We start from the raw sequence: 61,065 nt of genomic DNA on the forward strand, positions 1-61,065 counted from the left end.
AGATTACTGTCACATTGTTACTAATACAATAGATATCCCGAGGATTAGATTGTAAACATGAGGGTTTTTTTTTCCACAATAACAAAAATAAATTGCTTGATGGCGCTATCTGCAGGGGGAAAAAAAGAGTGCTTCGGCTGTGAATACAGCAGAGGGCGCTGTCACACAAGTCATTTCACACAACATTTTCCAACTTTATTTTGTTTTGTTTGGTTCTCATGATATTATGGCTTAATATATGAGTTTTAAAAATATATTTCAACAAATGTGACATAGTTTTTCCTCATAATATTACGAGTAAGCGGTATCGAAAGTACATGGATATTACAAGTGTTTTTTTTCTTGTTAGAATACAACGTTTTTTCCTTCATATTTTCACTTTATTCCTGTACTATTTATTAATTTTTTTTTTAAACTATTTCAATTTTATTCTTGGAGGGTTTTTTTTCTTGTAATTAATGTTACCGTAATATTTTGACTTTATTCACATAACATTGTGTGCAACCTCATTTTCTGAAAATTATAATTTTATTGATTGTTTTGTTTGTTGATAATATTAACAATGAATAACTAATAAGTCATAATGTTACAACTTTAGAAAAAGTATGTGTTTCTTTAATATTTAAACTATATGCTACAAAAATGATCTTATTTGTCCTCATAATATTATGTTATTCTCATAAAAATGACATATTTTTATTATTAGGTTCCAACTTTTTGTCTTTGTATTTGACTTTATACTTTTTTTAATACTGTTGTTGTTTTTTCTTCTGTTTTTTTTTTTTTTTTTTTTTAGAATATGCAACAGGCCAGTAAAAAAAAACACAGCAAATGACCCACAGGGTCTTATATTTCAATAAATGTGACATAGTTTTTCCTCATAATATTATCAGAAAGCAGTATCGATAAATTGCATGTGTTTTTTTTCTTGTTAGAAGAAGTTTTTTCCTATATTTTATTCATGCATTCATTCATTTTATATTTTATAAATATTTTAAATATTTTTTCAATATTTTTGTACATGTTGGCATGTCTGTAGTAACACTCAACGTACTCCCTGCCCCCCCAGACAGTTCACCGCACACCCCCAATGGGGACCTGGGTACCTGCGAGCAAACTGGGTCTAAATTCTAAGCAGTACTACTAGTCTAAATGTGGTAGCAGAAGCTTGCTGACCACATTATTCAGAGTTCCTGTTCTTTGATAGCAAAGTCCATGACTGCTTTTTTTCCCCCGTTTTTTTTTTGTTTTTTTTTTTGTCTGTGTGAAAGGAGCAAGCTTCCTGCTGGCTCTGGCTCATTGCCAAGTCCCCCAAACTCTCCTGAAAAACTCTGAAAAGTACAACAGACATTTCCAAGCTCTGGTGTGCCCCCACTCTGAGGAGAACAACCATGCAACACCTCCAACCTCCCTTGCCGCATATGTTCCCGGGCTCCGAAAAAGCAGCGAAACAGCTGGAAGGTGAAGTGTGCCTCGTTTGGCGCTCAGCTCAGACTTAAGCGGACACGTCCGAACTCCCTGCTTCAACTTCCTCAAAGCGGCACCTCCTTCACTGGCGAAGTGCTTCAGAGCGCCGCAGATTACACTTGTTCAGCAGAGAACTTCTCAGCTTGACAAATCAATGGCGCCGCTGTGGTTAACAGTCGTTTAAGTGGACGTGCGTTTCCAACAGGGGGCCTCTGACAAGGCCATTAGCATGAACTAATAGCTGCGACTTGAATGCCATTAAGTACAACAGAGGAGGAAGCTGTTAGACTGATGAACGGTGCTTAAGCTGGAAAAACAACTGAGCGATATTTCTGTCAGATATTCACTTTTTTTTGTTTCATCATATTTAACCCTTAGATTCATAAGTGGGTCAAAAATGACCCGGTCAGGTTGTTTTCTTGAAATATCTTTGTAATGAATTTTTTTTTTATCATTTCATATTCCAGGTATTCCTCAAAAAATGCGTTTTTGATATCATGCCATTCACATTTTTAACTTACCTTTTATATATTTTAAGAAATTTTTGTTTTTATGTTACTACCCCAACCTTCCATAAGTGGGTCAAAAATGACCCGGTCAGGTTGTTTTCTTGAAATATCTTTGTAATTATTTTTTTTATCATTTCATATTCCAGGTATTCCTCCAAAAACATGCTTTTGATATCATGCCATTCACATTTTTAACTTAACTTTTATACATTTTAAGAAATTTTAGTTTTTATGTTACTACCCCAACCTTCCATAAGTGGGTCAAAAATGACCCAGTCAGGTTGTTTTCTTGAAATATCTTTGTAATTAATTTTTTTTTATCATTTCATATTCCAGGTATTCCTCCAAAAACATGTTTTTGATATCCTGCCATTCACATTTTTAACGTACCTTTTATACATTTTAAGAATTTTTTTTATGTTACTACCCCAACCTTCCATAAGTGGGTCAAAAATGACCCGTTCAGGTTGTTTTCTTGAAATATCTTTGTAATGATTTTTTTTTATCATTTCATATTCCAGGTATTTCTGAAAAAAACATGTTTTTGATATCATGCCATTCACATTTTTAACGTACCTTTTATACATTTTAAGAATTTTTTTTTATGTTACTACCCCAACCTTACATAAGTGGGTCAAAAATTAAATTAAATTAAATTAAATTAAATTAAATTAAATTAAATTAAATTAAATTAAATTAAATTAAATTATAAATCAGATAATAAAATTTTCTATAATACAGCATACATTTTTGATTCACATCCTTATGGCATTTGAGCATCAAAACACTTGAAGCGTGTTAACTGTTCCCTTTCAACCAACAAAGTCTTCCTCGGCATGTGAAGATGGTGCTTCACCCCCTTGTTGCTGAAGAGACAGATCTGAAGATCACAGAACAGAGTCATGCTTATAAAGGCTAAGATATCACAAAACTACCATGATTGCAGTCCCGGGTTTGTTTGTTTGTTTGTTTATTTGTTTGATTTGATTCATTTCAAACATGCATACAAGGTTATATTAATATTAGAGCTGTCAAAGTTAATGCATTAATGGAGGTTTATATTAACGGCGGTAATTTATTTGACACGGGCCTCCTGTTTGACCCTCGGCCCACACCGTAGTTTGATATCTGTGGAGCCACAAGCTGGCTGGATTTCTGCTGAAAAACTGCCTATTTTTGGTAATGGTAATGGTTTTATTTCATTTGAACATGCATCAGATTACAATTGAATGCATCCCATAATCAGTTCACAGTTCCACATGTCCAAAAGGAGTAGGAAGAAGCAAAGCTTATTAAATCCTACTCCTCCATCTGGTACTTTTACAATCAGTAACTGTTACATTTGTTCACTTCCTGCTTTCCTAACATAGTTAAAAAAAATTTTTAATTGAGTGCATCCCATAATCAGTTCACAGTTCCACATGTCCAAAAGGAGTAGGAAGATGTAAAGCTTATTAAATCCTACCCCTCCATCTGGTACTTTTACAATCAGTAACTGTTACATTTGTTCACTTCCTGCTTTCCTAACATAGTTTAATTTTTTTTTCAATTGAGTGCATCCCATAATCAGTTCACAGTTCCACATGTCCAAAAGGAGTAGGAAGAAGCAAAGCTTATTAAATCCTACTCCTCCATCTGGTACTTTTACAATCAGTAACTGTTACATTTGTTCACTTCCTGCTTTCCTAACATAGTTAAATTTTTTTTTCAATTGAGTGCATCCCATAATCAGTTCACAGTTCCACATGTCCAAAAGGAGTAGGAAGAAGCAAAGCTTATTAAATCCTACCCCTCCATCTGGTACTTTTACAATCAGTAACTGTTACATTTGTTCACTTCCTGCTTTCCTAACATAGTTTAATTTTTTTTTTTCAATTGAGTGCATCCCATAATCAGTTCACAGTTCCACATGTCCAAAAGGAGTAGGAAGAAGCAAAGCTTATTAAATCCTACCCCTCCATCTGGTACTTTTACAATCAGTAACTGTTACATTTGTTCACTTCCTGCTTTCCTAATGTGGTTTTTTTTTTATGTTTTTTTGTAATTTTTTGTTTGTAATAGTCGGGTATGATTTGTACTGTAGATCATTGCATATGTCATTATTTATTCATAGCTGAATAGATGTGGTGTACGCTTCCCCTGAGCATTGCCCATCTGTTAGTTGCAACACTGTACACACTAATGCAATACGCGGGTCCTCAGGAGGCACACTAGTCGCTGCCCCATGTTATTTATCCATATGATAACACCAGCATTAAGCGTAATTAGTGCCCTGTCATCAAAAAAAAAGTGATTTATCCGTCCCTGATGAGGTGCAAGACAAACAGCCATGAAAGTGTCACCAAGTCATTTTCATTTGATTATCACTTTGTCAACTCTCACAAGACATCTTGAACATGGGAAAAACTCAGGTCTAATTGTTCCCTGGAAGAGACGCTCCGATACGTCTCTGAGGACCGTCATACACACATTTTTACTCCATAGCTGAAGATGATTTAATTTCCACCAGGGGAGTTTTCAGCATTAGCAAGTAATAGACGAAGATTGTTGTCACTTTTCCAATAGAAGCTGCAGGATCGACTTTCTTCAGCATTTTGATAACAATAACAATGGTATTTCAAATTAAAGGGATATGAAAAATATGCAATCAAGTTTATTTTACTTCAATATAATTGATAAACATACGGAATCAGAGTTTCCGTGTAGAACAGGGGTCTCAAACATGCGGCCCGCGGGCCAAATGTGGCCCGCAGGACACTAGTTTGAGGCCCCCCGCCTTGATATGAACGTTTAATGTTAGTGCGGCCCGCGCAAGTTTGATATGGATGCTGTATGGTATGTACCCAGAAAAAAATATTACGTTTGATTAATGTTCATGTTAAAGATTAAATAACTGTTAATAGTTATCCTCCCTATCCGTGTGGAAGTGGTAAGTTTTTGGCTATTTAAGTTTAAAGGAAATAACTTGGAGGCTACCGTTTAGGTCGCTAGCTCTCTAGTTTGCGAGTTAGCATGTGTCTCAAGACCCTGCAGTTGCGCAATATGTTGTAAATAAAAAGAGTATAAATGTGACTATAGTCGTGTTTTGTCATGTCTACAGGGCTCTAATAATGCTTTGTTCATTTTAATCTGAAAAAAATAATTTGTCTACCCACCAACTATATGTGGTTTCTTAAGTTTTTATTATTTGCCGTTTTATTATTATTATTATATTTATTTATTACTGATTCATTGATTTTCTTTATTCTTGATTTGTTTATTTATTTCTTTACCTTATTTTGTGTAGAAAAATAAAAATTAAGATATTTGAGAACAGTGGAATGTTTTATCAGAGCTTTTCTTGTAGAAAATCGGAACCAAAGCAATGTTTATTTATTTTTCAGTTTTTAATAAATGCGTTTTTTTTGTTTTTTTTGGGGGGGGGAAACCTGATGCGGCCCAGCCTCGCCCAGACCCTAGCTCCAGTGGCCCCCAGGTAAATTGAGTTTGAGACCCCTGGTGTACAAATTACATGTAAGTTTTCACGTTTGACTCACAGCAAGTATGGTGCATTCAGGGCATCAAGTGCGAAATCTAAACGCTTGATGAACAGAAATTGATTTGAGTTTTAGCTTGTTGTTGCAACATTAGTCCATGTTATAATGATTATTGTTATTATTATAATAGTATTGTTGTTATTATTATTTTATGAATGTGAGTGTGAATGGTTGTTTGTCTATATGTATTTATGTGCCCTGTGATTGGCTGGCGACCAGTCCAGGGTGTACCCCGCATCTCGCCCGAAGACAGCTGGGATAGGCTCCAGCACCCCCGCGACCCTCGTGAGTAAAAGCGGTAGAAAATGAATGAATCGATGTGTTTAGTGTCCAACATGTGCACCTAAATGTGGATTTATGCAATGCTGCTCTGGCTATCACTGTTTTTTCGTTTCATGAATTAGACCATGAAGACATTTCTTTTCTTGAGTGGAGAGATAATATTGTGCTTCACAGTTGGAGAACCAATACATGACATGTGGAAATGGTCTACTCTGCAGAGAAGGATGATGACATGCTTAATCATGTAGTGCAACACTCTAAGATAGCTGCAAACATTTCCAGCATTGGTGGAGTGAATGCACGCGTCAATCTTCATCTTAAAAACACAGAGCTGTTAAAAACACAATACAGTAAGTGTAGCGAGAGAGAAGGGGTCTTTTGTTTGATCTTTAAATACCCTCTAACGTTAACGCGCGCTCATTGGCTTTGATTTTTTTTTTCTCTTTCCCTGCAGCTGCTAAGAAAAATGCAGACGTTCCCTTGGACCTATCTCCTGTGGAGACTGTGAGATTACCTCAACTCCTTTTTTATTTTTTTTTCCCTCCTCCAACACCACCACCATCTGTCCCTTTCTTCCATTTTTACGTGCCCAGGCAATATCCGTGGCCCTCTCATAGCAACAGCGCGCCACCGCCCCCACCGCTTATAGTGTTTCTTTCCCTGGATCTTCGCCTCGCACCATGCAGACGGTCCCTTGGCCCTGCTTGGCTGTTTAGTGGTACCCCCTCCCCCACGCCGTGCTCCGTTTCACTCAAAGATGGCGGCGGCTCCAGAGCCTCTGGTCTCTGGCTGCATTTTAAGGCTTGTTGTTGTCTCCTTTCTGCACGGTTTCGGTACCCTTCCCCCGGTGGATCGACACGGAATTCCGGTGAGTAACAGCCAAAGCTGGGCGTGGGGGGGTTGTGATTTATTTTAAACGGACAGCTCTTGTCTGAGCTTCCCTCGCAAGCCACAATCGGAGCAGTTTTTCGGGGGGACCTCGAAGAAGGGAGAGCGGGGTACTGGGGGCTGGTGAGCGCGGAGGAAGGTGGGGGGGTGGGGGGGAGGAACGAAGAGGGGAGCCGAGGCCTAGCCACTCGGCTCCAGCGGCCTTGTCGTCTCCGCACCGCAGGCTTGGAGTGTTACGTGGGAGGGCGGACGTTACGCGAAGTGGGGGGATCGCTTGTTGGGACTCGCTTGCAGCGGCCGGTAGCTCCTCTTCCCCGCGGCGAGGCTTTAGAACCGCGACCACCCGAATGTTAAATAGTGCACGATGATACCTTATAATTCCATGCACTTGCCCGCTAGCCGACATGGCCGTCAGCAAGTTGCATTGTGCCAAATACAAGGCCGCGATCTTACGTTAATATGTGAATGACATTCAAAATGAGATTTATTGGTCAGGGGTTGTCGCGATGCGATTATTTGACTTTGACTTGTCTGGAGCGGAAATGCAGAGCATGTATTTTATACTTAGCGGTTCTAGTTAGCCGTATGTTTCTCGCTGTTTACGTTTCGTGAGGTAATGTTAGTAAGACGACCGTAATGTTAGCACATTTTTGCTAGCTGGTTACGTTAGCTGGCTAAACCACAATATTTAGCGGGAAGTTGTTGTTTTGTGCCAACGAGAATAAAGAAAATGAATCTTTACTGTATTTTTTTTTTACTTCGTTGACTTTACTTGATTCTAACGTAGCATCTCTCGGCTAATGTTGGCTAACTGTGTGTTTTGACTGCATGGTGTTTACGTTAGCCAACAAAACAGACTGGGACGTAACTTAAATGTGCCAGTGTTGTTTTTGTAACTACAGTTTTCATTTTTCCACACCTATAACCTGTCATAACTTGTATATGCCCTAGTTATTGCTTATTATTGTGTTCTTGGTGTAACAACACGTTGTTGTGGTTTTTCGATGTGAATAACTATAATAAAGACCAACAAGTGTATTGAAACATGATTTGGAATTTATTATCTTAGTGTTGTCATATAGTCATAAATGCAAGCAAGTAGTTTGATTATACACCTCTTTATTGTTAGGCAGTGTTTACATATTGTCCCATACTGGCGCTTAAACAGTGCTTCAAGGGGAAACACATTTTGTCCAAAAACAATGCTGGTTTATTTTCATGCATTGTAGTAAGTGTAGTAATTCAAATATTTCAGTTATATAAATACATTTATAACTGAGTTGTAAATACAAGTAATATGTGCAAAAATAATACGATTTTACAGTACCAAGGTGCATACAGTCTGCAAAGTTGGAGCAAAATAACTTTTGTGGAAATGTTATAACATTAGCAAATGTATTATTATTATTATTTTAATTATTAAAAGGAAGCGTGTTGCTGGTGTGGACAGCAATGAGTAAATGGGTGCATGAGTTACTATATGTCATTTTTGCCTTGTTTCAGTGCCACTACATTACCAAAACGGGGCACTGTAAGCTACTTAGTTTTTCAGTCTAATAATATTTGGATGTTATGGTGTGCGTCCTGCATGTTAGAGCGGTTTGTTTACATTGTATTCTTTCCCTGGTTTGTCTTGTATGTTACCTGAACAGATGCACATTTTATATTCATATGTTTTTCTTAATTATGCCTTTTTTGTCCTTTCACGCAGGGTGCGTCTGCTGCTGAAGTGCAATAGGCATGAGGGTGATCAGCCCTGCTTACTCCGTCCTGGTGTTGAGAAGCCCAGACTGCTGGAGTTGAAGAAGACAGCGAAACATTTTGTAGAACTCGACCACATCACAAACGCACACGACGCACGTCTTGGAGAACATGGACATTGTTTGCAACTCATATTGAGAATTTGTTTACGTAAATGGTTTGTTGTCTATTTTAATTTTTTTTCCCCTTTTCTTGTTTTCAGTTTTTTTTTTTTTTTGCCAAAACTGGTCATATTTACACTAGTCACATTTCTGTGACCAGAGTGGGTGGACCTAATTTCACTGGATGGCGAATTAGGTTTGGGTGGGAGGGGGTTGTGCTATGGTCAGCTGCTCAACACCGTGTTGTTCATATTCTACTTCAGTGGGAGTCGCTGTGCGGCCTCAAGACAAGGGATAGTAAGTGGAGGAGAAAAAAAGAAGAACTAGAAAGCAGAGACACCTGGCGCTTCGGCGCAGGCCAGGTGTCTTTCTTTGTCCGGTTCTTTACTTTGTTTGGTTTGGTAATAGCGGTAAGGCCTCAGGGCCACCGCGCCCAGACGGACTGTAGCCATGGTTAAACTGGCCAACCCCATGTACACCCAGTGGATCCTAGAGGCTATCAAGAAGGTGAAGAAGCAGAAGCAGCGACCATCTGAAGAGCGTATTTGCAATGCCGTCTCCATGTCCCATGGTCTGGACCGCAAGACGATTCTGGAACAGTTAGAACTTAGCGTAAAAGATGGAACCATCCTTAAGGTCACCAACAAAGGCCTCAACTCTTATAAGGATCCTGACAACCCTGGGCGCTTGGCGCTTCCCAAACCCAAAAGTGGCAGCTCTGCAGGAGGAGGTGGTGGCGCTGGCGGCGGCGGCAGTAGCAGCAGCAGCAGCAGTAGTGGAGCTGGTGGCGGCGGCGGTGGCGGCGGCGGTGGTGGTGGAGGCAGCAGCAACACTGGTGGTAGCTTTCAAACCCATTTAGGGAAGAGACCTGGACTTGACTGGAACAAATTGATCAAGCGGGCACTGGAGGGCCTCCATGAGCCAGGTGGCTCCAGCTTGAAAAACATTGAGCGCTTTCTCAAGTGCCAGGCTGATGTGGCAGCCTACCTGTCGGGCAGCGGCTCCATGGGGCCGGGCCTCTTCCACCAGCAGCTCAGGGTAGCCCTCAAAAGAGCTGTGGCCCATGGACGTGTGGCAAAGCAGGGTCCACTTTTTCAACTCATCAGCCGCAGCAGCTCCCAGGACGACGGCACCGGGGTGTTGTCCCTGGAATCACTGCCACCTGTCCGCCTGCTGGCCCATGAGAAAGACAAGGTAATGTTGAAAATATTTGTTTTCATTGTATTCATTGTACATTTATTTTTTGTAGCACATCTGCACTGTTGTACAATTTATACATTTGTAGTTATGGTGCATACAGTGTTATTTTGCCGCAGTTGAACTATGAATATCACTTTATTCAACATCATGTCTGTTTTGTTTTTGTGATCTGTGCAAAAGCAAAGTGTGCTGCTGCTTTGTTAGATATCGGGTGGGTCAGTTTTTAGCAGAGGTCAGGGGGCAGGGGGAGGAAGTCACATGGCTACCAGCCAGCGTGGTCGTCTGTGACCCCGATTCTTATTCTGCACATGGCCGGAGAAGGAGAGGAGGAAAACAGTCAAGCAAAAAGCACAGTGCAGTAGTCTATAGTGGTGCCATATCAGGCTGGATGATGCAAGCCACAAACCACTGAAAGAGGGAGAGAGAGAGAGAGAGAGGCAGAGGCATCCAGTGAGAAGAAAGCAATAGAATGAGCCGGAGAGCGCGGGAGAGGCAGACATGCAGGCGACAGAGGAGAGCGGGAACACACCCACTTTTGTAACCTGATCAGAGAGACTGAAAGAGCAGCCGGTCGCTATCCTCTGCTTCTTAAGGCCATGGGCGTGTACATGGGCACGTTCTGATATATGTCAAGAAATCTTTCGCTATATCAAGAAAGCCACTCAGAATTTTGACTTATGTACTTTGCGTTGTAATATCTTTTAACCAGTTAATACAGTGGATCTTGGGTATTTTGGGCTGGCCCCTGCTTACTGTTTTGACTGGCTCATGTCTTTTATCTGTGCCCGTTGTGGGGTGTGTACATGCCTTTGCAAGCGCCCGGGCTCCTGGAAAGCGCTGCACGCACGTGCTAAAAAGGATTAGCCTAGAGAGCAGGCTGCAGTTATATGGGGTCTGTATAACACGATGACCCGCTTAGCTGCAAATGGTGCACCTTTTTAAGACGACCAGAGATCAACCTTGCGTTCTCTCACTCCGGTTGCTGCTACAATAAGTACCATTTAATAACGGTAATACTGTCTGAGTTATTATTTTTTAAATAAATCAGGACAATTGACCATTGTAGCTGATTCTTTGGGTTGGTCTTCTTATGAAGCTGTAATAATAATTGAGTGAATGGATGTGATGTGCAATTTTGCTGGCATTGGATGCCTGCAGTGTGTAGTAGACAGAGGCGTGATCACCCTCTGCAGTCATTCCCCGGTGCAAAAAATATTTCCTTGCATGGTTGCCTAAAATTATGATTTCTCAAGGAGAAGAGGAAGAGAAGTGAGGCTGCGAAAGTCCGGCGAGGAAAAAAAAAATTCACAACAAATTTCGAAGCACCAGCTCTGACCTTATTTGTGTACTCAATTCTGTTATGTTTGTGTCAGAGTGCACCATTCAGACGGGATCCCATACCCTATTTCTGTCTCCGTCTCCCCCCGCCTCTCATCCTAATAGGGTGCCATTGCCAGGTCACAAAAGGGGGAGTTGAAGGGGGATCGAAGTCAACCAGGGGTCATGGATATATAGACTCCAAACCTCATTGCCTCCCTGAGCACCCGTTAGCTGTATGAAGCGTTTGTCATTAGGTAGGATGGGCTTGACGTGGAGTCTTTGTGCGCGGAGCTGTGTGATTACATAGTTGTGTGTGTGGGTGTGATGTGCATCACGTCATAATAGGCAAGAGCAATCTCCCTGCCCTGCGATTGCCCTCTCCCCAACAGCTGGAGTGGGGTGAACCAGAGTTCTTGATGCCGACGTGCAGTGTCACGGTGAGGACGTGTGAAAAAAGCCACTTGCACACACACATACGGTGACTTCCCTTCCACATACGCCACTGACCATTTGACATATTCGTGCGTCGCGTGCCCTCTGCAGCTATTGGTTATTTTTTGTTGGTGGTGCTGAAACAAACGCTACACGAGACATCGCCGGTTATAAACTCTTAATTGATGTATTTATCCTGCATAATCGATTCCACTTGCCAGTATTGGATCGACCCCCACCTGTGTTTCTAATAGCATAGAGACATTATACCTGCTTGCTCAAGGTTAAGTCATCATGTTTGGTCATGTGAGAGAATGAATGCAAAACACCCTCTAGGCATTGATTATATGACTCGGATGCTTCCCGCCGCTTTGTCTTTTTCTCTCTTCCCCGTACATTCCACTTCACAATGGAAGTGGTCACAGGAGAGTAGTTGGTGTGTTTTCTGTGTGGATTGGAACCATTAGCGGGGTTGGATTCACAACACAGGAATGTTGGGATGATGGCTTACTTGGGTGCCAAGAAAACTACCTCCCTCAAGTATATTCTGTTACATTTACATCGGATTAGCTTCATGTTTCCCGGGAGAAACTCGGGAAAGACTGCAAAATTGTTTCCACCCCCACTTCCCTAGTTTAGGGGTTGTTCATACAAGCTCAATTGACTGAAAATTTAGGTTAAAAAACGGTAATTTCTTTACATGACGGTAAACGTTTTGGAGCCTGAAAACGCAAATACTACATAATTGTACTAGCAGTACATTGACACAAGCAAAATTCTGTTAAAAAAAAAACAACCAAACTGGGCTTTGGCATGTTGAAACCATTGGTGTGTGCTATGTTGTCATACGTTGGGCATTGTTTGCCTCATTAGTGTCGTTGGTACGGCCGTGCTATTGTCGCCATTGTTGGTTGACATCAATGTGGAGATGTTACTGAGAAGGTAGCAGGAAAAGTGGTGTAGAAAGACAAACAAATATTGTCGGTCATGTTGTGTAATGCGGGTGTCACAATACATTCAGTTCACAAGACAAGGCAATACAGGAGATTGGGTCTATGAGACGAAACAAGATTCTGACACTAGTTTTAAGAAAGCTACAATGAAAAAATATAAAACATATGACAAGATATTGCAATGTAGTAATTTAATTTCTAGTACATGACACTGTACTGTACTTGTGTGCCTCCACCGACGGAGGCAGAGACTCTGATTCACAAAAGGGTTCACTCAATTCATGCCGTTGTTGTATGGAACAAAACCAATGGACAGGGTGAACTCTCTTCGAAGTTTCGTGGTGGGAAATTAGGAAAATAGACACACATGAACATGGCTCCCAGACTTGGTGCCCACAAAACAAGTTTTTATGAATGAAAACTTGTTGCAAGATCTTGTGACACGACTATTATGTAATAAAGTAGTCAAGGATTGGTATCACATTGGCAAGACAATGGAAATCAGATGTGGTCGAGAGCCATATGATCTGGATTGGAACATCCCTAATTATAGGAATTGCGTTTTTCTGGTTGGTGAGGAAACTGACTATACTCAAGTTGTAAGCCCCATATTGCTTTTTTTTGTAGTCCATTCGAAACTTTTTGATCATTCCCATCACAGAAGTAAAGAACCCAGAAACAAAATAGTTTAAAGAAACTGGAAGCTAGCAAAGTGTAATTATACTGTGGTGCTTTGGCAATCCTGTCAGACCTCATTGACTGCAGAACAACCAGAATGAGAGGCAGCTGGCTAGAAGTCTATAGAACCAACATTAGCAGTACAGTCTTATGCCCAGAGGGAGCAGTTACCTTGAGTTCTACAGTGACTGTGACACAAATGGCATTTGGCATGGGAAATGCGGCTCTGCGAAGCCTTGCATATAGATAACCTCACCAGTCCACAAATGGAGGCAATGTGTTGAGCAGCTGTGGAAGTGTTGCTGGAGAGCAGCCAGCCCGCTCCATTTGATGCTGTTATTTAGCTCTGTGGCTCAGGTTTGCCTCGATTTTTGAAGGAATGGAGGTCACATTGGCGTGACAGGGTCTCTCTCGTGTTGACTTTCTGGTTTAAACTTCCAAGCTATAAGGGCAACGTTGGCTTTTGACTTGCCAACTGATGCAGTCTGCATTTAGGTGGCTTTTCAGTGGGAACTCGGAGGTCCATCATTTGGATTTGGAAATGATCCAATCCATACATTCACTCTCATACTTTTATTAACTTTCCTTGAGTACCATTGTTCAAAGTCTTGTACAAGTGTAGAAATCGGGTAACTGCTGTTAATTAAGACATAATAATAATAAAACATTCATGCTCTGTTTACCACAGGTCTGCAGTTGTATAGACGTGCCATTCAGATAGAACATTATAATACAGTAAACCTCGGATATATCGGATTCAATTGTTCCCACTGGTTTTGTCCGATATAAGCGAAATCCGTTATATGCATATACCGGAAAATGTCAGTTTTAAATCGGATTTTATCCATTATAAAAAGGCACTTCCTTGACTATGTTTCCAATGTACCTGGACTGGGCAATGAAAAGAGACGTAAGGTAATGAGAATTTAACTTTATTGGACTCTGAGCATAACAAATTGTTAATTAAGCTAGGCCCTGTCACGCCTGTCAGGCCTACGTTATTTCCAATAGTGAGGTTAAGATCTCATTCACTGCTGTGCTAGTATTATTGACGTCACTCACTTTTATATTTGTCCTAAATCTGAATAACAAACGTGAATATAAATCGCGCAGGCAACGCTGCAAATGACGTCGTATAGCGGCCTGTCACGATTCGGCGAATCGGAGCGCCACGATGCGGCCATCCGATATATGCGAGGGAAATTTAATGGAAATGCATTGGAACGGGACTGGAGATTTTGTCTGAAATAGGCGAAATCTGTTATAAAGAATCCGATATAAGCAATGAATTTTTATTGGAAATGCATTACAGAAAAATCGGTTCTTTTTTATCTGTCCGTTGTGAGCGAATTTCCGATATAGCCGAGGTTTACTGTACGAGCAAATAGCGCCAAATCTAAAAACCAACAGTGCCAAATTTTTTGGTGTTGGTCCAAAATTAATTGACACATACTGTAAATCAGTGAAATCCTGATAGTTTAGTGTCCACCAAGGGGGGCATCGCCAAGGGGGCATCGCCCTACTATTTGACAAGCACTGCTGTAAACGAGTGCATGGGAAACCTTTAACTAATGATGAAGGCAAATATTTGACGCTGGTCGTACCTCAATTATTATTATTTTTTTAAAGAACATACTTTTCACAAAATTGTAAAAAGTAAACCACAAAACGTACAGTGACTTTCAGGGCTCGACAATTACGATGTACCGATGGCCCGGGGCAAGTTAAAACAAAATTCAGCCAAGTAAATCCAATCAGTGATATTCCCGTCGGGCAAGTACACTTTGGCATGCCATACTGCAAAGAGTTTTTTTTTTTTTAAACCGGTTCTTGTTGGGTGTTGGTAAAAAACACGGACTGCGTAATTCCGGTGGTAATTTACAAACCAATCCTTGCAAATCTTGAAATTGGACCAATCAGAATCGTTTATTTAGACCGCAGTCCGTGTTTTACCCACACCCATTCTTGTTCGCGATGAACCAATCAGCGATGGTTTGACTAGGAAAACATCTATCATGGCGTCCCTGCGAACATGGTCTAATTCTTCAACAACTTCTGAAGGAAAACAGCAAAAAGTGATGAAACGGTGCCTCCTAAACAAGTATTTTACTAGCAGCAAATCAAATGATGGCATCAGGTGAGTGAATCACATTGCTGTGGCAATTTGAAGTGGTCACAATGAAACACCAGCGATTAGATCCAATACCAAGTGCTGATTTTTGCACAAGCTACAAAATCTAGCGCTTCCATTTCTCTGTGTATTTTTCTCACCTTTACTTCACAAATTATTGTTTTGACCATTGAGCATTTTTTTCTGGATTAAAAACACTTTACTAGTACACAAATGTGTCTATTCAATAATGTTCCATTGTGGTGCACAAATTATAAATATCACTGCTTACTACGACTGCGATGTGTAAGGTAGTATGGCATGCCATGTTAACATAATGCGTCAGTACTATTTTATCTGATGAATTATCAGCATATTTTGATATTAGTGTGTATGTCTCTTGTGGAAGGAGTGATCAGTGAGCTGGTGTTCAGGTTGTAGGCAGCCCTGAGAGGTGTATGTTGGGAGAGTTGCTTGGATTGGGTTTCCATTTTAATGAGATCCTTGACTTAAGACATGGCAAGGACGCTAACACTGTTTGCCTTTCTTCTTGTACTTTGTTTTGCTTTCTGTTATTTCTGCACATCACTGTACCTGCTGTCCTTTCACTGGATTATATAAATAAAGCAAGATTTTATATTCTCTGCACATACAGACAGTATAGTTTGAAAGGAAGCCTATTTGTGGGCATATAAAAGTGCTTTAAGGTGACACTTAAAGGTTTGGTATATGGCTGGTTAAACCTGACCGCCTGTGTGTTTAAGTGTCACACACTCAGCAAGTGGCATTTCAAGTCCTCCCAGTTGATATCACTAACTGATAACAGTTGGAGCTCTGCCATTTTGGTTTGGAGTAACATTTTATCACAAAATATTGTTGCAGTAGCGGGAAAAAAGAACAGAAATTTAGAAATTTCCAGTGAAGTGCTCTGATATATGAAATAATGAACCGGAGAGCAAACACTAGCCACGTTTACATGAGTTTTTTTGTCTTTCCGAATGACATTTCCGAAAGCAATGGTATACATGGAAAGGAATATTCCAATGGCGTGTCTACATGCGCCGCTATAATCAACCAGAATAGTCAATGGGGCATGTGCAGTAAATCGTAAACACCAACATCACGTGATACCGACTTCCTGGACTTTTTCTTTCACTTGTTGGAATAACTCCGTATTGCCAGTTTTTCCTTCGTCCGGTCTTGAAATTTAGTTTGAATCAAAAATAAACTTTCCTTAGCAGTCCAGTGCTGATTGCTCGCCTCCATTTTTTTTTTTAAATGGAAGAACGTCTGGAGCTGCGTGTTACGTCATATCTCAGCATTCGCTGAAAGAACGCACCCGGGAACAGGAAAAGATAAAGTTCAATCTTGCTAATATTTTATAATTAAGCTCGGCACATGTTTTATATAGATATGTATTTTCTTTTTGAATAAAAGTGGACTTGTGAATGGCGTATAGAAAGGTTTAGATTCTGTTCCACAGATGGCGCTAATGCACATGAAAGCTGCTTGCCAACCGCCAATAAACAACAGAAGAAGAAGAAGAACGCAGTCTGACAACTTTCCGTTTGAGCGGGTACAAGATACCTCAATCGGATTGGGGAAAGGAATATTCCACCCCTGTGAATCCGATTATATATTCATTCGGATTGACACTTTTCTTTCGGAATGAGGTGTATACAAAGGTTGCGTTCTTTCCGTTTGAGCAAATAACCCGAATGGAATTGGAATATTTAGGTCCAGGTAAACGTGGCTAATGTTCATAGGAGAAATTTGATGATTGTGTTTCAGTGCTGCAAAATCACTGTCATTTTTTAGGTTCGTTTATTTGTTTCTGTTGAGGATTAATTTGCAGTGGCAACCCATAACGCAACCCATGCTTCAATGTGTGTGTCTCTATCCAAGATGAGGAAGTTGGCGCCGGCTCAGTTTATGTTTACCTATGTTTATGTTTTACCTATGGGGTAAACAACTACCACAGTTGGCCCACTTGGCAGTGACACAGGTACACGTCAGGAAGGATTTAAGTGTTTATTTGCAGAGAACTGCAATTATCTTGCTTTTCTCATTCTTCCCATTTCTTTGTTGTCCGCTTGTCCCCTCCCTCAAGTATTCTATCCCTCTGTTTGTCATTGTTAAACGGCTCAGATTCACATTAAAGATTGCACATTACACATCTCTCCTCACCGTTCATTCCTTGCAGCCCCCCATTTAATTGTTGACCTCCTTTCCTTAGTCCCGCTCTCCGTCTTTTGTCTCTCACACAGTCACTGTACTGGATTGGCTCGGTTAGTAGAGGGTGTTGGAAGCAGCCGGAGTCTGAAGGAAATGAACCCAATAAATCAACTTCTTGCCCCCGTCTCCTCCCTGCCAGGACCTGCTGGCTGCAGCCACTTGCATACATAAACAAAAAACACAAGGTTTGCACCTTTGTGTGTCAAGATCTCGATATACGATATACAGATATTTTTTTTTCACAAAGTGAGTAGAGACAAAATCAAAGCCAAATATGCACGTCAAGTTGTTTTATTAAAGGGGACCTATTATGCAAAATTTTCAGCTCGTTGTATCGAGTTGTGGACTCTTAGAACAACTATACACGATAACCCGCACAGAAAGCAGACATGAGGGAGATACTGAACAAATCCAGTCTATATCGATATCAACATCAATGCCAATATCAATATGTATGCCAATTTATCAATATCAATGTCAACAACATGGTTAGTTTTGATATTGTGCTTAAAGTAAATATCGATATTTTGAAAATATTGATACATCGCCCAGCCCTACAAGAGATGGACGTCTAACAAGGTTGCCTTCATCTATTTGGGATACGATTTAGGAGTGTTCCGATCAATTGGCCACAGAAAAACAAGCAACTTTGAATCCGAGAGAATATAAAAAATCAATCATCACCATTGCATAAATATTGGTTGTAGCCAGAACCATTTGGAATGTCCTGAAAAAGAAATATACTACTAACGTACTAATTATGCATTGTCCCGCAATTCATTGCTGCGTGTCATTTACATTGCATGTGAAGACTAGTTTGCTCACTGACTTATTTTGCACATGACTTATTTGAACATAGGTCAAGTACTGTTTACATATAGTGCAGGACGTAGTACGCGTGACACTCATGTATTGTCACCAGCATCAGCATCAGCTTCCCGCATCCGTTAAGCAGTCATGGCATTTTTTGGTCTTCAGCAGAGATCACCACAGCTTCATTAATTCCTCTATTTGCAAGGGACCTACATGATGTTGAACTCCAGAGAAAAAGGAAATTACTTCTTAATTTCCCCCTGTCTTACACCTACAGTAAATACTTCCACACACATACTTCTCACGAAGACAGCATTTCATTCATTTTAGATCCACTGTGGCACCCAGTCATCAACTTGGCTTGTTTACATTTATACCGGTATAGGTCATTTTCATCATAGGTCATCACTGGAAGAATTTATACCGTTATATTGGGATGTAAAAAAACTATTGCCCAACTCTAGTTTTAAATGCTTTATTGGATCGCTTTACAAGACTTATTTTCATGACCTCAAGCTTTACATTTGCATATGTTCCAGTGTAACAAGTTTTTTAACAAATGCTGCATAGTGTCTGAAATTACGTGCACAATATGAGTCAGCGGAATGGTCCGCATTGTTGCATAGCTTCCAGCATGCCGACTGGCAAACACCATCCACATACCATATGAGCTTTCTCTTTTCTGCCATCTCTCATCTGCCCTAAAAGCAAATATTGACGCAGTGAAAGGACAGGTGGAGATGTGTACACATGATAGATATATATATTTTTTTTAAATATCTAAAACCAAGCATATCGTTCATACTGGTATAGACAGGATTTGATGCGGAGGTCTCATGTTACAATATGGCGCCGCCCGAGTGCAAGCTAGTTAAGGTAGCTGTTTATTTTCCGCTGCTTTTTTAGTGTTTAATTTTGCTTTATTTGTACTTCATATTCAGGTCCATATTGTTCAGCCCTACTTACTTGGGTCCGGGTCATGGGGGGGGCAGCAGTCTCAGTAGGGAATCCCTGACTTCCGCAGTCCCCGGCCACCTCCTCCAGCTCCACTGTGAGGACACTAAGGCGTTCCCAGGCCGGCTGTGAGATATAATCCCTCCAGCGTGTCCTAGGTCTGCACCCGGGGGCCTTCTCCCTGCTGGGCATGCCCGGAACACCTCACAAGGGTGCCTAGATGCCCAACGAGATGCCGGATATTAGGGATGCTCCGATCGATCTGCCACGGATTGATAACGATATAAGTGAAAAAGGACGGTATTGATACCAGCCGATACTTGCTTTAAAACGCAGATCCCCCCACAACAACCATGTCTGCCATGTGTGAAACTTCCTGTCGTTGTGAGAGTGATACAGTGAAGAAAATAAGTATTTGAACACCCTGCTATTTTGCTATTTCTCCCACTTAGAAATCATGGAGGGGTCTGAAATTTTCATCGTAGGTGCATGTCCACTGTGAGAGAGATAAACTAAAAAGAAAAATCCAGAAATCACAATGCATGATTTTTTAACAATTTATTTGTGTGATACAGCTGCAAATAAGTATTTGAACACCTGTGTATCATCTAGAATTCTGACCCTGAAAGACCTGTTAGTCTGCCCATTAGAAGTCCACCTGCACTCCATGTATCATCCTGAATCAGATGCACCTGTTTGAGGTCGTTAGCTGCATAAAGACACCTGTCCACCCCATACAATCAGTAAGACTTTAACTTGTAACATGGCGAAGACCAAAGAGCTGTCCAAAGACACCAGAGACAAAATTGTACACCTCCACAAGGCTGGAAAGGGCTACGGAGCAATTACCAAGCAGCTTGGTGAAAAAAGGTCCACTGTTGGAGCTATCATTAGAAAATGGAAGAAGCTAAACATGACGGTCAATCTCAATCGGAGTGGAGCCCCATGCAAGATATCACCTCGTGGGGTCTCAATGATTCTAAGAAAGGTGAGGAATCAGCCCAGAACTACACGACAGGACTTGGTCAATGACCTGAAAAGAGCTGGGACCACCGTTTCCAAGGTTACTGTAGGTAATACACTAAGACGTCATGATGTGAAATCATGCATGGCACGAAAGGTTCCCCTGCTTAAACCAGCACATGTCAAGGCCCGTCTTAAGTTTGCATATGACCATTTGGATGATACAGAGGAGTCATGGGAGAAAGTTTTATGGTCAGATGAGACCAAAATAGAACTTTTTGGTCATAATTCCAATAAGCGTGTTTGGAGGAAGAAGAATGAAGAGTACAATCCGAAGAACACCATCCCTACTGTGAAGCATGGGGGTGGTAGCATCATGCTTTGGGGGTGTTTTTCTGCACATGGGACAGGACGAGTGCACTGCATTAAAGAGAGGATGACTGGGGCCGTGTATTGTGAGATTTTGGGGAACAACCTCCTTCCCTCTGTCAGAGCATTGAAGATGGGTCGTGGCTGGGTCTTCCAACACGACAACGACCCGAAGCACACAGCCAGGAAAACCAAGGAGTGGCTCCGTAAGAAGCATATCAAGGTTCTAGCATGGCCCAGCCAGTCTCCAGACCTGAACCCAATCGAAAATCTTTGGAGGGAGCTCAAACTCCGTGTTTCTCAGCGACAGCCCAGAAACCTGACTGATCTAGAGAAGATCTGTGTGGAGGAGTGGGCCAAGATCCCTCCTGCAGTGTGTGCAAACCTGGTGAAAAACTACAGGAAACGTTTGACCTCTGTAATAGCAAACAAAGGCTACTGTACCAAATATTAACATTCATTTTCTCAGGTGTTCAAATACTTATTTGCAGCTGTATCACACAAATAAATTGTTAAAAAATCATGCATTGTGATTTCTGGATTTTTCTTTTTAGTTTATCTCTCTCACAGTGGACATGCACCTACGATGAAAATTTCAGACCCCTCCATGATTTCTAAGTGGGAGAAATAGCAAAATAGCAGGGTGTTCAAATACTTATTTTCTTCACTGTATATGTTTTGCACTCTGCAAAATATGTGTAAAAAATGTCTCATCAGGGTGGCATTTTGAAAACCTTTACATTTGTGCGGCATTTGGGGCCGAATACTTGGCAAGCTGTGATGCGTTTGAGGCTCGCGATGGGATCTTTTGTCAGGGCAGCGTCCAGGTCCTAACGCCGCTGTACTTGCAAAGCATCTGTGCTTCAGTAGGCAGCGGATGTGGCTGGAGGCACCCAGCAGAGGTGGACCAACCTGCTTTTCATTCAGGCTTACAGTTAATAATGTGAGAATTAAACACATTTAAATAAACGCATTGTGAAATACAAAATGTGAGATGTGGATACCAGCATTTTGTTCGTGTTCTGGTAAAACAACCATATTAAGGCTTTGTTTAGTTTGAAATAAGCTATGGAAATAAATGTTACAAATGAGTAGCTCTTGGGCAGGTTCATTTTGTAAAAGTAGCACTCACAGAAAAACAGTAGTTTTTTACAGTGCATGTATGATCTGTTATCGGTAAAAGCTGATTTCACTCATGGATTATCGCCATCAGCAGATCCTGATCACAACATCGCTACTGTTTATGCAAATTACCACCAAGCTAAAGCAAGCGTTTATGATGTTTTGCGCATATGTGTTCGATAACTCTTTAAGCACTTTTTTTAATAAAGATTGTTCTTGATAGAAATGATATCTTCACCTTTATCTGAAATATTTACCGTATTTTCTGGACTATAAGTCACTCCGGAGTATAATGCATAATTAGCATTTTTTGCAGGTAATTTACTTCACAAACTACTTCACCAAAACCGACATTACGTCATCTTGGAAGGCAAGTTTTAACATTAATAAAAGAATTAACAAAAGAATAGACAATAGGCGCTTATTACACAATGCTTATTCAGCTACATGTGCAGTGTTTTTGTAACATAACAGTTTTAAGTACACTAACTAAGATTAGCCTCCACTTTACGCCAGTCCGTAACAAGTTTCTCACTTCCTCCAAACTTTCTCTCTGCTGCTCGATTACCGATTTCAGCTGCAAATTTCACAACTTGCAGCTTGTAGTCTGCAGAATATGATTTTTTTCTTTTGGTGGGGCATTTAAGATAAGATAAGTTATGCTTTTATTCGTCCCTCAGTGGGGAAATTTGCATTGCACAGCAGCAAGAGTACAGAATCAGTAAAGCAGTACAAAATACACAATATAAAAATTTAATAATGTAAACAACCCAAGTATTAACAAATTAACAATTTTACCCAGTTATATACAAATACAGTTTGCAGTCTATACACTATGAGATCTTGCCAGTGAGTTAATATGAGGCATTATAGAAATACTTAATACTTAAAACTTAGAGCCTTAATATTGCACGTGGAGCTTGATCAGATATCTTTGTGTTCTGTCGTTCTCGGTTGTCTTTATAAGCTAACAAAGCTAACGTCTACTGGTTTTTAAATATTAAATTGTTAAGGAGTTGGAGATATCTGTATGTGTGTGTATTTATAAGTCGCAGGGACAGCCAACCTATGCAGAAAAGTCTGACTTGCAGTCCGGAAAATACTGTAAATAAGGCACTGACTGCCTGCTTCCATCTGATATGGCTGTTAACTGTTCAGCATTTGGAGACACTAAAGGTTATACAACCTCAGGAATTGGATGTTTGATGGCAAGTGTAGGGCAGTGATTTTCAACCACTGTGCCGCGGCACATTAGTGTACCTTGAGAAACCGTCAGGTGTGCCGTGAGGAATTATGCAATATCACTTTTTATAATTAACATTTATTAATCATCATTTGCAAATATTATGTCAATCATTATGTCAATAGTATACATGGACCCAAATATTCCAATTGCATTTGGTTTATTTGCTCAAACGGAAAGAATTGAACAGGGATGGAATATTCCTTTAACCCAGGGGTCTCAAACTCAATTTACTTAGGGGCACTGAAGCCCCCCCCCCCCCCCCCCAAAAAAAAAAACGCATTTAACAACGCAGTGTGTGCCAGTGTGTGCGGTGTGCCACAAGATTTTTCCAATTTTCTTCCAAAAAAAACATGCCATGGCTCAAAAAAAGATTGAAAAACACATTGTAGTAGTCATTTTAGTTAGACTCCTAAGGCGCTGCAGGCAAAAGAGCTGAGCTCTAGTTTCTGTTTTGCAAAGACCTTGACCCACTATAGCATCTTTCATGACATGTCACATCAATGATACAAGCTCATTTGTTGGAGCAGCAGTCATGTTCCTCATTATCCTTTAACACTATAAATAATATATAGTCTTTTTCAGGCCTATGTTGGCTCTTTTACACAGCAACACTTATAACACAATACAAACAGGATACACTTTGTTGACAATAGGGTTGGGTGACATGGACTCTAGCATATATGACTGAAAACAATATACAATTTATATTCAAATCAATCTTGTATAAAAAGCTACAAACCTTAAACTATATAATAAATACACTTTATTAAATTGTAAAGCATATTTATTTATTTGTAACAAACTGGCTAACTTTTAATGGGATGTCCGCTTCTGCACACATTAATACAATTGTGCTCATGATTAAGGAAGATGTAGTGACCCATGCAATTGCAATTCCATATGTAAGACTGTAGGATGTAAGAATTTTGTTAGTTGACAATTGTCATTTGTTGACATTATTACATGACTGACAGTCTCACCTTCCCCTTTTGTGACCCGTTCTCTTCCTCTCCAGCCGGTGGCCGAGCCCATTCCCATCTGCAGCTTCTGTTTGGGGACCAAGGAGCAGAATCGCGATAAGAAGCCAGAGGAGCTCATCTCCTGTGCAGACTGTGGCAATAGTGGTGAGTGTTGGGTTTGGAAAAACAAGAAATGTATATACAATATTTTCTACTGTGCAATAAACTGTGCAATAAAAAATTGAATTCACAAGAAGTTTTTCTTCTTGAGACTACAATCTAGTTGTGCCTGTGGTAAAGTGGGAAAGTATTATGTGTATAATTTTTATATGATTCCGTGTTTCCCACAAGACTGAAAGCAGTCTGCAGTGTTTTTTTTTGGGGGGGGGGGGGGGCAGTGGCTAGATAATTGTGCAATTTGCATAATTGGCCTTAGGCCTGTCATGATAATAAATTTCACTGGTCGATAATTGTGCTATTAATTATCTACCGATATTTCATACAGAGCCAATATGCACATACACATATGGACCCTATTCTCCATTCTCAGACCAGGGTTCAATTCCACCCTCGGCCATCTCTGTGTGGAGTTTGCATGTTCTCCCCCGTGCATGCATGGGTTTTCTCCGGGTACTCCGGTTTCCTCCCACATTCCAAAAACATGCTAGGTTAATTAGCGACTCCAAATTGTCCATAGGTATGAATGTGAGTGTGAATGGTTGTTTGTCTATATGTGCCCTGTGATTGGCTGGCCACCAGTCCAGGGTGTACCCCGCCTCTCGTCCCAAAGACAGCTGGGATAGGCTCCAGCACCCCTGCCACCCTTGTGAGGAAAAAGCGGTAGAAAATGAATGAATGAATATCCATTCTCCATTTTTTTTCTTGGAGATGAATTAAGTGTCTGTCTATTATGATCATTGTCTTTGGCGATCTACCCAACTGATCAAACAGCGAGTGACTGGTAGTTCACAATTTACGAGACATAATTATTATAATAGTAACAATCGAGCGAGGTTAAGTGACACTTAAAAAGTAAGTTAGCAGCTATCTCATTAATTTGACAGCCATCGTAGTTTCCCTGTGGGACAAAAACGAGCTCTGAATGAACACATTTCTTGCTTTAAACACAAAATGTCACCGTGGTATATAAAAAAAAAAGTGACTGTTTTCTACTACAATATAGAGAGCAAAATATTGCACATAAAAATACAACACTGTATTCTGTTTTATAACAAATGTCCTGCAAAACCGCAATGATTATCTTTAATTTGGAAACCAGTTTTTGGAACTGCTGTCTTATCTGTGAGTATGCTGTTAAGTGAATGCACAAAGATAGTGTTTCTCCCTCTTCTGCATCAGGATTTTCACTGCTTTCTCATCAAACAAGGTCAAAGCAAATCTCTGACAGCGTGTCATTCATCTTTAAACACTTTGTGCAGCCAGGTTTGATTTAGTATGGAAACGGAGCAATGTTTTCAATTCTAAAACCTTTTCACGCGCTCCTCCTGTCAGGATGCAAATGGGTCACCACTGTCAGTCAGCAGCCACTAAAGACAATGACATACTTTTTATATGTGTGTGTGTGTTTTCTTTCCTATCTTGCAGGCCACCCGTCCTGTCTCAAGTTCTCCCCAGAGCTCACGGTGCGAGTAAAGGCTCTGTGGTGGCAGTGCATTGAATGCAAAACCTGCAGCAGCTGTCAGGATCAAGGAAAGAATGCGGTGAGTGGATGAGCGAATATGTCAGAGTGGCAGATGAACGGTGCCCGTGCAGGCTTCTTTTGCCTGAGTGTCAGGTAGAGATGCTGGTAGTCGTGTCTGTGGTTTTGAGATTGCGCTATTTTAGTCAGCCTTTCTTCTTCATTGTTGTTCACATTTTTTGAAGTGAGATTTTTGCTCTGATTCAAATGACACAACTATGATTTTTTTTTTCTGATTTGCACATTTTGTAATTCTGTCTGAGATATTTTAGTTTTAATGATTGAGCCTCTGTGATAATTGTCAAATTTAAAAGTTACAGTGAAAAATTATTTAAAAAAAACAGGTGCTGTTTTTAGAAGCAGTCATCCATCAAGATAATTTGCCCCTCTTTCATCCCCTCCAATATAAATATATATATTTTTACTAGCGGCACGGTGGACGAGTGGTTAGCGCGGAGACCTCACAGCTCGGAGACCAGGGTTAAAATTCCACCCTCGGCCATCTCTGTGTGGAGTTTGCATGTTCTCCCCGTGCATGCTTGGGTTTTCTCCGGGTACTACGGTTTCCTCCCACATTCCAAAAACATGCTAGGTTAATTAGCCACTCCAAATTGTCCATAGGTATGAATGTGAGTGTGAATGGTTGTTTGTCTATATGTGCTCTGTGATTGGCTGGCGACCAGTCCATGGTGTACACCGCCTAATTATTGAAAGAATTTTAAATGTATTATAGGATTCAATTGTGCACTTTGTTGTATTGTTCAATACAATTCAATTTTGAACTTAATAAAACTATATTAAGAAGAAATTTGCTGTGATTGGCTGGCGACCAGTCCAGGGTGTACCCCGCCTCTCGCCCGAAGACAGGTGGGATAGGCTCCAGCACCCCCGCGACCCTCGTGAGGAAAAGCGGTAGAAAATAAATAAATGAATGATTGAATATTTTTACTGATTTAATTAGCTTTTCCTAGCATCTCATGCACCTTTTCAAAATATTAAAAACCCCAACAAAAGCATCACCTTCTGTAAGAAAGTGAATGGATGTTTTGCTTAAATTTAACTGTCGTAGTGCTTGGTTACTGTTACATAATTCACCCCGGAACGATCGATAGGGGAGTGGTTGCCACCCGGAGGGGTGTGCACGAGGGACAGGTTTTTTTTCCGCCTGTAGTGGTTACGAGACGGCGTTCAGGTCTCACGTAGCAAGAGTGCGAGTTAATGTTTGTGAAGAGAATAAAACCGTAATATAAATTAGTTACAGAAAAAAAAACAACAGCAAACATCTGAGTCAAAAACACAAATGCCGTTATTGTAAACATAATACAAAGAAAAAAGCGGGACGTCTGTGTGAAAGGGAACAGCAACATGCTGGAACTCTCCCAAATTCGACACTCCGTCTCAGATTCCAGTTCTTCGGCCTCTTCACTGTGGACGTTCTTCCACATTTAGGGGCCAAGTATTACACACCAATACGCTCTAATCCGTGCTCAAGTGTGGCACGATTGGAAGAAGCGGGTCAGGGCACGGCACAATTACATACATGGAATGACTCTATGATTGCTACTCGCAAGTTCATAATGATGACAAAATAAATAAATCAATAATAATAAACCTAAAGTCAAATTCCATGGCAGGTTTGCTCCCCTGTGTTATAACACTTGTACAGCACATACGGCCTTATTTTGTGGTGACTTTTACACAGAACTGCCAACCAGTGATTAAATGTGTGGAAATATCTATGCCGGTATCTTGTGTGACTTACAGTACACAGTACTTATTGAATAGGGACAATTACTTTCAGCCTTTGTTTGCTGTTTTTGCTACGGTTTGCCATTCTTCCAAGTTTAATACAACTTAACTCAGTAATTAAATCACTAATGAATTATATTCATCAGTACATGTTTGTGTGTACGTCTGTGCAGGACAATATGTTATTCTGCGACTCATGTGACCGGGGCTTCCACATGGAGTGCTGTGATCCTCCCCTCACGCGGATGCCAAAAGGTAAATAAATAACATATTTCTCCTACATCTTGATTACATCTTTACAGCCCTCCCATAAAACAATTTTGGAGTAGACAAGATATTTGTAGATTACATACACATGAAAGCCGCACTATTTGACCACAGCAATAAAACATATCTTGTGTTGTTTGCTTTCAATTCTAAACGAGATAAATATATTAAATACATGGCCTGTGATATTCAACCTCTGCTTTGAATTATTATTATTATTATCCCCAGGCATGTGGATTTGTCAAATCTGCCAACCCAGGAAAAAGGGAAAAAATCTTTTACATGAAAAGGCAGCACAAATAAAACGGCGCTATAATGCACCGCTCGGACGGCCCAAGAACAGGTGAAGAAATGCCTTCGAGTTCTTGAACATCATTTTAATTTATTGTGTACTCCACGCAAACAATGTTTTACGACAATGTCTCGTTCGTACTCCTTGTAGGCCAGGGCGGCCCTTCAAGAAGCTGGGTGGGCGTGCCCGGCGGAAGCGTTCAGCCTCGGCCAATTCCTCGTCAAGCTCCTCTTGCGAAGGTTACCCTGGCGACGACCGGCTACTTTTCACGATGCGAGACGGCGATGACCCGACGCAAAGCAGCCTTCGCTTCAACAACAAGACCAAGGGATTAATCGATGCCCTCACAAAATTTTTTACACCTTCGCCTGAGGGTCGTAAGGCACGCCAGGAAGTAGTGGATTACTCTCAGCAGTGCCGCATTAGAAAGAAATCCAGTCGCAAGGGAGATGGAGATGACAGGGCGGGTAGGTCAGACACGTAGATTTATCAATGAGTTGTAACTTATTTAATGTGGTTTCCATTGTTTGGGTTTTTGCCACCCTCAGACAATCAAGAAGGCAGTGACTGGCGTGATGAGGACGACAGACTGCCCGGCCATGAAAATCTTACAGAAAAAGACATTGAGCTGTTCAGACACATCCAGGAGCTTGCTTTACAGGTATCCAGATGAATATGCCATAAATGTCAAATGCAACTATATTGTCATCGTTTAAAGGGGAACTATTATGTTCATTTTTCCACCCTTTCTATTGAGTTGTGGTCTCCTATAGAGCAGCTACACACAATAACCTGCACAGAAAGCGTTCTAGTTCTTCTAGAATCTGCACATATTCAGCTGTGTTTTGGGGGATTTTGAGGTCTGTTATAATGTATTCCACCAACAGCCCGCCTCCAGGCATGCCCACGCAACTGTGGTTGAGTGCATACAAAGACTTCCGGTTTGTGCTGCTAACTGTTTAGGAGTTAATAAATGGTAGAAGAGCCGATAATAAACAGCGATTTTGCTGACTTCTGGTTTATATTTTTGAAATGTCGGCTTTCCCGAATCCGATCTGTACGTTGAGATTGTACAGTCCGACCTTTATCAAGAAAAGAGGTTACTTCAAGACTTCTTCAGTGGGTAGTGGCTTTAGCATTTTAGCGTCAGGGTTTCTACGGCATTAGTAAAATGTAATGTGTTTTGCGGGACTAACAGTGTGTAAAAAATAAAATAAAATAAAATGGGTTGAGCCTCTAATTGTGGCAACCTTACTTCCTGTATGTTATATTGGTACACAGACAAGCGCTTTTGCTCCATGACTTACACAAAATAAACACAGTTGGGACACTCATAAATTACTTACAGCTTGTTCTTCGGACTCTTCAACATGGCCGAGTAAAGTTGGAACAGCATATTTTTCTCTTGCTGACAGGGAATCTGAAACTCCAACCACTTATGCCTGATGCTTGCCTCTTCAGTCGAGTTAGCTTTCCCTTAAACCCGGAAGTCATTACTACATGCTGTCACAGTACAACAGAGACGAGGGAAGGCAGGCCTATACCCAGGCTTATACCCAGGCACGCCCATATAAGGAAGTTCGACTAACTGTGACATCGATGTTTGGAAAAACCTCACTGAAATCAAGATTTCAGAGCCATCCCAAACTTCTTCCAGGGCTCACTTCCAAATGCGAAAACCTCATTACGGCATTAGTATAATGTAATGTGTTTTGCGGGACCACCAGTGTGTAAAAAAAACAAACAAAAAAACCCCGGGTCGAGCCTCTAATTGTGGCAAACCCACTTCCTGTATGTTATATTGCTACACAGACAAGCGCTTTTGCTCCACAGTTGGGACACTGATAAATTACTTGCAGCACGGCCGAGTAACGTTGGAACAGCATATTTTTCTCTTGCTGACCGGGAATCTGAAACTCCAACCACTTCTGCCTGATGCTTGCCTCTTCAGTCGAGTTAGCTTTCCCTTAAACCCGGAAGTCATTACTCCATGCTATCTGTGTTTTACAGTGTTTGACTTGCCACATGGAATTATTATCAATGTCCACGCAGTGCTGGATGTAACCTTGCCGTTTCTGGTTCTCTTCTTTCTTTCTCTGCATTGCTCACCATAGAAAGTCGGAGTGACGGGTCCACCAGACCCTCAGATGCGATGTCCATCTGTCATTGAATTTGGCAAGTTTGAAATCCAGACCTGGTACTCTTCGCCCTACCCGCAGGAGTACAGCAGGTGGGAAAACATTTAAAAATATATTTTTTTCCTCCTCTAGGTTGATAGACCTGATGTATCTGGTTGCAAATAAAATGGATCACTTGTGTTGGAATTTTGCCCGTCTTTCAAATTCATCTTGTGAAACATGAACACATATTTCTCTCTGTTTTCAGTGCATTATAGTAACAGGAGAAAATGAGTTAATATGAGCTAGCTGACAACAGACGTCATAGGGACACACCTGTTTTGACTATGAAGCGCTCTTTTGCACCTTTGCATCGTTTGATATACATGCTGTGATCATGCATGAACACGTACACCGATGATGACATCTAATAGTTGCAGTATCTTGCGGTATTTTCATGATTTAAAACTTCTTTCCTAGAGCGCATTAATACACATACTTATGCTAGTTCCGGCAACAACAGCAGCACAGATACGCCGACAACACTTACGATGTCCGCTTACATCGGGATGGCCGCGTCTTCCAGCACAACGAGCATCTTGTTGAGTCTTTGTAGTGAAATTGAGATCCACTTTTCTGTCTGTGAATTATGGTGAGACTAGCGATTTAGCGACATCGTGTGATAGAATGCTTAAAAGCAACAATGTTATGCATGCCATTTCACGCATAGATTTATACTTATATAATATGGAATCAGCAAATAATCGTTACATCATCTGTCAGCAACAAGCCAAAAGCTTTGTCTTTACTTTCCACAAAAATACACTTTAAGCTGGAAATTAACAAAATCTTCACCCTGGCCAAACCTTTCCAAAAGCTTAGTTTTTAAGGACAAATACTTGTGGATGACAGGCCTAAATACATTGGAAAAATATGCGATTTTAAAATGCCCCTGGAACCCATTTTCAAAAAATACTGAATGAGAGGCTGAATGGATAAAATACTCATAAATTTACAGTAGTCATAGCAGTAGCAGATACTGTGTGTAGTAAAAACAAATAAACAAACCATATACTGTATAAGGCGCTCCGGAGTACAAGTCACAGGACCAGCCAAACCATGAAAAAAAACTGACTTATGATCTGGAATATACAGTATTTGTTTTTTTCCCCCAGCAGTTATAAGTACTACAGACATCCTTATCGCTACTTATTCTAATGCATGATTACGTGGACGTTTCTGGGGTCCCTTTTAACTGTATTCTACCTTGCATTTTATTTCTAGATTACCCAAACTCTACTTGTGTGAGTTCTGCTTGCGGTACATGAAGAGCCGCAGCATCCTCTACCAACACATGAAGAAGTGCAACTGGTTCCATCCTCCCGCTAATGAGATTTACAGGAAAGAAGATGTCTCTGTGTTTGAGGTAAACTTGAACAGAAAGATTACATAGAAATTCACAAACAATGGGCATTCAACTATATTCATTTAATACATTCATAATTCATTCATTGATTGTTTTCATATTAAATTTAACATGGGATAGGAGGCTTCTGATTTCATGCCGGTGTGTTATTGAGCAGAATAACGCAGCATGGAAGGAGGTCTGCACGGTTGTAGCTGAAATACATATTGATGACATGATGACTCAATTGCTTTAAGATGCATTTAATCAACAGTTTCCAAATTCGGTCAATTCTTAATCGATTTATTATGGCTATCTGTAATCAGCATCGTAAAGGATGACGGACGACCTTGCTATAGAAAGACACACCACTATCATCGCTATTAGGTGTCTCTACTTCTTTGCCCCCCTCACCCCCCTCTCTACCTTGCTTAAGGTAATTAATCAACAAATAGCCAGCAGCTAACGCTTGACATGAGTCAATTTAATTTTTTTTTTTTTTTTTAGGAAATCCATTTGATATAATTTGCACCCAGACAAAGGCATTAATGCAACATACAATATCATGGCTGCTTACATACACAACTTATTAAATCAAAAATCTCTTTAGCACCACTAAGCACCACACAAATAATGTCAGTAATGCACTCCACCTTTTCTCTTCTAAATATATTTGTTCTCTCATTTTGACATGAAATGATATGATTATATTTGAGTGGATAACACTGCAAGCCACATGGACCACGGCTTTGTTTCTCAGTTCATTCATAACAGTGTGCTAGAACACTGTTTTTCAACCTTTTTTGAACCACGGCACATTTTTTTTAATATTGGCAAAATTTGGCGGCACACCACTAACCACTAGGGCTGGGTTAAATGATTATTTTTGTAAAAAAACTTGTTTTTCGAAGCATTGAGTAATCTCGCGATTCATTTTAAATCAGATTTGATTTGATTATTTCGCCATAATTTGACCTACTATATAGCAATTAATGCTAGTGTATCTCCATGAATAAAACACAAATTTCTTCTTAATATATTTGTATTAATAAATTCAAAAATGAATTGTATTGAACAATACAACAAAGTGCACAATGGAATCCTATAATACATTTTAACATTCTTTCAATAAATAAAACTATCTATAAACTATCTATCTATAACTATGAACAACGAGGTTAATCATTGCAAACAAGGAAAGAAAAAAAAAAGTTGAAAACGTACGGTGTCTTCTCCACCACTCTAGCAGCTCCCGAGTGCTGGTGCATCGCGGTAGTGCTTTTACGGTACGCTATCCCCATTTGCATCCATCTGCACATGTCACAGACCAACGTATTGTTACCTTGAAGTGGAAAGTACTCCCATACTTTTGACATCCTATTGCAAGATATTTTCTTTTCCTCCTGCTACTTGATGCCGCGGCGGCAGCCGCCATTTTTTGATTCTGATTTGACGTGCAGTTCTTGCGTCGATGACGTCGACGTGTCATCCCAGCCCCAGACCTCGCAATCCCTCAGTCACTAATGTTTGTTTTCTTATTATTTTTTTTTGAAAGGTCGATGGCAACGTGAGCACAATTTACTGCCAGAATCTGTGCCTGCTGGCCAAGCTGTTTCTCGACCACAAGACCCTCTACTACGATGTGGAGCCCTTCCTGTTCTATGTGCTCACCCAGAACGACAGCAAAGGTTGCCACCTTGTTGGCTACTTTTCCAAGGTAGAACTTTTTTGAAAGTCCACACCACTATTTTGATTTTCATTTGCACCTACTGGGTTTTAAATTATAAAAATGATGACCGGCTGACATGGCTTTTCATTACTGCCTTGAAAATACTGATAGTGTATTACAGCAGTGTAGTCCATCAACAGTGACTCATCCCCGACTTCATCCCATGAGCCATGAAGTTCTGGTCAGATTTTGGTGATGAGGAACTTGCATCCGGTTACTTGGAGGGCCACCAGCATTTGGCTTCTGAATTAGATAGCAACACCACTGAGGAAAAAATACAAATGGCTGATATTAGTAGAAGAGAACACAGCAGTCCACATGCTGTGTTCTCCGGAGTCACCTAGAGAGCACCATCAATGATGACTTCATGCTTTCCTCATCCTTGATGTCCGCGCAGCTCCATGGGGACAAAAGACGTTATTTTCACACCTACGCCCCCTCAAGCGACCGCTTTCATGCGGAAAATATCCGCTCCACACACCTCCACGATTTTCTAACTGCGCGGATGGAGACACATATTTAAAAAGTGCAGAAATACCAACATTTATGAGGCAGCCTATACTCTGACGCATTTCTCCTTGCAAGGGTGCAAGTCCCTGCGGTGGGAAGAATGACGAGCTGTGATTGCAGCACGATTCAAAGGACGAGTGCACCACCTTTGCTTCCTTTTTCTGTCACAACAGCAAATAAATAAAAGACAATTTCTCATTTCTATGATCAAGCGATCCATTCATTTTGACACGTTTTAATAGCAACAGCATTTAAACATACACGCTGTTACTAATAGCATGGCAGTATTTACCTGGATTCTACCACAGCGACTAACTAAATGCATCAATTTATTTATTTATGATGCATTTGATTTGCGCATTTACAAAAGCTTTGTCATTTTAGTTGAGGCATACAACACTGGCTAGATAAGAGTATAAAATATGAAATCTGAATAATACAAATACACAAATTGAGGAAAATTAAATGCCTGTTTCCCTTATTTATGGCAAAATTGCCAAGCCCTAATAGAAACAATTTCTATAAAGTGTAATTTGCACACATTCTGTACAGTCAGGCTGTCAATACTGGTAAATCTTTGTACAAATATACGGAATACTGTATTTAATACAGTATATACAGTTACAGAATACAGTTATTAGTTGCTGGTGTATGCCAGCACTCAGCCAAACCAAAGCAGTTAGTGAGTTGATGCATCACCTTTAACACTCAGCTGGCCTTTCCCAAATATGAGGCCATTATTATTATTATTATTATTATTATTATTGTAACGATAAAATGTCTTTCCCTCCCCTTTTTAGGAGAAGCACTGCCAACAGAAGTACAATGTATCATGCATCATGATTCTTCCACAGTACCAGCGAAGGGGCTATGGGCGCTTTCTCATTGATTTCAGTAAGTCTCAACTTTGTTACACACAAATACAGTATTATGAATACTGTGATACTAATAATGTATATATCTATTTATGGACCAATTTAGCAATTATGAGCACTGGAACTGACATTTAAGTGTATGCGCGTCAGCATCATCTGTTAGTCTTTCTGTGCTTCACCGGCTGGATGACAAGAGGGTTCACTCTGCATGTGTCTGTGTGCATTAGCTCTATATGAAATAAACACAGTACAGAGTGAGCATCTTCTCAGCTATTTAAGCCTCTTTGTGCTATTAGCAGGGCTACGGAGTGCTTGGTGCATAGTTCCAGTGTGGATATGCAGTGCAGGCAACCCGATAGTCGACACTCGTGGAGTAAATATTAAACAAAACGGGACACAGTGATGCGCGTTCAGCGGTGGTCTGCAGTGTTGTATTCAATCACGTTATGATTTAAAAGGATGGCTACCATTTAAACTTCATCGTGTAGCCTGTCATATCCATTATTTTACACAGCTCAAATATGACCCCAATGGATAGTTTACCAATGCACTGCATAACTGTGTGTAGGTTTTATTTAAATGTTTTTTTTCTTAACAGAGACGATCTAGTACGTATATCATGTAGTATCGCTTGGAGTGCTTTGCTGTACAGTTTTGTTTTAGAAAAAGGCTGGAAAACACATGGTTAACGCTCACATATTAGTTGGTCAATATTCTGCATTATACGTTGGTAGTGTATTGTCTGTTGATATCCACTTGTTGTGTTGCTGTGTGTTCTTTTGACACCAGGAGTAGGATTGTGTGTGATGCTTCTTGATTCGTAGCTTATATGTTAGGCCTCACACAGATACACTACATTTGAGTACCATCTAGTGGCTTAAATGCGACGTGACACAAGATTTTTGAATGATAATCGTTTAAGTCAAAATTGCACAATTATCGACCATCAAACTTTATCGCCTAGTGACACATTTTCTCATTGTTTGTTTTTGCCGCGTTACTAGCGTAAAAGTCAGAGTTACGTAGTGCGTTTGAATGCCTCTTCACATAACAGTGCAGTGAGCTCAGTACTTGATAGATGCTGCATATGGTTAGCGCTCGCATAGTAGTTGGTCAATATTCTGCATTATACGTTGATAGTGTATTGTCTGATATCCACCTATTGTGTTGCTGTGTGTGTGTGTTGTTCTTTTGACACCAGGAGTAGGATTGTGTGTGATGTTGCTTCCTGATTCGTAGCTAATATGTTATGCCTCATACAGGCACACTACATTTGCGTACCATCTAGTGGCTCAAATGCGACGTGACACAATGATAACATGATACAAAGATCTTTGAATGATAATCGTTAAAATTGGCACAATTATCGACCATCAAACTTTATCGCCTAGTGACACATTTTCTCATTCTGTTTGTTTTTGCCGTAATTTTTCACCATCTCATTGCAGGCTACCTGCTATCGAAGCGTGAAGGCCAGCCCGGATCACCAGAAAAGCCTCTGTCAGACCTCGGTAGATTGTCTTACATGGCTTATTGGCGCAGCGAGGTCCTGGAGTGCCTCCATAGGGTCCATGACCGGCAGATCACCATCAGACAGCTCAGCAAACTGACAGGGATCTGCCCGCAGGATATCACCACAACCCTACACAGCCTCAACATGCTTGAACAGCGAGGAGACAGGTCAGCGCATAACACACCCATCCATCCATCCATAACATATACTTTACATACAGAAAGTCACTATGTGCACATTATAATACGGTCTAACTAGACCATTTCATGTTGCTGCACGCATTATGATAATGAGGTTTACGATGCTACATAGCATATGACATAGCTTGACTGATTTTTCCGTATAAATGATTCCTTTGGTTGTGAAATTTTATGTTGACAGAAGTGGTCAACCATGTATTTCCACTTCAGTTTAAGTGGGGACTTTTTGGTAATAAGACCACGGTGGAGTGGGACTTAATATACTGGTCGACAGGCTGGTTGTCAACATAAGCGGGTTCCATTGAAAGACGAGTGTTTCCCACGGGACTGCTGTCTATTTCTGGCACTGGTTTCTTTGCTGATTTGCATAATTGACCATGACACACATGCAAGTAGTTTTTGTGAACACAGTGGGAAACAAAAAGGCAGCAAATGCATGAAAAGCAAAATAAATATGTTTAGAAATACAAATTAACTATTTTCCTGTTTTCCTTTTTTGTGTATTTTTTTTTATTTCACGTCAAAAGCAAAACTGAGCAGGCAGTGAGTGTTCATAGATATAGACTACTGTTAGTCTCCAAAGTGTCTGATAAGACCACTGATCCCTCTTGTAACGTTGTCTTATTCTCTCTAGAATGTGAAACCAATATATAAACCCACAGATTCATTACACAGAGTGAAGCTTTTCGAAAATTTTTTGATGGTTGTCACGATAAGACCACTGATCCCTCTTGCAACGTTGTCTTATTCTCTGTCAGTTATGATGCCATTTACCATACAGTGTTGGAACAACAAACTACATTCACTGAAGGTCCCATTATAATGTGTTGTGTAAGGGCGAATATGTGGCCCCAAATCAAATTGTGGTGGTCCAAATTTCTATGTGGCGGGCCGCCACAAATAAATTTATATTCAGGTGCAAAAATTTGAATATCATGAACAAGTGTTTTTTTGTCACTCGTTTTAGAATGTGAAACCAATATATAAACCCACCGATTCATTACACAGAGTGAAGCTTTTCGAACATTTATTTCTTGAAATTTTGATGGGTGTCACAATAAGGCCACTGATCCCTCTTGCAACGTCGTCTTATTCTCTGTCAGTTATGATGCCATTTATCATACAGTGTTGGAACATCAAACTACATTCACTGAAGGTCCCATTATAATGTGTTGTGTAAGGGCGAATATGTGGCCCCAAATCAAATTGTGGTGGTGCAAATTTCTATGTGGCGGGCCATCACAAATGAATTAATATACAGGTGCAAAAATTTGAATATCATGAACAAGTATTTTTTGTCACTCGTTTTAGAATGTGAAACCAATATATAAACCCACAGATTCATTACACAGAGTGAAGCTTTTCGAACATTTATTTCTTGAAATTTTGATGGGTGTCGCGATAAGACCACTGATCCCTCTTGCAACGTTGTCTTATTCTCTGGCAGTTATGATGCCATTTACCATACAGTGTTGTAACAACAAGCTACATTCACTGATGGTCCCATTATAATGTGTTGTGTAAGGGCGAATATGCGGCCACCAATCAAATTGTGGTGGTGCAAATTTTTTTGTGGTGAGCCGCCACAAATAAATTAATATACAGATGCAAAAAATTTTAATATCATGAAAGTCTTTTTTTTTGTCACTCATTTTAGAATGTGGAACCAATATATAAACCCACAGATTCATTACACAGAGTGAAGCTTTTTGAATATTTATTTCTTGAAATTTTGATGGTTGCCGCTGACAGATAATGAAAATTAAATGCAATGTCTGAGAATATTGTGAAAAACTTAAATATTAGAAAGCACCCTAATCAACTAATTAACTCAAAACACTTGCAAAGGTATCTTGAGCTTTCAAATGGTCTCTCAGTCTTGGGGAAGACTGCTGATTGACACCCATTGACACCCTCCACAAGGAGGGAAAGCCACAAGAGGTCATTGCTAAAGATGCTGCTTGTTCAGAGTGCCGTATCCGAGCATATTAATAGAAAGTTGAGTAGAAGTACAAAGTGGGACGAGGTGCACCAGCAAAAGTGATATGACCGCAGTTTTCAGAGGATTGTCAAGCAACATCCATTCAAGAATTTGGTGGAGCTTCACACGGAGTGGACTGAAGCTGGACTCGGCTCTGTGACGACCTGGGCCACAAATATCGCATTCCTCATGTCAATTTTGCATTTGGAAATCAAATGGAGAGGCATATAAGTCCAGTGTCAAGTTTCCACAGTCTGTGATGATTTGGGGCGCCATATCATCTGTTGGTGTTGGCCCACTGTGTGCACAGTCAACACAGCCATCTATCAGGAAATTTTAGAGCTTTATGGAGATGCCTTTTTCATTTTGGCGGTGTGGTTCAATGAGCTTGATTAGTCAGCAAAGTCACCTGATCTGAACCCCATAGAGTCAGTTGGGTATTGTCGAAGTAAGAGATACCAGACCCAACAATGTAGATGCAATATTTCACTCTGTGTAATGAATCTGTATAATATATGGGTTTCACATTCTGAAATGAATGACAAAAAATATTGAACTTTTTCATATTATTCAAATTTTCTGAGCTGTTCCTGTAAGCAATGGGGGTCAATGTGAGGTTGTGGGTTCACTGCATGGGGACAAAAGAGTACAGAGAAGCGTGCATGGCTCAGGTGGTTTAGTGGTCATTTCCTAACCAGAAGGTTGCAAGTTCGATCATCCGTCCTCCCATGATCATGTTGAAGTATCCTTGGGCAAGGTACTGAAATGTGCTAACAGTGTCAAAGCGCTATACAAGTGAAAAAACGTTTTCATTTTAATGAATATGAACATTAATATCGTGTTAAAATGATGTTATTTCCTCTGTCAGGACGGTCCTGGTGCGACGAGAGAAACTGGTGGCGAACCACATGGCTCGTCTCAAGGCCCGACCTCGACAGCTCGAGGTTGACCCCGAGTGTCTTCGCTGGACTCCTGTCATTGTAACCAATACCGTGGTTTCTGATGTCGACGAGGACGAAGATGAGGATGACGAAGAACTAAGGGACGACGACCACAAGGAGGTAAAACACTTGTGATAGGTGGTCATCTGAAAATCTCATTCAGGATTAGGTTTTGACTTTTTGGGGGTTTTTTGTATTGAAATAGATCAAGCAAAGTCACAAGCTTCCATCAATGTCATGGCACATGCGTCAAGCCAAGAAGAGAGAAGAAGAAGAAGAAGAAGAGGAGGAGGATGAGGAGGAAGAAGAAGAAGAGGAGAGCAAGGGTTTTCTAGGGTTTCCTGTCAACCAAAGTTCTCCAGCATCGCCTTCAATCCGTTGTCCACCTGCCCCACAACCACCTCGTCCACCTCCGCCTGCAAACGGAGAACGGAGACCCCGTGGGCGCCCACCCAAAAACTGGCCTTGGGGCAAAGGGGCGAAGGATTGCCAACGAGTCGGACGCCCATCTAAGGTCCGCCCGATGGAGGAAGAGGATGACGACGATGAGAAGATAGAGGGAGGAAAAACTGGCTCAGCTGAAAGTCCGCCCTCACTTTTCTCATTGGAGAGAAAAGCCGAGTCAACAGGTTTTCGCACACTGGACATGGCCAGACACCCCACCATAACCCCCACACGAAGAGGCCGCCCTCCAAGGAAAAAGAGAGGCCCCAAGCCCAGACAGATGGAGGAACGCAGTGATGGGCTCGCGCAGCTTCCTGGTGTTTCCAGGCTCGGTGATCCTTCTCTTGTCAGGAAGAGCGGCTTCAGTGATAGCAGTGAAGAAGATGAGGAGGATGAGGAGGATGAAGATGAGAGCAGGGCATGCTCTCCACCGATTCTCACAAAGCCTGCTATGGGCCTTAAATGCAAGGTACAAAACAAAATATAACAGTACTTTGGTTTTTGTTACAATTTGCAACTTTGCTAGCGTAAAAGTCAGAGTTACGTAGTGCGTTTGAATGCCTCATCACATAACAGTGCAGGGAGTGCAATACTTGATAGATGCTGCTCGGACAGGAAGACAGGAGACTGAGTTACACACAAAGAATTTAAAGGGGAACTGCATCATTCACAATCCTTATGTGAAACATGAACATATATTTATTTCACTTTTATTTTCACTTTGCATTTTAACACGAGAAAACAAGTTAATTTGAGCTATATTACAACACTGTAATTGGGATACACCTATTTCGACTATGAAGTCATGTAAAAAAAAAAAATGTTTGATATACACACTGTTATTACGCATTAACACTGATAACATTTAATAGTTGCAATATCTTACCGTATTTTGACGATTTAAAACTATACCGAAACTTATTTTCTATGTGTACTGATACACATACTTATTCTCGTTCTGTCAACAATGTCCGCTTTCATTTTTGATGGCTGTGTCTTCCAGCACAAGACATGTGCTCCAGTCCTCAGGTAAAAAAAAAACAAAACATGCTGACGGAAAACGAGCATCTCGTTGAGTCTTTGTCACGGAAATTGAGAGTTGGTATCCACGTTTCCATCTGTGAACGATGCTGCAGCATCTCATGAGATTAGCGGTCAGCGAATTGTTTAGTTAGTTTCTATTGATGCGCCAAGGAAAGACGTTTTGGTAGTGTTTTAAATCATCAAAGTACGACAAGATGTGGCAACTATTAGATGTTATCATTTTGTTTATTTGATCATTTTTGGGGGGGCGGCACGGCGGTCTAATGGTTAGCGCGCAGACCTCGCAGCTAGGAGAGGAGGGTTCAATTCCTCCTTCCTCTGTGGAGCTTGCATGTTGTCCCCGTGCATGCGTGGTTTTTCATGCACTTGTATATATCTATGTATCAGTAGGGCTGCACGGTAGTAAAGTGATTAGCGGGTAGACCTTGCAGCTAGGAGACCCGGGTTCAATTCCACCCTCGCCCATCTCTGTGTGGAGTTTGCATGTTCTCTGTGGGTTTTCTCCGGGTACTCCGTTTTTCTCCCACATTCCAAAAACATGCTATTAATTGGCGACTCCAAATTGTCCATAGGTATGAATGTGAGTGTGAATGGTTGTTTGTCTATATGTGCCCTGTGATTGGCTGGCCACCAGTCCAGTCCTCTCGTCCAAAGACAGCTGGGATAGGCTCCAGCACCCTTCGCGACCCTTGTGAGGAAAAGCGGTAGAAAATGAAGTGTGAGTGATCATTTTTGGCCTGCATCTAAAATCTCTGATATTGGTACTCCGATACAAGCGGTTGAGTCCTGATTCCGATGCAAAATGTTACAAAACTTATGTCCCATCGTGGCACAGAACCGGGATAGTTAAATATGACCGAACTCATTGCAGAATTAAATGGAAAGTTCCGCTGGACAACAAGGAAGTCATTAGCTATACCAGAAAAGATGACTAGACCCTGTTGGTGACTTAGTAAAGTCAGGTTTACAATGCTTAATTGAGCACATTGAAACTCGTTATATTAGGCCCAGTTGACTCTAAATTGTGTTTATAACTATACCCCAAATGCTTAAACAAGTAAATGGGTCCATTTTACTCATACCTACTGTGACATTGGTATCGGCTAATATTTGCGGCTGCAATATTGGATTCGGATTGAAAGTGAATAGCTTTTATCGGGACGCCACTAGTTATTATTGGATCGGAACATTTAGAATAATGGACTATAAATAAATCAAGCACTCTATTGACTTCAATTCAATTTCCCTTTCTGTTTTGCCCAGAAGCCATTGAGAAAGCGTCGTTTTCGTCAGCGCAGCCACCCTCACAGCAGCGTGGTGACCGAGACCATTTCTGAGACCACGGAGGTTCTGGATGAGCCCTTTGTAGATTCCGACTCGGAGAGGCCCATGCCGAGGCTTGAGGAGGAGACGCCGCTGGGTCACCCACTGCGCCGCTACCCTCCAGCCCGCTCCGCACTTAGGTTGTCAGACCCAGCTCCCAAAAGGGGCAGACACTGCAACCTCTCAGATTCAGAGGAAGATGGTAGGTTCAAGGACATTGAGTTTTAAAGTTAAATGTATTACATGGTTATCTTTGTTGCTTTATATATTTTTTTTCTTTTCAGATCTTGCTGCTATGCTGAATCCCATGGCTGAATTGCCGTCAGGCCCGTCTGCAAACGTAGTTGCCAATCCTGAGGCCCCAGTCAAGAAGAAGAAGGGCTGGCCTAAGGGAAAAAGTCGTAAACCACTTCACTGGAAGAAACGGGGACCTGGAAGGCCGCCTGGAAGTGGAGCCAACCAGCGAGCGGCTGCAGTAAGCCTAGCAAGCGGTGCAACGCCACCGCCCAAAATCAAGATGAAGCCCGGTCGCAAGCCTCGGAGCTGGTATCTGCAGCGAGCCCAAGAGGAAGCAGACAGGCAGGAGAAGGAGAGACAAAAACTGCTAGAGGAGCAGCTGGACAAAAATGCCCCGCTGCTTTCAATAGATAGAAACAACAAACGAGTTTCCAGATTCGCCTCTGATAACAAAGAAAAGTACTCCGACGACGAGGACTATCTCCCTATGCCCGTGGAGCCAAAGGTCCCTAAAAGGAGAGGGAGACCACCTAAGAATCCCGCCCTCCGTCAACCACCGCCACCTGCACCAAAGCCACATCAAACCTCTGAACCCGAGGAAGCAGAAGAAGAAGACGAAGAGGAGGACGAGGTTGCGGCAGAGAGAACCTGGGAGGAGAACAAATCAAGCCGTCCGCTTTCTTGTCCTTTGTTGTCTCCTCCGTCCTCCTTATCCAACCCAGGGCCTCGGGACCAACAGTTCCGTCCTCAGGGTATGGATATTGGAGAAGGAGAAGATGATGATGATGAGGAAGAAGAACGAGAAGAAGAGGAATTTGAGAGGCAGGGAAATAGTAATCTTACAATGCCGAGGCGAGCAACAGCTACACCAGGTTCAGGAAGCCGGCGTAGTGAGGACCATGATGCAGATGATGAAGGTGACGGACACCCAGAAGAGAAGAGCAGCAGCAGTAAGAAAAGGAAAAGTCAGGAGTCGGAGGATGAGGACGAAGATGAAGACGAGGAGGAGGATCCTGCTTCCCATGCGAGCTCACCTCCAGTCAAAGAAGAACCAGAAGGCGGAGAGGCTTTTTTAGACATGGAGAACAGCGTGGCCCGGGACTATGTCAGCAAGCAGGAGGAGGACGAAGAGGAGGAGGAGGAACAGCCTGAAGAGCAGTTGCAGGCGTCAAAGTGTCGCCCCCCCTCCGGTGACCCACAGCAGGACGACAGGGAGCGTAGAGAGCAGGAGGAGTCTGCTGTGGCTGCCGCCGCCGTGGAGACTGTCACGGCCATGTCTGTTCCCTCGGAACCCATGGAGCTCCAGCCTTTGCAAACGGAGGACAAAGATGTCGCGCTGTTGATCGAACCCCAACAAACACACCCCCACGCCCACTCTCATCAGCACCCGGACTTCAAAGAAGAGCTGGGTCACCATCACTCACATCACCCCCATCACCACTCCAATGAACTAGACCTGGAGACGGTCCAGGCCGTCCAGTCTCTGACGCAAGGGGAAGCCCAGGATGAAGAGACCGAGCCTCATCACGGGGCTTACCAGGACTGTGAAGAGACACTTGCGGCCTGTCGGACTCTACAGAGTTACAGCCACACCGGGGACGCCGAGGAAGAAGCCCTTGCATTAGTCGAGGAGTGTGGCGCCTCACAACACAGCAGCCCAATGCCCAATCCCACAATGGCTTCCCTTCCCAGTCAGTCTGTGCGTTCGGTGAACAGTCCAGGATTGCCGTCCACCATCATGGACACAACACCAACTGGGCAGAGAGGAGGAACTCCTGGCCCCACGGCACCAGGTGCAAATTCTGGTGGAAGTGGAAGTGGGTACACACAAATCACTCCGGAACATCCGAGTTCTTTGTCCGCACCCTCTCAACAGAACATGGAGACCTCTCCAATGATGGACGTCCCCTCTGTGTCGGACCACTCGCAGCAAGTGGTGGACAGCGGCTTCAGTGACCTGGGCAGCATCGAGAGCACTACAGAGAACTATGACAACCCCAGTAGCTATGACTCCACCATGGGTGGAGGAGGCAATGGGACAGGGAATGGGGGCAACGGAGGGGGAATGTCAGTCCCAGGAGCTTCCTCCGCTTCCTCTTCTGCTGCCTCTTCTTCCAGCTCGGCCACCCCGTCGTCCTCCTCTCAGTCCAACAGCTGCTCCTTCGTTCCAGCTCCCAGCTTAGCATCTTCCACGGGAAATGGAGGATCTCAGCATGGACTGGGAAGCTGTAGCCTCATCCAGCAAAGCGGATCTGGTGCCAACAGCGCCCCCGGAACCAGTAACGGCACTCCCGTCCCCCAAGCTCCACCTCGTCCTCACCCATCCAGCACACCCGGCTGTGGGATTAAATCTCCACAGAGCTGCGGCGTCATCGAGAGGCCTCCGAGCACCAGTCAGCAACAGCAGCAGTCGTCCCAAAAAAAGGTGCCACAGCAGCCTCCTCAGCAGCAGCAAGCCCCCAACTCCCAGCCCCCATCCTCCGCCCCACCTCCACAGCAGCAGCAGCCTCTTTCCCAGTGTAGCATGGGTAACGGCTTTGGCTCCACTCCCATGATCATGGAGATCCCCGAGAGCGGAGGGGGAGGTGGCCGTACCCTGTACGAGCGTATGGGTCAGGACTTTGGCACAGGGGGCTACCCCCAACCCTCTGCAACCTTCAGCCTGGCCAAACTCCAGCAGCTCACAAACACCATCATGGATCCCCATGCCATGCCTTACTCCCACTCTGCCTCCGTCACCTCCTACGCCACCAGTGTTTCACTCTCTAATCCCGGGCTTGCCCCCTCTGCCCACACACCCATCCCCCAGGGCCAGCCCACAATGACCCCGCCCCCTAACCTCAGCTCTGGCTCCATGAACCTGGGCTCCCTGCAGCTGCAATGCAACATGCCCACCACCAACATCAGCCTCGGCCCCCCGCCGCACACGCAGCGACTGCAGGGCCAAATGGCGACCGTCAAAGGCCATATCTCCATCCGCTCCAAAGCCACTCAGCAACTGGCGCCCGCCACGCACCAGCAGCAGCTCTACGGGCGCAGCTCGGGGGCCGTAGCCATGCAGGGCACACCCCGCACCTTGGCTGTTCAACGCGGCATGATGCCAAATCTCATGCCCACGCCGGCGGCATACAATTCCATGAACATGACTCCGCTCAACGCCATGTCAGCCGGCTACCGAATGCCCCAACCGATGATGAACAGCGGTTACCACGGTAACCCGCCTTACATGAATCAGCCAGCTCAGTATCCCATGCAAATGCAAATGGGAATGATGGGAGGGCAGGGTTACCCCCAGCAGCCTATGCAGCCAAATCACCATGGCAACATGATGTACACGGGCCCCTCTCATCACAGCTACGCTGGCGTCCCAAAGCAGTCGCCGTATATGAGCAGATGAACAGCCGAAAAATGAAAAAGACAACACGGGGGGGGGGCCAAGGCTTATACTCGCTGTACTTTTAGATGTGCATCACTCTTCTTCACACTCTCCGGTGCTCTGGAAGGCACCAGGAAGGAGCTGAATTGCAACAGAGACTGTTTTTCTGTGTATTCATAGTGGTAGTTTCTCATAGGAGAGACAGGGTGTGTACATGGACCAGGTCAGGCTTACATAGTCCCGAATCTCTACTTTTCCTCTTGATGTGCAGGGGGAGAAAAGAGGATGTGGCGAGGAATATACATACACAGAAAAGGACAATTTGTCGGACTGCAAATGATAAACAGTTATCTGGTTATTTTCATCCATGCACACAATCTTTCGACATAGGAAGCCTTACCATAAAAAAAAAAAAAGAAAAAAAGACGCTTGAACAGTAGGTGCATTCTTGTTTTGTTAAAACATGTTGAACTTTATTTTTGTTGTTTTGGAAAAAAAAATCCTTGTGCAGTCAGGCCTCATATGCTTTAGTCTTTATATACGTGGCATTCTGAAACGAGTGGCGCACACACCCTCGGGGGTCTCCGACACCTGACCCCCACCCCCGTCTCCGCAGCCAGACCGTCATACGGTCCAAGTGAAGGAGCAGGGGCCTCCTGTGTGTGTGTGTAGAGGTGTTCAGCCATGTTTTTCTGTCTTCCTGGATGGATGGCATCATACCAAAAACACTGCAGCGACACAGAGGAAAGGAACCGTTTTACCGTATTTTAATCCATGCGTAAATACAATAGCATTATGTTGCAGATTTCTACCGATGTAAATATTCTGATACCTCCCATTATCAAGCAGCACACACACACACACACACATACACATGTACTGGCTAGCTCTTGCCTAGGAATGTACAACCTTCCGCTTTCTACTTCTCCACACTCCACTGACAGTCTTTGTACAATGTCTTCTTCTTTGGCAATTAAAAATAACACGGTGAGATTTTTCCATTTTAGCCGCTTCAAGGAAAACGCGGTTTACAAATTAGCCAATTCCCCACAAAGTGTTGATGACCCAAAGAGGTCGAGGTTGTCCGCTTATGAATCGTGTATTCTGTTAAGCCTGTATTTTTTTATATATATATATATATTTTATTGTCTCTCAACTTACTGTCTTTGCTAGAGATACTGCGGTTAGACAGCCTTTGTAAAAGGTGCACCTAAAAGGCCTGGTGTAGTGCATGGCTTAACTCACACAGAGGCACACTCGTACGAAAAGCAGGGTCAGAGCTTTGTTGGTTGTGGCGTTCGAATGCCGTAAGGTGGAACGGTTCACCTTGTTGCTCCGTGTACCAGTATTCAACGTCAAGAGAGGAGTTTTTTTTTTTTTTTTTTTGTTTTGTTGTTGTTGTTTTCTTATACACCTGACATTGCATACTTTATTTGTGTCTATTGTTCTGTTCTGAACTTTTTCTTTCTGAATTTTATCAGAGTGGGCAGCTTTCTATTGCGACACAAGCTGACTCTTTTTGACTTTAGAAAACCTGTTGTAGAGAACATGTTTTTTCTATAATATAAAAAGGAAATTCTGACATTGATATTGGTACTGTCATTTTTTCCCCCATTTTTGTTTCAGGAAAAAAAAACATTTTTAGCTCACATCTTGGGTAATAATTACTAAGAAATTCAAAATATAAAAAAAAAAAATTCTGCTCACTTTTAGTGACTTTAAGATGCCTTTAACCTCTCCATTCCATCTCATCTCTAGAGTTTTTCTATCTTTGTGTAGTATATTAATGCTATTTTAAACAAAAGGACTACAAATATCTAAAGGTCACTTGGCATTTTTTTTACTTGTGTGTGTATAGGATGACTTCCTTACATTAAAGAGGCATGTACAAATAAGCTCCGTATATTTCTGTCTGTTTATATCGCTTCCCTTTTTGTATCCTTTGGAATTGTACATGTTACGTTGTATGCTAAGAGAGAGTGCAAAAATAAATAGAGGAGTGTTTGGCTGAGTGCAGTGCTGTGCTGTGCTCAGCGCCCTCAACTCTCTTCTCTTGTCTCTGTATGTATTTCCATTTATTCGTCCCCTCTTTCTTAGCAAGTACTTTCAAAGAACTCTGTACATTTTAACATAAAATGAAAATAAATTATGTTGAGCCATTCACGTTTCTCTTGACGTTTTTAAGGTCATGCATTTTCTAATTCTATGCTTTAAAACTCCAGTGACGTTCCATCCCTGCTAGTCACATGTTGGATAAAGAAAGTCATACACAAATGAAATAAAGTTGCCTGACATGGGCCGATACACATTTTGATTACTTCAATATGTGTATTGTCAGATGTCCAGTTGAAAAATTACATTTTTGTAATTTTGACAGTTTAAAAATGCCCCAAATTAGTATATTTTGTTTTTTAATTATTAAAAAAATCAACCTATACCCATATTGTGCTAAAAATGAATAAGGCCGTGTTTGAATTCGCAGTGTGCATCCTACTTAGTAGTAGCCTACCAAGGTCTTCCTCACACTTCCTGGTTGTGTCACGTGTTCTCGTGTTTACTCCGACGTCCTAGCGTTTTTAAAGGCTGAACGAGGCGCGCAAAGAATGTTGGGATATGATGGACCACAGAGGTTGTTTTAAATGCAGACTTCTTCTCAATGAAGGGATTTGTCGGCCGCATTTTGAGGAGCCTTCGCGCAACAAGATGACGTCATGCAGCCTACAAATGCGCACTTTAAGGATGCAAACAGCCCAAATCTAACACCAGAAACAAAATGTCAGACCTGCTTTCTTTTGAACCAATCATGAAGCATATCTACTGAGATTTGCCACAGCAGTGGCCTCCTCGTCCAATCAAGACTAAGCCTCAGCGGAACTACTTTCTTATTCTTGGCCAATGAATGCATTGAAAAGGCGGGATTTAAATTTTTCTGGGCTTGTTATTGGTTGTTTTTTTTCCTTCGCTCCCTGGCACCAGAAGCTGATCCACCAAACGGAAGCGACGACAGTGTCATATTTCAATGAGAAAATTGTGAAATTCGAGACCGAGACGTAGAAATTGTCCCAGGTAAGTGCTTTATGACTCTATAAAGTCTTCTCTGCTTAAGTCGAATTGCCAATAAATAATTGTTTAACTCTATTTTCATTCGCGTTGTGGTTTATGGTTCTCCCCCTCTTGTCATGAGACACTCAGGAGGAGGAGGACTGATGAATATTATTGTCGATTGAGATGGAGGCCTGCAAAATGTCGCACCGTTATTGCGTGTTTACATTTGACAGAATGGTTAGCTTCATTTAGTCAACAATAACTCTAATATCAGTCGGCGGCATCTTGTGTTTTAGTTTCCGTTCGGGCTCATTTGCTATTCCACAGTAGCTCGGCAATGACTTGTGCCTTGGATCTGGGGGTGGGAGTAAGAATTAAGTTCAACTTTAAGCATTTCAACCTCATGTACTGGAGATGTAGTAAAAGATAAAAGGCATATTGTATATTAAATGACATTAATATCTATCTGCAGACAAAATTTCATCAAAATTGAATGTGTTTTTTTTTGTCCGGAAATACTACATGTCACGTGTACATTGTGTTTAGTATGGGGTCTAAAGGAATACACAGCGTGCTGCTGTACTGCAGTATATGGGCAAAAACATGAAAATTATGACACTTGATTTTCTTCCCTGGACTTTTTGTTTAGAAAAAAAAATGTAAATGGATACTATGTATGACTTTTGAAACATATTTTCACTTACCTGCCAGTCTCATGTGAAATGCCGTTGACAGATGAAAATATTTTACTCTTGCCGGGAATTACCAACTCCAACCACTTCCTTGAGACCTGTAATATTTGTTATCATTGTCACTTTTTATGTAAATCGAGGGAGCAAAAGCAATATCGGCCCAAGCAAAAACGGCCATCGGCTAAGGGTGATGGGAAAAAATTGGTATCGGCATCGGCCCGAAAAAAACATATTGGTCGATAGACATGATGACCCATTATAGAACTGTACGCCACCGCACATGGTTTCAAAACGAGAATAACCTCCTAATATTGTGAGGAAAAATAATTACATTTTAGGAATACATTCATTTTTAAAAGTTATCATAACATGAGAAACAAATAATTGTAATGTTTGGAAAATTAGGTAGGAGTAAAACGTGAAAATATTACAGGAATAAACTAGGACTGGGCGATATATCGATATTTTCAAAAATATCAATATTTCTTTTAAGCACAATATCAAAAAAAAGCATAACGTTCATATCGATATAGACTGGATTTTATGTGGAGGTCTCATGTTTCAAGATGGCGTCCCCCGAGTGGTAGCTATTGAAGGCAGGTCTGTGTCTCCTGCGGCGTTTTAAGTCTTTAATAGTGCTTTATTTATTAATTCCTTATTGTTTTTGCACCATAGCGACCCCTTAAGCAGGTTTGCAGCTATTGATGTTTATCTTATTATGAATGTAGCTTGCCACTAGCGCCATTGTTGACACTCGTGAGCAGCTTTTAGCTTTGAGCACGCGACGGATACACGACGACAAATGAGCGGACATCCCCACGGATATATGGAGGCGCACAGCGGGAGTGAACAGCGAAAAAGACTGTATAAAGGTTTCTGTATAAAGACTGCATCAACCATGTTTAGTGTCTGTCGTCATGGGGAACGTACTTGAGATGCATTGTTTTTCTTGAAATATATATATATATAACTTCTTCACATTTAAAAAAAAATATCAAATTGGACCTTGCATGATTTAATTTTTTTTAGTATGTGGCACTCGGTGGAAAAAGTTTGGACACCCCTGCATTATATAATCAATTCCCAAACACTGAGCAATAACATGAGTAGAGTAGCCATGACGTTAGAGCAATCTAAATGGAGGCTTTATTGGTGCGGTGACCTTCCAGTTATGTCATGATGTCATTACAGCGGGATTTATGTCATCGTGAGCTCATCTATGATTATTACCAAGTGGAAAAAGTCAAGTGAGAAATTGATAATTTTGGTATTTCACTCATTTTGTAATGCAGTAAACGATGACATAGTGCAACATAGATTGGCTTTAGCATCTTTCATGCACAAAATGTAACAACGTGGCCTCGCATCCTTCATTCCTGTTTGAAGAATTGGAAAAAGTTTGGCCCTAAATATGGAATACTCAACAACTGTATCCTGTGTTGTTGGGGTGAAAGCTTTGTGAGTCCTTCAGAGCACAAACTGCCTTTATCCATAAAGAATGTCATGTGATAAGTAGGGAGTATGCAAATCTTGCAACAGCAGAAAGCCCAGTTAGGAAAATTGAGTTCTTTACTCTGTGTTCTATTTGGGAAATTATATTCACAATGTGTCAAATGCACAATTCAAACGTTAAGAGACATTGTTTTGATGAAGAAGGGATGTATTATAGCTATTTTTGACAGCACTGTCACATGTAGTGCAACTGACACAACCCCATGACTCGCTCTACATCAGTGATTTCCGACCAGTGTGCCATGACATATGGAGAAAACCTGCACTTTGTATATTTGTAAATATATATATTTCTTAAATATTTACCTATTGACAATGACAATTGTCAAATTGTCATTTGAACATGCATCAGATTACAATTGAGTGCATCCCATAATCAGTCCCCAGTTCCACATGTCCAAAAGGAGTAGGAAGAAGCAAAGCTTATTAAATCCTACTCCTCCATCTGGTACTTTTACAATCAGAAACTGTTACATTTGTTCACTTCCTGCTTTTTATTTTTATTTTTATTTTTATTTTTATTTTTATTTTTATTTTTATTTTTATTTTTATTCATTTATTAATTTATTAATTTATTTTTATTTTTATTAATTTATTTTTATTTTTATTAATTTATTTTAATATATTAGTAATAGTATAGTAACATATTATAGTAATGTAATTGCTGTATTTAATAGTAAAACATATGCATATTAAACAAATGGGACATATTTGTACCATAAATTAAGAATAGTCCAGCATAAAATGGCTAAATGAACTATAAACAAATATTAGGCATTCAGAAGACTCATTGAAAGACATGTTGTGATAGATAGTATTCTCCACTGGCCACTAGGTGTCAGCAATGTTCCATTAATGAGACAACAGCCTTTGCAGAAAGTACTAAAGGAACAACAAGAATACTAACAAGTGTGAGTCTGTATTATGTCTTATTTATGTATATATGTCTTATTATGTCGATTATGTATATTTGGTAATACAAGTGTAACGGTCACCATAGGGGTATTATTTCATGTTTACAGCTGTACTTACAGGTAGAGGGTTATAAACAAGTTTTCTACGTACTAATTATGAAACTATTTAAACTTTGTAGTTTGGCCCCCTTGCTCACTGTTACTTGTCCCACATTGTATTTGTAGCCCCCAGCCAAGATGATCCACAGCCTGTTCCTGGTCAACGCCTCAGGAGACATTTTTCTGGAAAAACACTGGAAGAGCGTGGTCAGCCGCTCCGTGTGCGACTATTTCTTTGAAGCCCAGGAGCGTGCCACTGAACCGGAGAACGTCCCGCCTGTCATCCCCACGCCGCACCACTACCTCATCAATGTTCTCAGACATCGCATCTACTTTGTGGCCGTTATCCAGAGCGAGGTGCCGCCACTCTTTGTCATTGAGTTTCTGCACAGAGTCGTCGACACATTCCAGGTTCAACCTTTTGTCTTATTGCATCATTCTTCCGTGTGTATTGTGTGGTTGATGAATTGCTGTCTTACCATGTACTTATATGTGAACAGGACTATTTTGGCGTATGCACAGAGGCCGCCATTAAAGACAATGTGGTTGTGGTCTATGAACTACTGGAGGAGATGCTGGACAACGGATTCCCTCTGGCCACCGAGTCCAACATCCTCAAAGAGCTAATCAAACCCCCCACCATCCTCCGCACGATGGTCAACACCATCACAGGTATCCCGTTTTATCCTCTCCACGACATGTTCCTGCAACCCCTCACCTTGTTGTAATTAGTATAACGTTTATCAACATTTATTATTATTATTTATTATCACAATAACAATAATAATTTACTTTCTTTACAGGCAGCACGAATGTAGGTGAACAGCTCCCTACTGGTCAGCTGTCAGTGGTGCCATGGCGACGCACCGGAGTCAAGTACACCAACAATGAAGCTTACTTTGACGTGGTGGAGGAGATTGACGCGATCATTGATAAGTCGGGTATGCAATGAGGCCGCCCACACATCTACAGTCTGTAGCCCATATATCTCATCCAATTCATAATTTCCCTCAGGTTCCACCATAACTGCAGAAATCCAGGGAGTAATTGATGCCTGTGTCAAACTGACTGGCATGCCTGACCTGACATTGTCATTTATGGTAAGTTTATAATTTATTTATTATTAAAATATTATATAATATATAATTTAATATTAAAATAAAAATAATTATTATAATATTTAATAAGATTATAAAAATATTTTCTAAATATTATATGTTATTATTATATTATATTATAAATAATTTATAAATAATTATTATAATATTATAAAAATTATTTTATATGCTCAGAAAGGAAGATTTCAACAAAAACTAATTATATAATAATAAAATATATAAGCATATAAATAGGCTGCACGGCGGTCGAGTGATTAGCGCGTAGACCTCACAGTTAGGAGACCAGGGTTCAATTCCATCCTCGGCCATCTCTGTGTGGAGTTTGCATGTTCTCCTCCCACATTCCAAAAACATGCTAGGTTAATTGGCGACTCCAAATTGTCCATAGGTATGAATGTGAGTGTGAATGGTTGTTTGTCTATATGTGCCCTGTGATTGGCTGGCGACCAGTCTAGGGTGTACCCCATCTCTTGCCCAAAGACAGCTGGGATAGGCTCCAGCACCCCCGCGACCCTCGTGAGGAAAAAGTGGTAGAAAATGAATGAATGAATGATAGTGAGATACTGCAAGAAATAATTTTCAATGAGTTTGTAGTATTACTATCCCCAATAAGAAAATGGTAAATAGCATTTTGGAGACTAATAAAAACATAACAAGTACACTTCCGCCCTCCATGTCAGAACCCTCGACTGCTGGATGACGTCAGCTTCCACCCGTGCGTCCGATTCAAGCGCTGGGAAGCTGAGCGGATCCTCTCCTTTATCCCTCCCGATGGAAACTTCCGTCTACTGTCTTATCATGTCAGCTCTCAGAAGTCAGTATCATACATGTCATAACTTTAAAGAAACGTCATCAGTTTGATATATAGACTCAGACCACATCCACATGTCTTCCCTCTTTTAGCCTGGTGGCCATTCCAGTGTACGTCAAACACAACATTACTTTCAGAGAAGGAAGCTCCCAGGGCCGTTTTGACTTGACGCTGGGCCCCAAGCAGACCATGGGCAAGGCTGTGGAGTCGGTACTGGTCAGCAGTCAGCTCCCCCGGGGTGTCCTCAATGCCAACCTTAATCCCTCCCAAGGAACATACACCTTTGACCCGGTCACAAAGGTATTAAACTAGAACACACAGTGTTTATTACACAACGACATGGGATATTTAATATATACTATTGTCTGTTATTAAATGTTGTGTTTTGTTTTGGTTAGTTATTGAGTTGGGATGTAGGCAAGATCAACCCACAGAAGCTTCCCAGTCTGAAAGGCACCATGAGTCTTCAGGCGGGAGCCTCCAAACCTGATGAGAACCCCACAATTAACATTCAATTCAAGATCCAACAGATGGCCATCTCAGGTACACACACATGCACCTCTTCACTAATATTGTATATTCCATCTTTGTGGAATGAATAATTATTCACAGCAGACCTGACTCTCACTCTGGCAGCAGTGTCACACATCACCCAGTAGATGGCGCCAAAGACATAACATGTTTATCACGTGTGATTTGCAGCATTATTACACTTCATGTTAGACACACAACCAAATTTGGCATCTTGTGTACATTTCTACCAAATATGAATCAGTGAATGAAAGTGTTTCTGTTCTTTACCAGGGCTGAAGGTAAATCGTCTGGACATGTACGGTGAGAAATACAAACCCTTCAAAGGCATCAAGTACATGACTAAAGCTGGGAAGTTCCAGGTCCGAACATGAAAAGACAGCAGTTCCGCCCAAAACGGACCAAACCTCCATGAGACTGACTGCGGATGTGATGCATTGGATTCATACATTTTCTGTTTACACACGTCAACATGTATTTCCGCATTTGTAGCAGTAACAAAATGACCAACTTACTGCTAATGTATTCCTACTAACTGAATATTTATTGATTACATTTAGGGTAAACTGGCGGTGCTGGTCTGGTGCTGTTTACATATAGAAAAAAAAAATATCCTTGATTGAAATGATTATGGTCAACTTTGTTGCACACAAATTATTAACGTAATTAATTAAAATTATTAACATTTTTGAGGGTCGCGGGGGTGCTGGAGTCTATCCCAGCTGTCTTCGGCCGAGAGGCGGGGTACACCCTGGACTGGTCACCAGCCAATCACAGGGCACTTATAGTCAAACAACCATTCACACTCACATTCATACGTATGGACAATTTGGAGTCGCTAATTAATCTAGCATGTTTTTGGAATGTGGGAGGAAACCGGAGTACCCGGAAAAAACCCACGCATGCACGGGGAGAACATTGAAACTCCACACAGAGATGCCTGAGGGTGCAATTGAACCCTGGTCTTCTAGCTGCGAGGCCTGCGCGCTAACCACTAAACCACCGTGCAGCCTACCTATGTGTGTTTAAAAAATATATATATATTTCAGTGCAAATTACATTGGTGTGGTGTTACTGATGCTGTATGGACCATTTTTATTCCTTATTTATTATTTTGAATCCCTGCTTCTCCACTTTCTGCATACTTTTACCTGTAAATTGACCAAAAACAGGAATATAACCCACTGTTGTACTCGTATTACAGTACTGAAAGAAGCTAATGTTAGTTACAGGCACTTTCAGCAGTGGTGTTATGGACCACTACTGAAAAAGAAAAATACATTTCATGTGTGTGTGTGTGTGTGTGTGTGTCAGCATCCTGCAGCCAGGTGTTATAAATGTGTCCAAATAAAGATTTGATGTGTTGAGTATCATAATTAGTTGGTTGTCATGCTTCTTGTTATAAGCTTTTTAAATTTTTTGCAACTGTGTTAACTATTCTATAATGTTTTTCAGGTGTTTGATCACACATAGTAGTCGGCACTGCTCATTTTCCACAGCATCCTGGAAGTACATTATTCCATTCAGCAACATTGCTTCTATTTCCTATACAATGACTCATCAGAGGACCGGCAGGTAATCTATGATTTAGCTAATAATGCTGTTTGGTTTTTTTAAGATAGATATTTATTGTGTGATGTCCCCTATATTTAGTGTAGTAAAATTGTACTTTTGGAATGACCTTATGTTGACCACTCCGTGACTTTGGCCCACTTCCTTCCTCATGTGGCAGGCAGGCAGGCAGGCAGGCAGGCAGGCAGGCAGGCAGGCTCCACCCATCATTTAGTGATGACTTAAACCCTCCAAAACATGACCTCTTCACTCTCTCTCAGTGTTCCTTTACTGACTGGAACTTATCTCTCCCTTGGTGTGGACCATTTGAAACTTTTGCACTAGCTTTTTTGTGTGCTGGATTTTCTATATATATTTTAATTTTAATGAAGATGCAGTACTAATTTTGCGACCGATGCCCTCTTGCCACATGTTAAGGACGTATTGAAGGAAAGTGAACTTTCTACCCAGTCGTTTACCAGGTAAATGCTATTTTTTTATTATTTATTGTAAAAAAAAAAACAAAAAAAAGAAAATATGTGCGTATGTTATTTAATGCCTAAGTCCATATCATGTTCCAAATAAGCCTTTAATGGTTTATAGTGTGTGTTTTTATAAAGGTGCTAGCAAGAAAACGTACCATTGACTTAGTATAACGTGGCATTATACCGGAAATAAAATCCTTTAATTGATTTTGTCCACGCGCTGTGCATGTGTTAGTGTTGCTACGTGCGCGTGCTCACACCCCAGGAAAGTGTCCTTTTTGTCGCTCATAGCAATTAGCTCTCTCTTTCTCACACACACACGGCTCTAATGAGTGTACCTTGAAGATGCTAATGTGAGGAGATAACAGTACTTATCTTAATGTACAAAGATGATAATTGTATCAGATTACTTCACGCGCCAGGGAGATTTAATGAGATACGTGGCAAACCACGTGGACGGAAGTGTGACGGATTCATTCATTCATTTTCTACCGCTTTTTCTCACGAGGGTCGCGCGGGGGTGCTGGAGCCTATCCCAGCTGTCTTTGGGCGAGAAGCGGGTTGTACACCCTGGACTGGTCGCCAGCCAATCACAGGGCACATACATATAGACAAACAACCATTCACACTCACATTCATACCTATGGACAATTTTGAGTCGCCTAGCATTAACCTAGCATGTTTTTAGAATGTGGGACGAGAACATGCAAACTCCACACAGACATGGCCGAGGGTGGAATTGAACCCTGGTCTCCTAGCTGTGAGGTCTGCACGCTAAACACTCGCCCACCGTGCCGCCGGTGTGACAGACACTGCTACTTATGATGATTAAGCATTATATATGGATATTATTGAACATAATGTCAATACAATTATGAATGGAACGGTCCAAATCACTCTCACCGCACATAACACAAGTCATATGTTTTTTTATTAATTGATCTACCTTTTGTTGGGTTATTGTTTGTTGGGTTATTTACCATAGAGACAATACATATACATTTAGATCCTCACTCAAAAACATTATATACTACTTGGATATTACATAGTACTCACCTCTGTTGATGTTCTTAGGGGGTGGTCATCAGGGTTTCACACATCCCATAAGGGATTTTAGTCAAGTCCCCTTAACAGATACTCTCCAAATCCTAAAGGTTTTTGAGGCTGTCGCTTGGCAACTCTAAAAGTATCAGCTTCCTCCACAGATTTTCATTGGGATTAAGGACTAGGGATTGACAAAAGACCACTGCAGGATTACTTAATGTGCTTCTTATTGTGACGCTCCTTTGTTGTCATTGTCGTCTTCGGTGTTCAGAGTTCTGAATGAAGGAGGATTTAATACGAGATTCGATGTCACATGGCTTCATTCATCGACAGACGTTTTTTTTTTTTGTTCACTTGTACCTTTTCGTGTACATTGGGGGACGTCGCAGGCAATGCAGAATATTTAAAAAAAAGATTTTTGTCGGTGAACATGTTCCAGTCTGTTAAAGTCGTCATATCCTGTTCATTTCAGGTGCTTTTTTTCAGGATCTTTATTTTTTCTGTTCATTCTAAAGATATAAAAACAGACAAAATACCCCCAACAAGGTTTCATTGTTTTATATACATGCTGTGACCATGTAGTAAACGATGCATTACATATTATTACATACATGTGCTGCATAACATAATGCTTACGGGCTGCACGGCGGTCGAGTGGTTAGCATCCGGGCCTCACAACTCTGAGATCTGAGTTCAATTCCACCCTCGGCCATCTCTGTGTGGAGTTTGCATGTTCTCCTCGTGCATGCGTGGGTTTTCTCCGGGTACTCCGGTTTCCTCCCACATTCCAAAAAACATGCTAGGTTAATTAGCGACTCCAAATTGTCCATAGGTATGAATGTGAGTGTGAATGGTTGTTTGTCTATATGTGCCCGGTGATTGGCCTGCGAACCAGTCTCGCCCAAAGACAGCAAATAACGTAAGAAACGTGGTGGGTAGACAAATTATTTTTTTCAGATTAAAATGAACAAAGCATTATTAGAGCCCTGTAGACATGACAAAACACGACTATAGTCACATTTATACTCTTTTTATTTACAACATATTGCGCAACTGCAGGGTCTTGAGACACATGCTATATCGCAAACTAGAGAGCTAGCGACCTAAACGGTAGCCTTCAAGTTATTTCCTTTCAACTTAAATAGCCAAAAACCCACCACTTCCACACGGATAGGGAGGATAACTATTAACAGTTATTTAACCTTTAACATGAACATTAATCAAACGTAATAATTTTTTCTGGGTACATGATACCATACAGCATCCATATCAAACTTTGAACATTAAACTTTCATATCAAGGCGGGGGCCTCAAACTAGTGTCATGCGGGCCACATTTGGCCCGCGGGCCGCGTGTTTGAGACCCCATTTCAACATAGCTGCTTGGGACGCTCGAAACAGCGATCGACTGCATAAGTCCCACAGATTGATTGGTTGATTGCGATCGACGAGTTTTGAAGGACCAAATCAATATGAGTCAAACACAAACTTGGTAGGGATTTGGTCCATGGTCTATCAGAGAAGAGGCAAAAATGTTGATGACTGTTTTCCAAAGCCAAAGCTGATGCATGTGAACATCTTTGGAGAGCTCATCACTCTTATTTTTCTTCCTGTTTTTTAGGCACTCAGGCACAGAAATGTTGCCACAAGTCTCGGATTTGCTGCCCAAATTGTGGTGGATCAAGAACCATCCTTTGGGGTAGCAGGAAATAATGGACACCTCGTCTTGGAAGTTATCACTTAGAGTCCGGAGTCATCTGGTCAGACTGATTTTATAATCAATACCTGTAAAACTACTTCATTACTTACCAAACAAATCTTTTCAGTGTTGAGAAGTTATCTTCTCAGCCGACTAGAAAAAAAACATTATGTCCAAAACAAGTTCACAAACCAGTCCAGTTCCTCAGGATGTCTATGACTTTTTCAGCAACGAAGTCCCTACTCTGCTCATCCATAGAAAACTATTAGAGAAGAAGTCCCCTCTGAGTAAGTACATAGAGAGCGAACATCAGCAAGCAGGCCTGTTCTCCTTGTCTCCGACCGACTCCCCGTCCCTGGATGACCCCCAGAAAAAGAGGAGGAAGAAATGTGGTTCCTGCGGTCCATGCTTACGCAAGGTGAACTGCGGTACCTGTGTCAACTGTCTCAACCGCAAGACCGGCAAGCAGATCTGCAAGCTGCGGAAATGTGAAGAGCTGAAAAGGAGGCGAGACGCCTGGGAGGTAAGTGGAACAATTATTGAGAGGTAAAAAAAAAATGAGGATTGTACCTTCAGTAATTTTGTACTTTTTTATATATAAAAGTACCAAATTAAGAGGAATATTCTGTTGTTTATTACACATATGCAACATATGCAATGTACCTTTGCGGAGTTGAACACGGTTGAACACACTCCCATGAATTAATTCAAAGCTTAAATGAAAGTAAAAGTAACTTTAAATGTTAAAGGGTAATTATTATTATTATGCTCATTTTGTATTGAGTCGTGGACTCCTATAGAGCAGATACACACAATAAACCACACGGAAAACTTTCTAGATCTTTACCTACCTGTATTCCAGCTGTATTTCCTTCAAGTCCTGCTTTCCGCCAAAATGGTCTGTTTTAATTTATTCCACCCACGGCCCATCTCCGGGCACGCCCATTCTGCTTGTGATTGGATTTTTAACACTTCTATGCTAGGACTATATGTTAAAAAGCCATAGCATTTCAGTATGTGGAATCAAACTATGGAATGGATTGAGTAAGGAAATCAAACAATGCACAACGATGAGCCAATTCAAGAAACAATACAAGCAGTTGATGTTTGCTAAATACAAGGATGAAGAGTCTTGAACCAATTAAAATTAAAATTAAAATTAAAATTAAAATTAAAATTAAAATTAAAATTAAAATTAAAATTAAAATTAAAATTAAAATTAAAATTAAAATTAAAATTAAAATTAAAATTAAAATTAAAATTAAAATTAAAATTAATGTTCATGTTAAAGGTTAAATAACTGTTAATAGTTATCCTCCCTATCCGTGTGGAAGTGGTAAGTTTTTGGCTATTTAAGTTGAAAGGAAATAACTTGAAGGCTACCGTTTAGGTCGCTAGCTCTCTAGTTTGCGAGTTAGCATGTGTCTCAAGACCCTGCAGTTGCGCAATATGTTGTAAATAAAAAGAGTATAAATGTGACTATAGTCGTGTTTTGTCATGTCTACAGGGCTCTAATAATGCTTTGTTCATTTTAATATGAAAAAAATCATTTGTCTACCCACCAACTATATGTGTTATTTGCCGTTTTATTATTATTATTATTATTATTATTATTATTATTATTATTATTATTATTATTATTATTATTATTATTATTATTATTATTATTATTATTATTATTATTATTATTATTATATTCATTTATTACTGATTGATTGATTTTCTTTATTCTTGATTTGTTTATTTATTTTTCATCTTATTTTGTGCAGAAAAATAAAAAATAAGATATTTGAGAACAGTGGAATGTTTTATCAGAGCTTTTATTGTAGAAAATTGGAACCAAAGCACTAAAAAAAAAATTTTTTTTTTGGGGGGGGGGGGCTGATGTGGCCCAGTCTCACCCAGACCCTAGCTCCAGTGGCCCCCCAAGTAAATTGAGTTTGAGACCCCTGGTTTAAACCCTTC

General features: G+C 41.2%; 2 protein-coding genes across 3 annotated transcripts; both read left to right on the forward strand.

The window, feature by feature from the left end:
- Positions 1-6,320: 6,320 nt before the first annotated feature.
- kat6a (K(lysine) acetyltransferase 6A) lies at positions 6,321-47,495 on the forward strand. Of its 2 annotated transcripts, none has more exons than XM_058070047.2 (17): positions 6,321-6,662; positions 8,394-9,738; positions 23,955-24,063; positions 25,504-25,619; positions 27,520-27,601; positions 27,842-27,956; positions 28,056-28,372; positions 28,454-28,566; positions 30,020-30,135; positions 31,307-31,448; positions 32,983-33,144; positions 34,467-34,560; positions 35,990-36,221; positions 39,104-39,296; positions 39,382-40,089; positions 41,931-42,189; positions 42,272-47,495. In XM_058070047.2, the coding sequence occupies exons 2-17, from the start codon at positions 8,995-8,997 to the stop codon at positions 45,619-45,621; spliced, it is 6,852 nt and encodes a 2,283-aa protein (XP_057926030.2). In that variant the 5' UTR covers positions 6,321-6,662; positions 8,394-8,994; the 3' UTR covers positions 45,622-47,495. The 2 variants fall into 2 exon arrangements, with proteins under 2 accessions (XP_057926030.2, XP_057926029.2); XM_058070046.2 differs by having other exon boundaries at positions 6,323-6,662; positions 41,928-42,189.
- A 1,012-nt stretch (positions 47,496-48,507) lies between these two features.
- Positions 48,508-55,705, forward strand: ap3m2 (adaptor related protein complex 3 subunit mu 2). The gene is made up of 9 exons (XM_058070055.2): positions 48,508-48,666; positions 51,989-52,273; positions 52,363-52,534; positions 52,666-52,803; positions 52,877-52,962; positions 53,661-53,794; positions 53,884-54,091; positions 54,190-54,334; positions 54,596-55,705. The coding sequence occupies exons 2-9, from the start codon at positions 52,001-52,003 to the stop codon at positions 54,694-54,696; spliced, it is 1,257 nt and encodes a 418-aa protein (XP_057926038.1). The 5' UTR covers positions 48,508-48,666; positions 51,989-52,000; the 3' UTR covers positions 54,697-55,705.
- The last annotated feature ends 5,360 nt before the right edge of the window (positions 55,706-61,065 follow it).

Source organism: Doryrhamphus excisus, linkage group LG3, assembly GCF_037039965.1.
Source record: "Doryrhamphus excisus strain RoL-2023G ecotype Guam linkage group LG3, RoL_Dexc_Guam_v1.1, whole genome shotgun sequence".
Classification (NCBI taxonomy): Eukaryota; Metazoa; Chordata; class Actinopteri; order Syngnathiformes; family Syngnathidae; genus Doryrhamphus; species Doryrhamphus excisus.

Excerpts from the sequence above, each read along its gene's own strand:
- ap3m2 (XM_058070055.2), top strand. The coding sequence starts at position 52,001 with ATGATCCACAGCCTGTTCCTGGTCAACGCCTCAGGAGACATTTTTCTG. Across the intron at positions 52,274-52,362 it reads GAGTCGTCGACACATTCCAG|GACTATTTTGGCGTATGCAC; the intron begins GTTCAACCTTTT and ends ATATGTGAACAG. Across the intron at positions 54,092-54,189 it reads CCTTTGACCCGGTCACAAAG|TTATTGAGTTGGGATGTAGG; the intron begins GTATTAAACTAG and ends TGTTTTGGTTAG.
- kat6a (XM_058070046.2), top strand. The coding sequence starts at position 8,995 with ATGGTTAAACTGGCCAACCCCATGTACACCCAGTGGATCCTAGAGGCT. Across the intron at positions 25,620-27,519 it reads AGGATCAAGGAAAGAATGCG|GACAATATGTTATTCTGCGA; the intron begins GTGAGTGGATGA and ends ACGTCTGTGCAG. Across the intron at positions 33,145-34,466 it reads TTGTTGGCTACTTTTCCAAG|GAGAAGCACTGCCAACAGAA; the intron begins GTAGAACTTTTT and ends TCCCCTTTTTAG.